The 53,115-nt window shown below is 35.5% G+C and overlaps 6 protein-coding genes across 14 annotated transcripts; 4 read left to right on the top strand and 2 right to left on the bottom strand.

Annotated features, from left to right (window-relative positions):
• Positions 1 to 10,262: 10,262 nt before the first annotated feature.
• LOC129318817 (uncharacterized) lies at positions 10,263 to 12,915 on the top strand. 2 transcript variants are annotated; one of them, XR_008595317.1, is made up of 3 exons: positions 10,263 to 10,712; positions 11,618 to 11,686; positions 12,586 to 12,915. XR_008595317.1 is itself a non-coding variant. In XM_054963782.1 (2 exons), exon 1 carries the CDS (start codon positions 10,362 to 10,364, stop codon positions 10,701 to 10,703), a length of 342 nt encoding a protein of 113 aa, XP_054819757.1. In that variant the 5' UTR covers positions 10,263 to 10,361; the 3' UTR covers positions 10,704 to 10,712; positions 12,586 to 12,915. The 2 variants fall into 2 exon arrangements, 1 of the variants encoding a protein (XP_054819757.1); XM_054963782.1 differs by lacking the exon at positions 11,618 to 11,686.
• A 1,065-nt stretch (positions 12,916 to 13,980) lies between these two features.
• On the bottom strand, positions 13,981 to 21,201 carry LOC129318144 (uncharacterized). Of its 5 annotated transcripts, XM_054962748.1 has the most exons (4): positions 20,944 to 21,201; positions 19,596 to 19,827; positions 19,282 to 19,428; positions 13,981 to 17,474 (listed from the first exon to the last, which is right to left on the bottom strand). In XM_054962748.1, the coding sequence occupies exon 4, from the start codon at positions 17,362 to 17,364 to the stop codon at positions 14,341 to 14,343; it is 3,024 nt and encodes a 1,007-aa protein (XP_054818723.1). In that variant the 5' UTR covers positions 17,365 to 17,474; positions 19,282 to 19,428; positions 19,596 to 19,827; positions 20,944 to 21,201; the 3' UTR covers positions 13,981 to 14,340. The 5 variants fall into 5 exon arrangements, with proteins under 5 accessions (XP_054818723.1, XP_054818722.1, XP_054818724.1 ...); XM_054962747.1 differs by lacking the exon at positions 19,596 to 19,827; XM_054962749.1 differs by lacking the exon at positions 19,596 to 19,827 and having other exon boundaries at positions 13,981 to 17,436.
• A 6,744-nt stretch (positions 21,202 to 27,945) lies between these two features.
• On the top strand, positions 27,946 to 34,246 carry LOC129317111 (ABC transporter B family member 13-like). 3 transcript variants are annotated; one of them, XM_054961463.1, is made up of 10 exons: positions 27,946 to 28,354; positions 29,757 to 29,811; positions 29,897 to 30,072; positions 30,168 to 30,368; positions 30,527 to 30,786; positions 30,868 to 31,181; positions 31,283 to 31,506; positions 31,635 to 32,406; positions 32,486 to 32,727; positions 32,816 to 34,246. In XM_054961463.1, exons 1-10 carry the CDS (start codon positions 28,094 to 28,096, stop codon positions 34,037 to 34,039), a joined length of 3,729 nt encoding a protein of 1,242 aa, XP_054817438.1. In that variant the 5' UTR covers positions 27,946 to 28,093; the 3' UTR covers positions 34,040 to 34,246. The 3 variants fall into 3 exon arrangements, with proteins under 3 accessions (XP_054817438.1, XP_054817439.1, XP_054817440.1); XM_054961464.1 differs by lacking the exon at positions 29,757 to 29,811 and having other exon boundaries at positions 28,218 to 28,354; XM_054961465.1 differs by lacking the exons at positions 27,946 to 28,354; positions 29,757 to 29,811 and having other exon boundaries at positions 30,038 to 30,072; positions 30,265 to 30,368.
• Positions 34,247 to 35,294: 1,048 nt separating this feature from the next.
• Positions 35,295 to 38,901, top strand: LOC129317807 (rac-like GTP-binding protein RAC1). 2 transcript variants are annotated; one of them, XM_054962195.1, is made up of 8 exons: positions 35,295 to 35,446; positions 35,571 to 35,835; positions 36,846 to 36,933; positions 37,026 to 37,135; positions 37,262 to 37,325; positions 38,136 to 38,200; positions 38,410 to 38,475; positions 38,553 to 38,901. In XM_054962195.1, the coding sequence occupies exons 2-8, from the start codon at positions 35,737 to 35,739 to the stop codon at positions 38,652 to 38,654; spliced, it is 594 nt and encodes a 197-aa protein (XP_054818170.1). In that variant the 5' UTR covers positions 35,295 to 35,446; positions 35,571 to 35,736; the 3' UTR covers positions 38,655 to 38,901. The 2 variants fall into 2 exon arrangements, with proteins under 2 accessions (XP_054818170.1, XP_054818171.1); XM_054962196.1 differs by lacking the exon at positions 35,295 to 35,446 and having other exon boundaries at positions 35,468 to 35,835.
• Positions 38,902 to 39,088: 187 nt separating this feature from the next.
• Positions 39,089 to 41,483, bottom strand: LOC129317806 (uncharacterized). Its single transcript, XM_054962194.1, has 3 exons — positions 41,215 to 41,483; positions 39,978 to 40,341; positions 39,089 to 39,892 (listed from the first exon to the last, which is right to left on the bottom strand). Exons 1-3 carry the CDS (start codon positions 41,293 to 41,295, stop codon positions 39,411 to 39,413), a joined length of 927 nt encoding a protein of 308 aa, XP_054818169.1. The 5' UTR covers positions 41,296 to 41,483; the 3' UTR covers positions 39,089 to 39,410.
• Positions 41,484 to 43,211: 1,728 nt separating this feature from the next.
• Positions 43,212 to 52,559, top strand: LOC129318283 (protein FREE1-like). Its single transcript, XM_054963009.1, has 10 exons — positions 43,212 to 44,288; positions 44,372 to 44,458; positions 44,541 to 44,672; positions 45,558 to 45,689; positions 45,879 to 45,944; positions 46,029 to 46,139; positions 51,628 to 51,717; positions 51,833 to 51,863; positions 51,995 to 52,065; positions 52,180 to 52,559. The coding sequence occupies exons 1-10, from the start codon at positions 43,374 to 43,376 to the stop codon at positions 52,252 to 52,254; spliced, it is 1,710 nt and encodes a 569-aa protein (XP_054818984.1). The 5' UTR covers positions 43,212 to 43,373; the 3' UTR covers positions 52,255 to 52,559.
• Positions 52,560 to 53,115: the final 556 nt, after the last annotated feature.

The following is a 53,115-nucleotide window of genomic DNA, read 5'->3' as shown; positions in this document are numbered from 1 at the left end:
CTATAGTTATCATTTCCATTCAAAAAAATAAAAAAGTTGAAGAGATGGTTTCTCCAATTTAAAAATACATAAATAAACTCTCTTCCAAGGAGGTTAAAATCGTTAGCCATTCAAGCCTCATAAAAATTGAGTTAAATTTACTAGTAGATTAATATTTGGGGCAAAAAGAAGTCACAAGTGCATGACAATGACTTTTTTATTGTATGGAACAGTTATAATTATACCTGCCCGCCCATCTACATATGCACTATCCCAAGCAAAGGAAACACGCTCGCATTCTACACCCATTTTGTATTCGAATCCACATTTTAGGTAAGTCATCAAATCAAAAGGTATTCTTCATGTCAATAAGTTCTTGAAATCCAATTCATTAAAAATTATTGTTTCTTTTTTTTTTCTGACAAAAGAAAAAAAGAATAAGGAAATGAGCATGTACCTTGATCTTTAGAAGCTAAGGTATAGTCTAGTATGGGAGTAATAAAATTAAAGAAAAAACTTCAGAGACCAAATGCTTTTTGATTGAAGCAAAATGTGGGGTTGCCAGAGTTGTATTATGGCATGTTTAGATACATTTCTAAAATCAATTCTAAATTTAAAATCATGATTTTGTAAATCTTATTTAAACACTCTTAGTTTTTTTCGAACTCCATTTACCTTTTAAAACCCCATTTGGCGTAAGTTTTTTATTTTTTCCCCGTCTGAGAATAATTCTGAGCATGTGAGTATTTTTTATTTTCCCATTTTTATAATTGATTTTAAAAAATTATTCAAATAAGCTCCATTTTTACTAATTGAAATCCAAGAACATCCTTAATATATAGCCTGTACATTAGCATAATGCATTTCAGCCTAATGAAGATGTGGACATGTGAAATGAACCACAATAAAAGTAGATTATGCACATAATTCGTAAAAGGTACGAAAAAACTTTATCCAATTCAAAAATCTCCCAACACGCATCAAAAGCGAAAAATGAAACCAGAGAGCATGAACCTTGGCATTTGATCGATTAACAATTCGAAGATGGCCTAAAGATAAAAAAAAAAGTTAGACGTCATTGTTTAAAGAGTAATTCATGGATATAAAAGCCGAGCAATTGAATGAAACTTTCTTAATTAACTGAACAAGGTCCCCTAAATTTATAGAAAAATTCATTCTTCATAAGTCATGAACAAACATGTATATTAGGACTCATGATGTTATTAGGAAAACATAAAACATTACAGAACAGGGCGGATCGAGAAGCTTGACCAGTGGGAGATCCATGAATTGGCGATAGGTGAGGTGAGTCTCCAATCCATCCTGTTCCATGGTCCCGAATCTATTACTGGGATTCCCAAGTTGATTCACATTCATGTTCCTCCCACTGGGAAATCTTATGGAGCAACCATACTAGGCCACTTTTCGTCCACATCCACCTCACCTTCCCCGTACTTACCCAATATTTCATCTGAATTCATATATTTGAAGTGCAAGTGTAATTAGAGTGTTGGAGCTTTTTTTCCCCAAAAATGAAGAGATATTTTATTGAACAGTTATGTCTTTATAAATTAAGATGTCCTTATTGTTGGAATATTTGTTTATGAATTAACATTAATTAATAAGCCCAAACTGATTGATCTTTATGATCTTGTATGGATCATGATAGGTGAACCATACAAGTGAGCCCAATGGACAGAGACCTAACCCACAACCCAATAGCTGTCAATTATTTTCTATCTCTTAACTGACTGAGTCAGAGATAATAGAAAATAATTATTTAATTATTTAATAAAGCAGTTACTGATCTGATCCTTATAAGTTGTTCAGTCGATGAATGCAAATACACGACTCACTTTCTTCTACTCCATTATCTCTGCACTCTCTGAAGACTCTGAGGATCAGTGGATTGTACGTTTGTCTACATTCGAGATAATCGAGCTTTCTCAAACGCTTATGAATTCTTCAGGTACGTATACATTATTTTACTTGTTTCTATGAATTGAGATATACAAAATCAACATGTGGCATCAAAGCCTGGTTACAAATTTTGAATTTATATATATATCTCAATTTTATTTATGTATGTGAATTTATGCCTCTTCGGTTACTATACTACTGCTTTAAAAAAGGGGGGGTTCTGTCATCGCCGTCGCTATTAGTGTCGCCTTGCCCTCACCGTCAATGGAATTCAACTGCTGGTCGACTGGCTCTCTATTTCACGGTGTTGTCTTCCCTTTTCACGGCACTGTCGTAGCAAAGCTTTCCCCATAGCTTCCCTCATTCATGGTAGCAACTCAGTGTCACTCTCTCTCCTTGCTGTAAGACTATGGCTGTGGCGGCGTCTGGAATGGTGGAAGACCCAAAAACCTTGTAGATCGGATGAAGTCTGCGCGCCATTGTCTTCCCTAGTTCACTTGCTGGAACTGTTTGCAGCCCTGAACACCGGTGCCCTCTTCTTCCTCATTTCTCTTACGTGACAATAACAGACCCAGCAACAGGGTCAGAAACCGAATCCTAGGGATCCGATTTCATAGATACTGGGCCCAAATTTCATTATTTTAAAAAAAATAAGAAAATTGGGCCAGAAGTGAAACAGATCGTTTCACTTAATAGTACTAGGCCTTAATCTCAACCCAGTAAAAAAAATTGGTTTCTATTAATTAAATTTTTCTGCTCAGTTTAAATTACATCACTCAGCCCATAATTTCTAGGATTTACGCCATGACCCCAAGATATTTTTAGAAATTACATGTTAGTCCCTTAACTTTCAGAATTGTAATTTTGGCCTAAATCTCTTCCAAAACTACCTATTTATCCTTGAATACCTTTCAACACTTAAGTCCTAAATATGTTTCCTAATTCCCAAAAGACCCCAAAAACTTTTCTGTCTTAAGGTCATAAAATTTGTGACTTTGTAAATTATTGATTATGCTTATAATCTTGTGGCATTGATAATGGACATGCCCCATAGGTGTAACATTATTAATGTGATTTTAATGGTTGGTTTTTAGGATTGGCTAATAGCACTCCTTTAATGTATTAGACATTTGTTGTACCCTATAAGTGTGAAAATGTTTAATGCATTATTTTATATGGCCATTTGTATGAGTTAAATATTTATGGTATTTGAGCCTTCTTGTTGCATGATTATAGTTGCATAATTGATAATCGCTTGTTGAAAAATTCTGTTTTATAATTATGTTGTGCACGCATAATTAAATATTTCTCATTTTCTATTTTGCGATTTCAATTTTTGCTTTTGCACAACTATCTTTTGTGAATGCTCTCAATGAGACTATCTATGATGACTGAAAAAAATTCTTGAATATGTATCTGACCATTTCTAAAAAAGATTTAGCTCTGGGAGAACCCAAGCCTGTGGATCTCTCTTTTAAGTCTAGTGCTTTTTAAATGGCCTTCCATAAACAATGGAGTGAATCCAATCGAATTTGTCTAGCAATCATCAAATACATAATTGAAAAGAAAATTAGGGACAGCATTCCTAAAAAGGATACTATAATGAAATACTTGAAAGTTGTTGATAATAAATACAAGAAGTTTGACAAGACTCAAAAGAACTACTATTTGTCACTTCTTGACAATACTCAATATGGTAGAGTTTTTGGTGACAGGGAACATATTCTGAAACTTGTTCATTACTACAACAAGCTTAAGTCATATGGGATTGATTTAGGTGAAAGTACCTTAATTTACCATGTTCTTCAATCACTGCCATTGAAGTACATACTCTTGAGGACTTCATACAACTCACAAGAAACTGAATGGTCTGTTGACCAGATGATATCAATAGTCACTCAAGAAGAGGAAGCTATAAAAAAGAATTTCTCTCACTCAGTAAACTATGTTTCTTATGGCTCTAGCAGCAAATCTGGAGGGTCGTATAAGAAAAAGGGGGAAAAGCAAGAGGCTTTAAAGCCTAATAATTTAACTTTTAAGAGGGATGATGATAAGAGTGAGAAGCCGGGGAAGAAACCCTTTAAGGGGTTATGCAATTATTGCAAAAAATTGGATCATATTAAAGCTAATTACTTCAAACTGAAGAATAAACAAGAAAGTGAAGATACAATTTTTCAAACTGCCCCTTTAGCTATAGTTTGTTTTGAATCTAACACTATTAAAACTTCCTTTGACCCATGGTGGTTGGATTTTGGTGCCACTGTACATGTTGTGAATTCTCTATAGGGGCTAAGAAACTAGAAGGTTTCAAGTAAGGCACAGAAGTCAGTCTTTGGCGTAGCAGGGATAAAACATCAATTGAATGCATTAGAAGTATTTCTTTGCATTTAAATTTTAGTTATGTTTTAAATTTGAACAATGTTGTTTATATATCTTTTGCGAAGAGAAATTTAATTTCAACTTCTGTATTGGATATTTGTGGTTATTCATTCTTTCAAGAAAATGAAAAAATTGATATTTATTTTAATTTCATTAATGTTAGTTGTGCTTCCTTAATATATGGTTTATATCGATTGAATGATTAATCACTTAAACTTCCTAATCTTCATATCAATACTGCTATTGGGCATAAACATTAAATTCCCAATGATAATTCCTCTATGTTATGGCATTGTCGTTTAGGTCATATATCTAGAGAGAGATTAGAACATATGGCCAAACAAGGTGTCTAACAAGACCTTAATTTCTCAGATTTTGAGACTTGTATTAATTGTATAAAGGGAACATTCCCTGCTAGAGCTTAGAACTAAAAGGGCAAAGAGGTCTGAAAATACTTTAGACCTAATCCATAGTGACATCTGTGGACCTATTACGCCTCCGGCTATGGGTGGTTTCAGATACTTCATCACCTTCACAGATGATTCTCTTGTCATGGATGGATTAAACTTTTATGTGAAAAGGGCGAGTCTCTTAATGCATTTAAGACCTTTAAGGCAGCAGTCAAATTAAAATTTGACAATTTGATTAAATGTGTGAGATCTGATAGAGGAGGAGAATTTTATGGAAGATATATTGAGACTGGCAAGAACCCTGGGCCATTCACTTTGTACCTTCAAGAGAATGACATTGAAGCTCAATATACTATGCTTGGCACCTTGCAACATAATGGGGTTGCAGAAAAGCGAAATCGTACTCTCATGGATATGGCTAGAAGCATGATCAGTCACTCCTCACTGCCGAAATTCTTGTGGGATGATGCACTCAAAATTGCTGTTTATATTTTAAATCAACTTCCTAGCAAGTTAGTTCCAAAGACTCTATATGAGTTGTAGTTTGAAAGGACTCTTGTGCTGAAGCATATGTGAGTTTGGGGTTGTAAAGCACAGGTAAAACCTTACAATCCACAACAGATGAAGTTTGATGCTAAAACTGTTGATGGTTTCTTTATCGGCTATTGTATTGGATCTCGTGGGTACAGATTCTATTGTCAAAATCACACTATCAAGGTTATTGAATTTGATCGAGCTTATTTCTTTAAAGATGCCTTAGACAGTGGGAGCTTTGTGCCTAGGCATATCACTTGACATGACGAAAGTAATATTTTGCCTTTGCTTATCGTGGCAACCCCTCATGTTGACAAAAATAATGCCGTAGATCAAGATGAAGTTAAAGATGAACCACTTTTAAAGGGTGATGAGGATCTAGTTTTTGAACCAAGACGGTCCCAAAGGGTTTGCAAGTCTGCTATTCTAAATGATTACATGGTGTATTTGCAGGAATTTGATTTAGAGGTTATTGATAGTTTAGACCCGATATCTTACCAAGAGGCTATTTCTAGCTCATATTCTTCTGAATGGTTAGAGGCTATGAGTAAAAAAATCGCCTCTATATACCACAATCACGTATGATAGCTTATAGAGCTACCAAAGAGTTTTAAACCAATGAGTTGCAAGTGGATCTTTGAAACAAAACGAGGAGCTAAAGGTGAAATTAATATATACAAAGCTAGACTTGTAGCTAAGGGTTACAACTAAAAAGAAGGTATTGATTACACAAAAACCTTCTCTCCGGTATCCACCAAAGACGTTTTTAGAGTGATAATAGCTTTAGTTGCACAATTTGATCTTGATCTTCACCAAATAAATGTCTAAGACTGCGTTCTTGAATGACAATTTGTATGAAGAAGTCTACATAACATAATTTGATGGTTTTGTTGAATTTGGTAAAGAACATCTAGTGTGCAGATTGAAGAAATTCATATATGGGCTAAAACAAGCCTCTAGGCAATGGTATTTGAAATTTAATGAAGTTATCACCTCGCTCAATTTTGTTGAGAATGTCTTAGATCAGTGTATCTATTAGAAGTTTGATAGGAATAATTTTGCCATTCTTATTCTCTATGTTGATGATATCTTATTATCCGATAACTCAATGAATTTCCTCAATGAGATAAAACACCTATTGTCTTGCCATTTTGACATGAAGGATATAGGTGAAGCCTCCTTTATTTTTGGGATACATATTCATCATGATAGATCTTGCACCTCGCCTTGAAAAAATTGTGCACAACTTCTCTTTTTATCTCTATTTTTTTTTCCCAGAGAGCCGTTCCCCCGCCGCAAAGTGGTATATCATCATTGTTTATTTCAGTATTTATTAGAAATAAAATAAAACTATTGTTTTATATCTCATTACATTTGAAACTTCAAATTAATATCCGGGCACATGACATGACTTTTGACTAGTTGGCCAAGTTCTCTGCATTATCACATGAAGCACTTTTAACACCATTGAGAAGCAAGTATAGAAAGCCAATTATTTAACCGATAATTTAGAAAGCCAATTTCTACCTCGATTTGTAAAAACGATGTAGTAAGTATAGAAAGCAAAATATGCACATTCATGGAGAAGCGTGCTAGAAGCCACCGCTTCTTTCTACACGGAAAATCACAATCAATAAGTACTACGAACCAACATCTATTGTTCTGCGAAATGAGAGCATTTAAATATAATTAAAATTTATTATGAAGAGAGAAAATTACCCTCCCTTGCGCACATATACTCTTTTAACAAAACGCCTCCACTAAGGAAAACTTTTTTTATATTTTCATTTTAGTAACAATTAATTTTTCATTAACAATCCTTAAAAAATAATCCGGTGGTGAAGAGAAACAAATCCCCATTTAAAAAGGAAGTTTCATTCTCAATTTAATAATAATCAATTTATTCAGTGACAACTCCAAAATACTAACTTAATGATAGAGAAGTTGTGTTGTAATAAAGTGAACAAATCCTCACTTAAAAAAATAAATTTTATTTTTATTTTAACAATAATTAATTCTTCCATCACAACAAATACTCCCTTGGTCATATTTATAGGGCATAAAAAGAGTATTTATTTTAGTTCTATTTATAATTAAGATATCTCAACTATTAATATGTTCATCTTTATCATTTTACCCCTATTAAATATTAAAAATTTTATTAAACATTATAGTATTTCATTTTAAAGTGCATATATCTAAAAACAATTAAATTGACAATTTATTAAATTTTTTGATAAAACTAATAAGGTTTAAGGCTTTTTTTAATTCTTGTAAAAATACTATAAATAACTTATAAATAGAATTAAAGGAATTATATATATACTCATGAGGGATAGCTTCGTTTTTCTCATAATCAACTTTAGCTACACTTAGGTCCCTTGATACGGAGGATAATAAATGTTGTTTAGTGATATTTAGTTGTGATTTTCCCTTTCTATGACAGTGGCATGTTGAAATTGATTTGACTTGGGAACATGGCGGTCGTTGTGGGTCGTGACTCATGAGAACTTAAATTGATTCAATTGAATTGACTAGTTCCATGAACTCGATTAATGTTACCTAACACACAAGGGCAATTTTGACACGGAGGATGAATCAAAGGATAATTTTGACACATCTTTAAGCTGACAAATCAATTCTAAATTTCAACTAAAATTAAGAGACCAGAATATTAATTCAACGAAATTAAATAGAAAGGTCAAACATCGCTGTTCAAATTAACACACAAGCCTAACTAAATTGATTTGGGCTTTGGCCATTCAACTATGAAATCACCGAATTTAATGAAGGCGACTGATGGGGTTATACATGTACGCCCATATTTTCTTCATCTGATATATGTATTACTATGAGAAATTCTTAAGAAAACTATATGCATCACGTTATTTATAATTTATTTAATAAAAATATAATGTTTGTATGAGATTAAATATAAATTAATTTTGACTTTAATGATAATAAACAGAGAAAAAATAAAAAATTAAATATATATATTGTTATAAAAATAAAATAGATTAAAATAATGTTATATAAGATTTTGTTCAGATTATTTAAAAGATTCTTATTGGACATATCACAAATAATATGCCGCACCTAATCTATTCAAAAATTTCTTGTCTACCCATTTGTGTGCAATGAAAAATAGTGGACATTATTATTATTATTATTAATCTAATAACGATACGACATCACTGTTGTAACTACAAACGGCACATTTTGTTTTCATTAATCAATGTTATGTTATATCAATTCCAGTATAAAGAGGTTACCTTAAAAGATCCCACAATTGATAAAAATGTTTTAATCGGGCCACCCACTTATTTCGCTCGAGCGGAATGCATGGATCGTTTTTATTAATTGGAAGAAGCAAGATGCTTTTCTTCACAAGGCACACATGAGCAACTTTAAAGTTTAACCAACAAACATGAACTTCACATGGCGAGGGTAATCTCACAGTCTAACCCTTCGTAATAATTCCTGATATCATCAATAGGATAGAATAGAGAAATTCCGCTACATCTCGTATTTTTTTGTCAATGATCTATTGGCCTAATGATACCCAAGGGACCTTTAAATAGAAAAAATTTGCGAGATATAACCAAATAAAGTTCAAGTAAACAAGGCTAAATGTGTGTGCGGGGTTTCTGGTGAGTAAAGTGAATGATGCCGAAAAAAAAGAAAACGCGCGCGCGCGCGCCCATTCTTGAACGCACATTCCTGAGAGAATTTCAATAAAAAGCCCTTAATTATATTTAATTACATTTAAAATATCTAAATTTTGAAATGCCACTATAATCTAAGGGTATTTATTTGATGTTAAATTTATTAAAGAGCTGATGAAATTACTCCTCCTTTAAATTATTATAAGAATTTTTTATTTTAATTATTAATTACTCTATTTTACTTATTCATTTACTTACGAAATGTTATTAAATAATATATTTAATTTGTTTATTTTTTTAAATGAAATCAAGTGAAAGTTTAACAATGAATAAGTGAAATAGAGCAATTAATAATAGTTTAAAAGTAAATAAATAATATACAGTATAAGAATCAATAAGTTATTTTAATATGATTTAAACACATAAAATGAAAATAAGTAAAGTACGGTAATTAATATCATTTGGTAAGTAAGTGAATAAGTAAAATTAGGCAATTAATAAGTGAAATAGGGAAGTTTTAATATTAATTTAAATAAAAAATAATTTTATTTTTTTAAAATTTAATATCAAATCAGTATCATGGATTGCAGTAAAATTTTAAAAATTTAAAGACTTTAAATGTAATTAACTATGATCAAGTATCCTTTATTAAAATTTTTCCTATATTTCCCCCTCCAAATTTTCGGGCAGATTTTCTTATTAAATCCATCAGACAAAATATCATCAGCAACACAAATATTTTAAAAAATTGATTAGATAAAGGACTGCATGCACTAAGTACTGACTTCTGGCAGTCGGTGGTAGTCAGATTTTGCCTTCTTGAGTCGTGGTACTTAGACCGCAGATCAAGAACCACGACACGAAATACAAGTGTGTTTTTTCATTGTTCAACTTTCTTATCAATTGGGGAAAAAAAAACAAACGGAGGGAGATAATAGTGGTGAGCCACGTATGAGAAATGAGAGACACGTGGAGTTGCGCAGTTGGAAGCAGCGGACGAAAGGCGACATTCTTGATTCCTACCTACCCCTGGCCCTTCTAATCCTGAAGACAGTGAAGATAACCTCAAGCCAAACAATATATATATATATATATATAAAAAGAAAAGATCTCATGGATGAGAATTAATACTCCTTTATTTAACCTTAATTCAGAAATTACTTTTAATATGTTTTGTTGAAATTAAAAAAGTTCAAAGAATATTACTTGTATTTAAAGATTTAATAAAATTTTAATTTTATCTAAGAATTGTAATATAAATTTAGCAGAAGAAATATATTTCCCCCTTTACTTTCATTAACGATAGGGGGTGTTTTCGTAAATTCATGTTCTGGGAGCCCTTGCAAGGCAAATAAATCTCAAAACGGTTCGCACTATAAGGTTTGCCCCGGCCGCTTGGTGCATGTCACTACTATTGCTACACCACACACAAGCCAGTCTTCTCATCTCCCCGTCGTCTCCTCCTCCTTAGTCCATGGCGGTGTCTGACACAGTGGCGGGAAATTTGATGACGATCTACGTGGCAGTGATCGCCGGCATCAAAGTCTATGGGCTTGTGTGCGGGCGAAGCTTGAGCACCGGATTTGTTGTGATAATGTCGACCACCGTGGTGGGCCTGATCCTGGTGGCCACGCTGACGTGGGACGTGTCACGTAAGGCCAAGTATGCATTCGCGCTCGATCAAACCCCTCGTCGTCAACCTCATCACATCCTCCATGCTCAGACGTGCAAGGGTGGTATCTGCTGGCATGGAGTGGCGGTGCGATCGCTGGCGTCTCAGATCCGATTCAGGCTTCCCCACCACATTCCTTTGTGAAGACGAACGGTAAAATAAAATGAAAAAGAAAAAAGTTTTCTTCCCTGCTTGTAAGAATGTCAAATTATCTTTTGCAATTGTCGGCGTTTTTTTGGTTAATTATAAATAGGATAGATTAATTAAGGTGCTTTAAGCATGAGCCATTACGATACATTCGTAAGGGGCCAAGGTTTTGTGCGCGCACAGAGAGAGGGAGAGAGAGAGAGTAAAGAATTTCAATATGATATATTAAAATTAAGTGCGTTGAGCATGGCCCTGTTTGATTTTAAAAGAGGGTTGGCGAGAGGGTGGAGTCGTGTGGTGTTAAACTGCTGATGTCCGGTGGCTAATGATGCTTGACTCATCAGCTAACACAAAGCAAAAACAGGTCTATGAATATGATTTTAGTATTTTACTCTCTCTCTCTCTCTCTCTCTCTCTCTCTGTGGCTGTGTCATCTCTTATTTCTAAAGAGACTGACCAAATATTCCAACTTAAACCTTTTTCTTTCTCTTAGAAAAGAATAAACAAAATGAAGGTCCAGATGAAAGGAAAAGAGTACTCGTAGTAATTAAAGAAAAATGTTACAAAGTAAGAGCCTAAAGAGGATGAATATATTTCACTCAAAAAAAGAAGATGAATAGACTGGAGCCAATAATTTTTTTTACTTTTATTTTTCATTAATTTATATATAGTAATCAATGGTATATTTAGATAAATTTGTAATTACTGAATCATACAATGTTCAGAATAAATTTCATAAATTTGTAATTGTTCTTATGGATATGGGTAGTATTTTCGTCATGTTTTTAACCTTTGTTTGATTGAATCTCACATTTATTATTATTATTATTTTGACCACTCGCCGACCCTCAGATTCTCAAGACTTTTGTTTTTGGATTATTATTTTTCTGACTTTTGTTGTCCCCTCCAAGTCTTGCTTCGAATTGGAAGGATTACATCACCTGGATATTCTGTGGCCTATGCGAATAATTAAGTAAACGGTATGTCGCTCACAATATGATTTGAGCACAGGATGTATGCGAAATTGAGGACTAGGAAGTACAAAACTTGACGGTGTGAGATTCAAACATTTTCAAATCTAATTGAAAATAATTTTTGCATTCATGATTTTTTACATTTATACAGGTTTAAGTGATCATAACTCTTTTCACTCTTTTCTTTAGAACCAAAATCTATGGGTCCCAACTCCATGTTTTTGTATTTTTTTTTTTAAAGCAAAACAGATGGCTAAAACAATCTAAAAAAAAGATCAACTTGTAAGCACTGGAAAACCTGCACGTGACGCTAGCTACAATAACTCTATAACTACTACGAAAGCATTGATATTGAACATATAATACTTTATTGGCCAAAAAAAAAAAAAGAGCATACAATACTTTCTCGTAGGTATGTATACATTTAATAATTTCAAGAATTATATTCTTTTGTTTCCTACTATTTGTAAAGTACTGTTAGACGAATGCAGAAGTTCCACATTAACTACGTTAATGATAATTGAAGAGTTGACTGAAGGTACATATAAAATATTGGACTCCTACATATTAAAAATATGCTTATGCCTTGTCTTTATATCAATATATCTAAAACCATTTGATAAGACGTATATCTAAGCTTATATATCTTTAATTAGCTTTCTAATTAGTCAACGTAGGGCTTTTTTATATGCCTATAATAGGAAGCACATGCCAAGCTAGATAGAACGAATATGAAGAAGTTGACAGGATGAGAGCACTGATAAATTTTTTAGTTTTCTTTGTTTTCAAGTTTCAATCTGTACACAATACATGATTCCACAATGACTGTTTTAAGGACATTAACTCAGAAATGTGAATTGAATAGTACATTAATAACCTCACAACATTATTATTTATGTGTGAAGGACGTGGCTGCTCAACGAACAATGATTCTCTATATGCCTCTCCAATCTACTTAACTGAATGCATCCAATTAATGAGAGTCTGATGCAGAGGCATCTCTGGTACTGCCTTATAACTCTAGATCGATCCATATTATTCCAAATAGACTTCTCTTCTTTTTTTCCATTATTGCAACTACACCGACATTATTACACAAGAGCATCCTGGCTTTGTTACGTTTGACACTACACAAACTGTATATTTAAGGCTTTGTTCTAGTCACCTGCTTTGTGACTAATGATGTCAACAGTGTCATATGATGATGTGTTTAGATGGATCGATTCGCCTTTTGAGTTCTAATTAAGTTTAACTATCAGTAATATGTTCTTTAATTTCTTACCACGTATTCCTTTTAAAACTTATCTCTACTTCCGTTGACAGTTAATTTCGACTGAGCTACAGTTTGAAGTTATTCAGTGTGCTTCACACTTGTCTTGCCTCTATAATTAACTTGTACATGAAAAAGAATCAATTCAGTGTATTCGTATGTAGTATCTTGCGACTAGAAATCGCGCGTGAAAACTTCACTGCACTATCCCCACCGTTGAAATACTTGACCAGATTCGGGTTCGGATACATGGCTTCAAGGAGCTCACCCTTGAGATATCATCCCTCTCCTGGTTAACAGATTAAAAATTGAGAGAATCACGTCTAAAAACTTCTGAAAATAATTATTCACATATAAAAATCAATAATAAATTTTATTTAAAAAAAGTCAACTTTTTATTTTAATAATAATTTATTTTCCATTAGTCCTTATTTGTGAATAATTATCTTTCAAAATTCTTAAATGTAACACTCCCTTAAAAATACGCACATGGTGTCTCTCTCTCTCTCTCTAATTATGGTGACAACTAGTTATATATAATTAAATCAAATAATAATACCAACAAACCTTGTTCTATGAAGTAAAATTTAATTATATGAACCGCTCAACGTTGTTATCTTCTATCTCCAGCCAACTTGATCAATGCACACAAAAAATATTTGAAAATTAAAAAAAATCTGTGTGTGGTCATGCCGTCAATATTTGGGTCCACGAATCCAAGATAAGCAAAGGGAAAAGAAGCCCATTGGTATGCAAGAAAGTAAAATCTAAAGCGACACGTTCAGAACAAGAATGATCTTGAAGCTTGAGTGCTCCATTCGCAAAAAGAATATCGCACTCCCAAGAAATTTCTATAGATGCGGTTTGAAGCCAAACAATGAAAGCAAGGGGCATGGTAAGCAATCAGAGAAATTTGGTCAAGGAAGTTTCTCAGGGTTCTTGTTCCGTTCTCTCTTTTTACAGATTACTTTAGAACAACTCTCACTATTATTTAATCACCTACAGCTGTGGTCATGCACTGAAGCACCGCTTGAGAATAGGAAAAGGGAATACTTTTTTTACCTACATATTCTTTTGACATATGAAGGAGAAATTACAGCGACATGTACCAAGCCTACTGTTCTTGCACTGACCCTTCTATGATGAAACTGCAGGAAAGATAAAACAATGGGGGCCGAAAAAAGTTAAAAAGTAAAACAAAAAAAAAATCCTAACTTTCCCTTTGACAATCAATCTCACGAGTCATATTACATCCACCTTCCTCCAGCTATTATTGAGTTACGGTTCTTCTCCTGGAGAAGGATGCCAAGAGACGACCCTACTCGAGATTTAAGTTATATAAGCATCAATTGATAGGGCATGCTTATAAACATATCAGATAAATTAGAGGCTACTTCCATGGAGGTTGTGGGTGTTTGTAGCTGAATGGGTACGCTTCCCACCCACTGTCTGGTTCCTTTCTTTTCCCGCCAGCCCCAGAACTTGAGGGCTGGTGAATGTTCCTTACTTGCTCTTCTATAGCCCTGTTCTGACCAGGAAAGAAAAATTGTCTCGCAGCCAACGCTTCTCTATTTCCTCCCTCAATCATGAAGCCAGTGTTCAGGTCGAAGTTAGGACGTGAAGGCCCAACCCCATTTAAACCAAGTTGTGCGCCAGTCAGGTTCACCATGAATGGAGGCTGGGAGTAAGATGACAGGATAGCTGGGGAAGATCCCACCACCTGAGGTACAACTGGGGCTCCTCTGGAGTCCACCATGTATGGAACTGTGCCGCCTGAACCATACATTGCAGATGAAAAAGACAAAGGAGACACTGTTGTTAGCCCATTATATGCAAATGTAGGTGAGTGGCTGTAAGATACAGTGGGACCCGTGCCTAAAACACCATCCCTTGACATTGTTAGATCCATTGCTGACTCCGTAGCTTTGCCATTTGGAGAAGGTCTAGTTTCTCTCCTACCAACTTCTACTTTGGTACCCAAGAGAGAGATCACAGGTGCATCCACTTTAGGAAACCCGCATGCATTTGTAATGTGAGAAGACTTACTACTGGGCCCTTGGTCAACCAAATCAGTCTGAAGGTATGGCCTGTCATTCAAATCAATGTTTCGAACGGAAGGCTGCATTGATGATGTTGATGATGCAGGTGACGGGCTCCAATGGCCATTTCTGCTACATAAGAGCTGTCCCTCCATCCTCTGATCTGAAGGTTGGGCATCAACATCATCACCAACGCTGTTCAAATCCAATTCAAGCCTCCTAGATCTCACAGGACTAAGTTCTGCTGAAGATTGACCAGAAGGAAGCCCAGACGATTCAGCAATTTGTTTTCCCAATCCATCTTCACTCTCAGCCACATTCAGATCAATATCAAGGAAATCCTGCCTTTGCTTGGAAATATCAGAGTTCCCACTAATGGAAGTATTCTTCTCACTGTCAGAGTTTTTACGAGGTGATGCAGGACGAAATGCACTGGTTGCAGCAGATCCTATCCTTCCAAGCGTCCCCTCAAACTGCAAAGGGGCCATAGGCAACCCAGGGGTTGCTGCAGGCTTTGAAGCGGATACAAAGGATATCAGTGTAGACATTAAATTTGTGGGATTATCCACATCATCAGAACCAAATTCTTCATTGAGATCAAAACAAAGATTTTTCTCTGAATTGCCTCCAGGATCTAAAGCTGCTTCAGACACATGTGAGGACTCTACATCAGGAATGCATGCTGTCTCAGCCTCAACATCATCTGAAATATTAGCATGCCTCTCCTCCTTAGGACCTACCTCAGCAGAGTAACTTTGTCTGGATGGGACCTCCCTAGGTTCAACACAAGCAGGTGTATCCTCTTTTCCTACAGAATCTGGACTATGTGGTTGCCCTGTTCCTCCCTCTGAGATTTTCTCAGAAGAGCTGCAGACCTCTCTTTCAACTTCTTGAGCAACTTGTCGAGCAACTTCCAAAGCATCAACAATGCCATAATCAAGTTCAATATCAGAACTCTTCCTGTCAATCATATTAGGGCTTTTACGGTGTTTTCGTGGTTTAATAGGTTCAGAACCATTTGAAGTTTCCTTGCCTTCATTACTAACATGCCCTGAATCTTCCTTTACAACACTGGCACATTCTGTTCTGGAGAAAGAAATATCAAATACCTCAGGCTTTCCCAAGTTAGCAGCACTGACAGATGATTCGTGCAATACGTTAGTACTACAGCCATCATTATTTTCTGCAGTCTTGGGAAGTTGTGGACTACTAGACTTTAGGGCCTTAGTATCATCAACCACACTCTTTCTATCTGATGCATGCATCTTCAAGCTACCTGCAGCAGTGGCATTATGACAGACTATATCATCATTCTTTCCAACATTATGAGGTAAAACAGGTTCATTTGAAAATTCTGGTGCTTTTGCTTCACTAGCATCCGTATGATTAGGTCCGGGCTCTGGTTTTGTTGACCCCAAGGAAACCTCTGCTACTCCTGGTTTTTCTAGAGGACCATTGGCAATTTGTTCCTGCTTCTCCATTTTGCATGAATCATTTAAATTCTTCACATCTGATTTTCCCTCAAAATTACCTTGCTTTGGATGAGGAAAGCTATGGGACCCAACTGAAAGGGTCTCACTTACAGTGCATGAAGGTGATTCTTCCTTTGTCGGAGCAGTTTCTTCCTTTGAAGTCGAAACAGTAGCAAGACAGTCTGGTGATCTCTCCTTGATGTTTTCACCATCCAAACTTCCAGAGGAATGGAGCTGACTGCTAGAACTCTGCATCTGTACACTAGCATTCCTTTCTGGTTGTAGAGTGCTTGTGCTTCTCAATGGAGATTTCGCATCAGCAACAAGTCCTGATGTACAATTATTTTCATTATTGGCTTCATTCTGAGCAGACAGCAGGACTTCCTCCCTAACAATCTTGTCACCCTCATTATCAACTCTAACAAGCTTCATATCATGAGAATCATCTTCTCCATTGCCACCCACCTTCCAGCTGTCAAATAATACTTTTGCTACCTCCTGAACCCTAGAGCTACGGTGGCCAAGAAGATTTTTTACAGTATCCCAAATCCCTGATGACATTGACTTCTCACAGTCTAGATGCAACTTTTCAACTGCTCGTAGCAGTGCATTAATTGACTCTTCAATGAAGCTCTCGTTTGTGTCACCAACATTTTGAGCATCCTGTAACCACCTATTAATGAACCAAAGCCCATCTGATTGAATAAAAAGATCAAGACAATCTTTATTATCTGTAGCAGCAATAGTGCTGGCAACAGCAGCCCACTGCCTCATTGCATCACCAACATTCTTAACAACACAATCTCTCTCCTCCTGCATTACAGAGACCAACTCCTGCACTCGAGAAGGGGCTGTGAGCCCATCTCTCATCTCAGTCAAGGTAAAGAAATCTTCAAGTGTCATTCTGCTTCACATGACCAGTCTCAGAGCATCAATGACATCAGTTTGAAATGCCAAACCTTCTTCCATTGAGAACTGTTTCAAACGATTACGGCAGTAAACATTTCAAAGCACTGCAAGGATTGATAACAAAGTAAATAAGCATTTTGGCGAACCATATTCTACACAGTTTACATTTACAAAGACATACTCATTTGGGAGAGTGGAATTTCATACAGAATCCGACCCAGAAAACAGAGCACACAACAAATCAAGTTCCCAGTAACAATAACAATAAAAGCAAAAAAACCAACTGCAAATAAAAGAATAGACTTAATTGTTCAGTCCTAAAATCTAAAGATGCAAGCTGAGCAACTACAGTAGCATATCTGAATTCTGACAGTTTCAGACAGCCAGGTATAACTGAAAATACAGCATTGTAAAACACAGTATAGCAGGAGATCTGACACAATTATGTAAGACCCTGCTTAATCTTTCTTAAAGGATATGGCTAAAGTAATAAATCAGAACATCAAGAAAACTTAACATTCAAATCAACCTTGTCATCCTTAGACGTTTGGTCTCAATTGAAATCAGAAAGAAATACAGTGGACAAGACACGACAAACAGTCTATCACGTGTCATGTAGATTGAAAGCAAGAACATGAATAAACAATAACTTATCCACAGGGGCAAAGATTCAGAGACATGGAATGACATAGAAAAGACAGGTTTACAATCTGGTTTAAACTAATGATTCCTTCCCATAGCATGTATAAGACACCATACAAAGCCCAGCCCATGATACTGAAACATATGGTTATATTATTTGTGCCTTCACCTCAAATAAAAACAAAATCTATGTTGTTTCCAATTAATTCACTTTGGCATATTTGGAAACTAGGCAAGGTAAAATCATTGACTTGTATCAACTATCAACAACTCTGACCCCATAATATCTACTCCCTGGTCTTGGATGAGAGGTCTCTACCAGCCCAAGTTAACACCAATTTGATTGCCACCAACTGTACAGTAATTACACCAAGTGACATTGAATTCTCTTAAGATATAAATCATTTCTATAATGAATATGAAAAAGTATGGCTAATCTATTGATTAAGGTCACTTTCATAGCTAAAGTGTTCGATGGAAACATTACAAATTAGCATGTTTGGACAGCTTCCAGGACATACTCAGAAACAGGAAAAAAAAATTCTGCCTTTTCTATTTCTTTTCCAAATATGACCCCAAGGTATGCATACAAACTCATGGAAAGTTATTAAACACACAAAATCAATCAGAAAAGGCCTCAATCTACACTTATGTATTCAAGTATAACAGGAAAACAGAAAGTTCTCAAAGTTGGGCATTTATAGCATCAGAAGAGGAATCATTTCCAGACCTATATTGAGAAAACATAAATCTAAGATGGCCAAACAGCATAATCTTAGCCATAATATCATTTCCGATTCATTAAGAAATGCTAGTTCAGTAGATATAGAACTAACATCATGACCATAATCACTTGATTTTTGCTGGCGGTGACTCATGGGAACCACATTATACACTTAAAGTGAACTTAGACGGTGAAAAACTCATATGCACCCAAAGTATTACTTCAAAAACTAATGATGCAAAAGGCTAAAAATGATACAAGGGAAAATACATAACCCTACTGATATAGATCAATACATAACATCAAGCTTGAGACTTTTTATCCAGCTCAATTAACAAACAATTAACTGTTTTAATTAGAATAGTGTAAAAGTCAACTGATCCCAGCATTTAGTTGAAAGAGAAAATTTTAAGCCAGTTTAAATCACAAACAGACTAGTTCATGACGTTAATTCGTTCCTAAACAATATTCATGAACATCAAGTTTGATTCATATTTATAAGGATATCAATACATAACCAACAGCTCAATGATCTAACATGGTACCTTACTGTGAACGCTCATTAGGGTAACATATTGCTCCTACTTTCTGTTCTGCTCCAGCTACTACCACTATCATTCAGTTTTAGCTCTCTTCAATCATTCTCAAACTGCCGTAGCTAAGTCAGCTAACTTTTGGCTCTTTCTCCAGTCCTAGTGAATACAATCCAACAGAAAACTCACTTCAGTAACAATAACATACGCTATTGAATAAGTAAGAAAGTTACAAATGTAAGACAAGACTAGACAATATATAATAAGCGAGCTGAACACTAAAATTAGTAAGACACAGACAAATGAGATGGATTGTGACAATTCACCTTTCTTTCACATGTCTATTGAGTTATGATGATGATACTGAATTACTCATCAGTTATCATCCAGGAATTTCATTGATTGATTTGGTGATTCATGATCAACAGCACAAAACGAGGTTGATGATCAATGCGTTCAGTTTCACTGATATGTGTGTCTATGCATTGGCAAGTTGGAACTAATTTGAATACAAGTCAGAAGGTCATCGGTATGCATTTGGAAGGCATTCAATTGAGTCTACATAACATGAAAAACACAGTACATCTTTTCTGGTCAATACATCCATACCTCTTTATGCACAAAGAGATATGACTTGGTCAATTAAGCATGCAAATATAAGTCAAATCAATTTATTAGGATGCAAGACTCAAAAAATTTGGCAGAGTGCAGTATGATCCATTTCATACTATACAAATGCCCTGAATTCTCATTACAGACGATAATAACAACAGAGTTTGAACAAAAAGATAGAAAATTCTACCACCCCATTAAGAGTACTCACAATTGATGAATTAAAAATACTAAAATAAATCATCAGTTGCCTAATTCACATATCACTGCAGATATTTCATCAAAATCTGGTCAAAAACGTGGCAGAAGCATACGGCTATCAATTACATACAAAAGATACAGTCTAGCATTAATATATAGAGTATATTTGAAAATTTGCAATTTTAATTCTGTTGTGGGAGAAGGAGGAACTCTGAGATATTTTATACAGACCACGCAAGCCTATCTGTTACCACCAACAAATTACATGTAAAGGACACTCCTCCTGAGAGGATAGAATAGAAAAAGGAAAGAAAGAAAGCAAATATCAATAGAAAATTTTGTTTTTCCTAATGTCCAATATTATCAATAGCAAGATTAATAGTCACTTGAAGGACACCTACAACGTTTCCTTAAATTAAAAATGCAAGTTTTCAATCACGATCACTGAATAAAGAGCATTTCATTGAGACAACCTATCAGAACTAAAATTATAGCCACCCACGAATAATACCATTACTCAATCAAAAAAGGGAAATAACATTGTCGCTCAATTTCCAACAAGAGTAGCTAGTGAATTCAAAAACGGTAGCAGCTATTGTCGTACACAACTTAAGGGAAACCCTAGAATTGTACGTTTCATTAAAGATGTGGAAACCCCTTTAAAATCAAAACTTCGTATCCTCGACTGGGGTGTGTCAAATTGTAAAAAGAAACAGACTTAATGCTTAATTTTACGTAATTAAAATGCTGAGATATGTAATGAATAAGGTAGAATCTAGAAACCAAATCAAATCGATAACAAGAGAAGCGAGGAGGAAATCAGCGAGAAACGAAAACAGAGAATTGTAATACCGGGTTTACCTTGGTCGATCAAATCGAAACCCTAGCTCAGACTCTCAGCTAACATAGAGAAGCTGCACCCACTCTTTGTCGCCTGATTTCTAGAATATTCTTTCTTCGGAGTCAAATTGGGGTTTTCCCTGTCTCCAGCTCGGCACTCCCCTCTCTATTCCAGACTCCTGAGTTTTTTCACGACCTCGTCTTGTCCTCCGTGAATGCTTTTAGTTTTAGTTTTTTTTAATAATCAAAGCAAAGAAGATGAGCAACGTGTTTTTTTTTTTCCCCTCCTCCTTCCTCGAAATATTTGTCGCTGATATATTTATAAACAAAATTGTTTTTAAAACTTTTCCGGCTCCTGAATTCCCTAGCCCAATTGGCTCCTAGGTCAGGCATCATCACGTGCGAAGTCAGACGCTGTTACTGACTCTTTTTTTTTTTTTTGGAGCCAGACGGATCACGACAAGTGTGGACAATCGGATCAACCCAGAATCGGGCTCTTTCAAACAACCTCTCATAAACCCGACCCGGATTGGCACTCCGCGACCACAATGCCACTCCCCCCCCCGGGGGCGATCACGACCAAAGTATCCTTCCAAAAAGGGAACCGTTCCATAAAGTTGTCAAAAAATGCACTGGGGAATCTGAATTGGAAGTCTGGATCTTTTATTGACTATTCATGCATTTTGTTTTTTCAATTTGTTGATTTGCTGATGATTAATAAATAGTAAATATCCCCAATTTCGAATAAGAGGTGGAATAAATATGACTTTAAAATAAACAGAGTCATTGTGTTTATTATTTTATTGCACACAATATCCTTATAGCAGGAATTATTGATTTAGTATAACTTCATATCAATCAAGCTATATGCTTGTTGGTATGAAAACAAAAATTTCTAAAGTAATTGAGTTGTTATACCTGACTCATTTAATCCCTCTAAAAAGGGGTTCAATGGCCCATTAAGACCCTTTTTTTTATTTTACATCCAAGAATAAAATATTTTCAAGTTTTAAGTTAAATGTAGAGTTAAAATATATATTCATGCTTTAAAATTAAAATTTATATTATATTATTTTAAAATTTTAAATATTATAATTTGTATTTTTAAAAAATATAAAATAATTATAATGTAAAAATTAAACTTTTAAATGTTTAATTTTTTAAACAATAAGAAGGGATTACAAGCCAACCTGAGCTTAATCAATAAAAAGCTAAAATTGGAAAATGATTAAGCTTTAAAATAAAATGACAAACGAACTTTGACCCATATGGGTGGTTCGCCACATTATAAATGAGTAACCCTTCCCATCATATTGAATTTTTTTAGTTTGCATTTATTATTTTTTTGAATAATACACTCGTAAACAAACTTATGATGAGGATATTAACTCAAAACATAAATTTGAATTGTAAACTCTTAAAAATTTACTTTTGTTAATAAATAATATTTTTAAAGCATATGATTAAATAATTAAAATAAAAAAAATAATAATAATTTGATTTTAAATGTAAATCATTGAAATTAAATCCATCTACATTGATATATTATCATGCTCAACATAGAAAATTTAAGATATGACAACTTATTTTGAGTAAAGTAGCAAATTTGATCATGTACTGCTTTTTCAGGAACATTTGGGATTCTAAATTGTCAGATGGTGCGAAATAAATTATGAACTTTAAAGAACGGAGCATCTAGTGACTCGCAATTAACTTCAATGGAGGGATGTTATGTGAGATCTATGATGACATGTGGCACTCCACGTCAACATGTGTAAGAGTACAAATTTAACCACCAACTATGTTTCAAGAAACACTAGTAGCCTTTATATAAAAAACGGATTATCCAACATCTACCCATCAATTTTGACCAAGTGTTAGAGGTGAGAATATGGGCCAACCTGACCCGTATGAGTTGGCTCATGTAGGTTGAGAAAAATATGAGTTAAGTTAGATTCAACTCATCTTTATATAGGTTGAAAAACCAATTCAACTCAACCCAGCCCTTAAGGGTTGGTAGATTAAATGGGCCAACCCGCCAACCCATTTTTTATATTTTTTTAATTTATTTTTTATAATTTTTTAAAAAACACACTTAAATAATAAGTTTTAATTTAATATTTTTTCATGATTCATTATAAATATATTAGAATATTATTTTATAATGTTTGTATAAAATACATAAATTGATACAACTAAGTAAATCATATCTGAAATGGTTTATATTTAAAAAAAAAATTCTCCTTTTCTCCTTTTCTTAATTTTTTTAACAGTAATATGGGTTAAACAGGCCAACCCTAACCCATCAGAGTTAACCCATATGATTCACGGGTTATATAGTCAAGGCCTAAAAAATTCATTTTATTTGGGTTATTTTTTTTTCAACCCAACTTGACCCTTATGATCGATTATTCAAACCAATCCACACAACTTGATCCATATTCCCAAATCTACCAAATGTCATTTATTTTCGTACATATGAGACCCACCATGCATTAATCTCTCAAATCTTCTTACTTTCATTTTTAGTCTTAACTTAAAAAGAAAATGTTTAAAGAGTTATTATCTGAAGGAATTTACAAGGACGATATCAATGAAGTAAAAACTTGATTTTACTACACACAAGAGAAGCTTGATTTTAGCTTAATTTAGCCACGAATTATTTCTTCTATTTTTTTGGTGTTGCCTTCGTGAATGTATTCAGATAAGAACTCCTTGAACCTTTTTTTTTAGCTGAAACTGAAAATAAATGTAAGAAAAATTAAAAAGACTGATGCATTGTGGGTCTTATAAGTCTAAAAATAAATGACATTTGATCAAAATTAATGAGAATGTATTAAATGGTTTGTTTTTTATAGTAGATGTTATCAAATGTTCCTCAAAAAATAATTTGTGGCTAAATTTGTACCTTTATGCTAACATAAAATATTCATGGAGTATCACGTGTCATTATGGGCTTTACATAATATCCATCTATTAAAGTTAACCCAGGGCTATTATTGATACTTTGTTTTTTAAAGGCTATGGTTTGTTTCGCACCATCTAATGGTTTGGGCTACTAGATGTTATTGGAAAAATAGTACATGCTAGATTTACAACTTTACCCACTTATTTTTGGTATTTCTTGTTTTTTTTATTGATATTAGTTTTTATTTTTTTTTAGTTTTATTTTTTACTAAACTAATCCTATCACTTCTATAAATTGAGTTCTACATATCATATACATATCTTACTTAACAAATTTACCAGTAAATTGACTTGATTTTGTATGTTAGAAATGTAAAAATGATAAATTCAAAGAGATAACTTATGAATTTAATTGAGTTTCATCCAATTTGGGTTTATGAATAAATTAATACAATTTTATAAACTATGAATGAAAAAATTGAAAAATTTAAAGAGTTAATTCGAGAGTTTAACAATATTATTAGTAAATATTTAACAAGTTCATAATGTAAATAGACATAAGAGAATCTACTTTAAAGCTGAGATAAAGTTTCCTCAATATTATCATCATGTCCATGAAATGATACAGGATAAAATCTCACTGTCTTCTTCCTCTGTAGCTGTGCAATCTGGGAGGTAAAAGCTGTTGCCTAGAGTTATGGAGTGGAGTGGTTTTAGATTTCAAAATTTCCAGTCTTTGATAAAGCTTCCCTATTCTCTCCTTGGCTTGCTTTTACCTTTTTTAAAATTCCTCGCAGTGGCACTACCCGCTTCCGTCATAAAATCGCGAAAACATTCTAAAATTATTAAAAAAAAATATCGCGATCTTTTTAAAAATTAAAAATTTGAAATAAGAAATAGCTGAGAATAAACGCACATATTTTTATTGTTACAATTTCTTGGAACTCTATGATAATGTTTATTTTACAAGGTTACTCGTGGCTCTTCTAGATAACGATGTACTGGAGGAGCAGACTTCCTTTTATAAAAGAACAAGCACTAGACAACGCAAGTGTTTCTGACTCACCTACTTATTCTTTCTATTCAACTTTGTCCATTGAAGAATGGTGCGAAGGACAATTCTTTGTTTCAAGATAGAACTTGTGCTCAGCCTTTTTTGAGTTGGTTTTGTACTGTCCCAATTCACAAGTGATTCAATAATTAAGAGCCATGTAGGTGGGTAAGGTTTGAGCAGTGGATTGAACCAAGGAAATGAAGGACACGTCCAGTGTTGAAATTTCTAACTGCACATGACGCGAACATATGCCCTTACGAACTATTTTTCTGCTTTTTCTCAAAGGAGCCTCGTTGGTACATTCATCCCCCAACAAACATTTTTCTGTAAGTCTGTCATTTATCTTCTCACCATGCTTGACATAAAATGTGCTGTGTTGTATTATTTTTTGCATACGGTTGTTTTTTTCTTCTTGGTATGCTTGTCAAGTTTTGGAAACCATGTTAAATTTTAACCAAATCTTATAGAACCATGTTGGACCATATAGGTATGACTCTCTTGCAATGACCAATTTTCCCTACTTTTATAAACAAGAAATTCTACTTAGGAGGAATGAGCGATGTTGAATTTAAACTAATTGCGATTGATTCGTTATGTATTTCTCTTGAAACTAAGTCTATACCAACTTGAGATTAAAAAACCATCCAGACTCTTTTATCTTCGAAATAATTGTATCAAAGTTGCTAGATAGCGTCTGAATTACCAATAAATTCAGAGACATTTATTTCTTTTCTTCTATTTTTTTTCCCTTTTTGAGAGGGAGGTTTAAAGTAGATGAACGCGGCACAAATTGCAACATCAAGATTTTGCAGTGCAGATTAACTTCTTTGATCTTTTATTTTTTTGCTTTCTCTTGTCTTTTTGGATATTCAAGCAATTTCAATCTGGTTTGAAGCTGTACTCTTAAACAGCAACTGTTGAAAAGAAATATCCTCCATTCGGTTCTTACAACGTATGTAGTTTGTTAACATTGCCCGCTCGAATGCTTGCCATATTTCAATAATCAAGCTTCTTCGTCAAATGCAGTCCTAATGGGATGGCTCTTTGTCCAAGGGAGAATCAATATCAACATTGAACACACACATGTATATTCACCAAATATATATATATATATATAGAGATATATATAAAATATTGCAAGAAGCCAGATTATACATATAATCTATATGTACGCGTAATATAATTTAACGCCGACTATATGCAAAATACAAGATCCGCGACCTAATTATCAATCTAATCCAAAGTTTATAGAAGTAGTTTTGGAAGTAGAAAAGAAACATGATTATTATCTCTTATCACAGTGAGATCTTGTAAGGGGGGAGAAAGAGAGAACGCGGATGAATCTGTCACTTTCATAACTTTTTTATAATTCAAATAATTTCTACTTGTAAGGGAAAAAAAAATCAAGAATCTTTAGCTCCCACCCCTCTCCTCTGTATCTTGTCCCCAAGGTATCCAATCCTGTATTCGTCTATAAGGAGAATGGGAGTGGGGCCTACATGATAGATTTGTAATATTGATTGAAATTAAAAGTAGGCTAATTTTGTAAGGGAAGCATGAAGATATTAGATAATGTTATACATAGAAGAGAATGAAGTAAAACACAGAACATTTCAGCAGCTTCTAGCTACTTTCCACTTTCTATCTGGGTAAGTTCTTGGAAGTTTGAGCCTAAATATGCTTAGTACTCATTGAGCAAGAATAACTGAGCTTTGCTTTTTTTTTTTTTTTTTGAGAAAACATACCTTTTGTCCTTGTATCTTACTCATATTTTGCTAGAAATTCCTATACTTTTTTTTATGTTTTGGATTTTCATACTTTTATTTTTTAGTGTTTTAGGTCCTTAAATGAATAAAATAAACATAGTGTAAAAACTTTAAATGAATGTAAAATACCGAAAAATAAAAGTATAAGGATCTAAAACACTGAAAAAAAGTGCAAAGATTTATAGCAAAATATGAGCAAAGTATAAGGATCAAAATATATGTTTTTTGCCCCCCTTTTTTTTAATGAAACTGTGTCTGCTGTGACATATATCATTGTAATATATATAATTCTTTTTGGTGTGACATTATTGTATACCTCTTAACTGAACTTACTGAGATGTTGCAAAAGTAAACCAATGAAATGTTGTCATGTTTGATAAAAAAACAAAAAAATCAAGCCGATTCAATTTATCACTAGGCATGAATAATGATTGCGTAAATTAATTTGTAAATAGCTTACACCAGCAATCCAAGGCGTCTATGAAATATTTCAAAACTGAAAAAGGAAGTTTCTTTGCTGTCACCTTCATGGGATTCCTATTATTTCCTATGCATCACGGGTAAGTTGCTCGCACAAACTCACTCATATGATTTTATATGTATGTTTGTATATTTGCCAAATTACAAACAAGGTTATATAACTGAAACATCTTCATGGATCACTCACGTTATGTTGAGCCTCAGAAGTTGGTTTGCTCTTTTATTGTGCTCGCGGTTAAACGGTCGACAAAGGCATGCATAAAAGACGACTATAAGAACCCATCATAAAGTCCAGTAAATCTCAGCCCCATACTAGTTTCCCTCCCCAGCTTCTGGACCATCATACCCAATATCGCGATAGGGACCACCAGCTCATGAGTCCATCACCAATAAAGTCTTTACTTGAGCCTCATGCAACCCAATCCAGAAACAACGTGTAATTATTCTCCTGTGTAATTCTCCCCAAGTTGCAGGGTCATCCTTTTTGGTGAAAAAGTGCTTCGTCTCAATCATTTTGGTGGAATGCTGGTTTCAACTTTCAAGCTATTCACTCATTCAGCGACTTTGACCCTCAACCTTAGTAATAAATATAGTTGATTATTGAGCTCTTTGTATGGCAAGGACGGGCCCACGAGTCCCTGGTCACATGATAACGAAATATGCACTGTTTGAGCAAAAAAAACAGCACAAGTTAGTTGGCTTAATTGCTGTTGAGAATCAGTATAAATTACGGTTTTAATCAGTAGGTAACGTGCTCGCTGGGAATGCCACTCATTCGCCATTTTATTACCAGATGTCAAGCTTTCCATTACGGCATTAATGGAGCCGCGTTTTCTGTTGGCGTAGTTAAGGCCTTTCTCATTTATGAGCCTCGTGCTGATGAGCCTTCAATAGCTGTTTGCTCTCTCTGTTTTTCGTGAGGGTGCATCTTCAAGCCTGCAACTTCAACGCGAATTCACTCGCCATGGAAGAAGTGGAACTTGCCTCCCATTTGCAATCAGAACAAAACCAACAGTCCAAAGCAAGTAAACCAGAGGGTGTTTCCTTCTTTGGCTTGTTCGCTGCTGCTGATACAATTGACTGTGTCTTGATGTTCTTGGGAAGTCTTGGTGCGTTCGTTCATGGCTCCGCTCTTCCTGTATTCTTCATCTTGTTCGGTCGTATGATTGATTCTTTAGGACATCTTTCTAAGCATCCTCATAAGTTGTCGTCACGCATTTCTGAGGTATGATTATATTATGCAGTTATTAAGTCACGACCTTCTTTTAATTCTCTCTCATTGGTCACCAGTCAAGTACTGCTTTGCTCCATTAATACTATTGATCTAGTGCCCGTTTGGATATGTGTATGATCAATTTTTTGAGTAAAATTGATTTTTTTGAGCTATTACCCAAACACCTGAAACAGCCCATAATAATAAAAAAAAGAAATTGATTATTTTGGAAAGTTAGTGAGCTTCTGTCAAAACATTATCAAAGAACATTGGAAAAATTACAAAGAAAAGCTCAAAAAAAAAAATAAAAAACGTACAAAATTTAATAAAAATAAAATCAAACTCACTTCTCTTCTCTCTCTTTTTTTTAATAAAATTTAAATTTTAAATTTTTAAAAAAATTGTTAGCATAAGTTTTTGTCAACTACCATCCTCCACTTAACACTTATTATAAAATTAATTCAAATAAAATATTAATCAATAGAAAAAAATTAATTTCATTTAATTTAAAATTTAAAATCATTATAAAAATTGTTGTAAAGGTATAGAAAGAAAGCAAGATTTTGCGTCATTTGTTATATCACTACATTTTTTATGTTGTTAACATTTTCAGTAGAGATCACTTTATATATTGTCATCTTAATTAGTTATTATAAAATTGATGTTTGGTATTTAAGAATTAAATATTTCTCTTTTATTAAATTTATTTTAACTAAGATATATTGAGTTACTTATTTACATAAATTTAAATATTAATATTAATATAATTTAAATTTTTAATTAATTAGATGTGTAATTTAAATAATATATTTTTCTTCTTAAATAAAATGTAACAACTTTAATAATATTATATATAAATTTATCAATAATTTAATTTTAAAAGGTAATGTTCTTTATGGTAATTTATGTAGTTAAAATTAATTTTAAATAAATTATTCAAATACTTTCAATTTTATTAAAATCAATTTTAGAAAAACTATATCTAAACAGATTGCATTATAACATAATCAATTATAATCAAAATCTATCATTTAATTAATTATTTTCATAATTTATTATACTCAACTGAAATACAAATGAGCACCTAACTACCATCTTTGTTTTGTCATATATTACTGACAATTAGCTGCAGTACTGGTTCAATGGTGTGAATTAGTCCTCCTGTTTGATTGCCCGTGACATACCAACCTTGTACTTGGTTCTGCATGGATATACATTTACACAATCCTTTTAATTCTCTGCCTCACTTTTTCACTTTGGCACATGGAATATTCTAAACTAGGACCCCAGTTCTTGCTTCCAAGTTATAAGTTCCTCAGAAAAAAAAAATGTTTATATACTAAACAGTATCACAATCAAATCATTATTCTGTATCCATATGACTTCCTGTTGAAAATAATTTCAACGATTGCAGAATGCTTTGTACTTGGTCTATCTTGGAATGGTTGTTCTGGCATCAGCTTGGATGGGTAGATCCTATCACTCGGACTAGTCTTCTTGGTTTGTTCCTTAGTCTTGTTGACTAACAGCCTCTGGATCACTTTTATGCTTCAGGGGTTGCATTTTGGATGCAAACAGGGGAGAGGCAAACAGCTCGTTTGCGTTTTAAGTATCTACAATCAGTTCTAAAAAAGGATATCAATTTCTTTGACAATGAAGCAAGAGATGCTAATATCATTTTCCACATTTCAAGTGATGCAATATTGGTACAAGATGCAATCGGTGACAAGGTAACACATGCATCTGTCACCCCTTTTTCATGCACACGGACCCAAATTTTGCCAAATTCAATAATTAATATAATTAATCATTGATTTCACCGCAGACAGGTCATGCTATACGTTACCTTTCACAATTCGTTGTTGGATTTGCCATTGGATTTGCGTCAGTGTGGCAGCTTACACTGCTCACTTTGGCTGTAGTTCCATTAATAGCAGTAGCCGGGGGAGCTTATACTATAACCATGTCAACTTTGTCAGAAAAAGGTGAAGCAGCTTATGCTGAAGCAGGAAAAGTGGCAGAAGAGGTGAGTGATTCGCTTCAATCAAATGCTTGTGAAGTTTAGTTTGGCTAATCTACCATGTCTCCATAAATCTTGGTCTGTGAAAATTCTACTGTTAGAAGTCATTTCTTGATCAAGCCTTGAATAATGAATGCACTACTTCTTGTTTTGATATGGAATAGGTAATTTCTCAAGTTCGTACAGTGTACTCTTTCGTGGGAGAAGATAAAGCAGTCGCCTCATACTCGAAATCACTTGACAATGGTCTGAAGCTGGGGAAGAAGAGTGGCCTTGCAAAAGGAGTTGGGGTAGGCTTAACATACGGACTGTTGTTTTGTGCTTGGGCATTGCTTCTTTGGTATGCAGGCATACTCGTGAGACACCATAAAACAAATGGAGGGAAAGCATTCACAACTATCATTAATGTCATCTTTAGTGGATTGTGAGTCATTTCTTCTAACCTGATGTGATAATTTTAGATGGAGCTTTTCTGAACTGAACTTGACACTTCTTCCTCTGTTAGTGCTCTCGGCCAGGCTGCTCCTAACCTTGCAGCCATTGCTAAAGGGCGAGCAGCAGCAGCCAACATCATGAATATGATTGCATCAGTTTCAAACACATCTACAAGTTTGGACAAGGGGATTGTTTTGCCACATGTGGCAGGGAAAATGGAATTTCGTGAGGTCTGCTTTTCTTACCCATCAAGATCAAACTTGGTCTTTGAAAATTTGACCTTCACAGTAACTTCTGGGAAGACTATCGCAGTTGTTGGTCCTAGTGGTTCAGGAAAGAGCACTATCATTTGTATGATTCAAAGATTTTATGATCCCACCTCAGGTAATAAAACTTGATTTAGTATTTTATATTTACATTGCCAATTTTGTCTATCACTTTATATTTAGGATTAGCATGCGAGGCTAATGCATGTTTTTTCTTAGGTAGGATACTATTGGATGGGCACGATCTTAAGAGTCTTCAGTTGAAATGGTTGAGGGAACAAATGGGTTTGGTTAGTCAAGAACCAGCGCTATTTGCCACAACAATATCTGAAAATATTTTACTTGGAAACGAGTATGCAAACATGGATCAAATCATACAAGCAGCGAAAGCTGCAAATGCCCATTCTTTCATTGAAGGCTTACCTGATGGTTATTTGACTCCGGTAACTTCACCATCACAGTGGGAAAATCTTTTCACTTGTAGTTGTTGAAATGTAAAATCATATTTAATAGCGCTGGTATATCTTGCTTCTAGAACATTGATGGTGAGTTTTTTTTTTTTTTAATTCAGGTTGGAGAGGGGGGCACGCAACTTTCAGGGGGGCAGAAACAGAGAATTGCAATAGCAAGAGCGATGCTCAGAAACCCAAAGGTGTTACTTCTGGATGAGGCCACTAGTGCTCTTGATGCAGAATCAGAATTGATAGTTCAACAGGCTCTGGAAAAATTAATGTCAAATCGAACTACAATTATTGTTGCCCACAGATTATCCACCATTCGTGACGTTGATACAATCTTGGTGTTGAAGAACGGTCAGGTTGTAGAAAGCGGGACTCATTCACAATTGATGTCAAAAAAAGGAGACTACATGCATTTAGTGAACTTGCAAGCCTCAGACAACCCCATGACAAGTTCAAGTGCAATATCTCGATCTGGAAGTTCAAGACATTCAAGTTTTCGAGAAGTTTCAGACAACCAAAAATATCCAGATGAGTTGAAGTCCATTTCAACAAGAGAGCCTCAACCTGGTGACCAAAAGTCCATTCCATCAATCTTGGACCTGCTAAAACTAAATGCTCCTGAATGGCCTTATGCAATACTTGGATCAGTGGGTGCAATTATGGCAGGCATGGAAGCTCCTCTCTTTGCTCTTGGTATTACTCATATTTTGACTGCGTTCTACTCCCCACATGGTTCTAAAATCAAGCAAGAGGTTGATCGGGTGGCTCTGATATTCGTTGGAGTTGCTGCTGTGACTATACCTATTTACCTGTTACAACATTACTTTTTTACATTGATGGGAGAGCGTCTCACAGCCCGTGTACGGTTATTAATGTTTTCAGGTACTTGAGAAATTGAAATTGTTACTTTTTTGGCATGTCGTTGATTCACTTTCACGATATCAACACATATAAATTGCAGCTATCCTAACCAATGAAATAGCATGGTTCGACTTGGACGAGAACAACACGGGATCATTAACAGCTATGCTAGCCGCAGATGCAACATTAGTAAGAAGTGCTTTGGCTGACAGACTCTCTACCATTGTACAAAATGTAGCTCTCACTGTGACAGCATTTGTTATTGCCTTCACATTGAGTTGGAGACTAACAGCTGTGGTTGTATCTTGCCTGCCTCTTCTTATTGGGGCGTCTATCACTGAAGTTAGCACTATATCTTATTATGAACCATGCATTAACTTGCGTTTTATATTATACATGTACTGATTTTTTTTTTCTTTTGAATTTGCAGCAACTATTTCTCAAGGGGTTCGGGGGAGATTACAGTGCTTCCTACTCTAGAGCAACTTCTTTGGCACGTGAAGCTATCTCCAATATACGAACTGTTGCTGCTTTTGGTGCAGAAGATCGAATCTCATTCCAATTTTCCTCTGAATTGAACAAACCTAACAGGCAAGCACTTTTGCGAGGCCACATCTCAGGCTTTGGTTATGGTGTGACGCAATTGTTTGCTTTTTGCTCTTATGCACTTGGCCTCTGGTATGCATCCATCTTGATCAAGCATAAAGAGTCTAACTTTGGAGACATTATGAAGTCTTTTATGGTTTTGATCATCACGGCTCTGGCAATAGCAGAAACACTAGCTCTTACCCCGGACATTGTCAAAGGATCACAAGTTCTGGGGTCAGTTTTTGGAATTCTCCGAAGGAGAACATCCATCCCTCCCAATGAACCTAACTCAAAGGTGATGACTGATATGAAAGGAGAGATAGAGCTTAAAAATGTACACTTTAGCTATCCAATGAGACCTAACATCACCATTTTTGAAAACTTAAACCTAAAAATCAGAGCAGGAAAGAGTCTTGCGGTAGTTGGGCAGAGTGGCTCTGGGAAGAGTACTGTGATCTCTCTGGTCATGAGATTTTACGACCCAACTTATGGAAAGGTCTTAATTGATGGATGTGATATCAAAAGCCTCAACTTGAGATCCATAAGGCTGAGAATAGGTCTAGTTCAACAAGAACCTGCTTTATTCTCCTCCACGGTATATGAAAACATCAAGTATGGAAAAGAAGAGGCCTCAGAAGTTGAAATAATGAAGGCCGCGAAAGCAGCAAATGCTCATGAGTTCATCGTCAGAATGCCAAAAGGGTATCAAACAGAGGTAGGTGAGAGAGGAGTGCAATTATCAGGAGGCCAGAAACAGAGGGTGGCAATTGCTCGAGCTATTCTAAAAGACCCATCTATTCTCTTATTAGATGAAGCAACAAGTGCATTAGACACAGTTTCAGAGAGATTCGTCCAAGAGGCTCTAGAGAAGCTTATGGAAGGACGAACAACCATCTTGGTAGCACACAGGTTATCAACAGTCCGAAATGCACACAACATTGCTGTGTTACAAAATGGCAAAGTGGCTGAAATGGGCAGCCATGAGAGTCTGATTGCTCAACCTGAAAGCATTTATAAGCAGTTGGTCCGTCTTCAACAAGATAATAGTGACCAAGTACTGAATTGATCACGCAAATATATTTAGTTAATAATTAATAAGTTGATGTAAATTCCCATCTTATTGCAATAAGAAATTCGTAAGGATAAATGTCAGTATAATATCTTTGCTTCTCATTCCTGTCACAGAAAGTTGCTTTTACAGAAAACGTATGCGGAGAACATTTTGAACGAGTACTTGTCGTTTGTTTTACTATGCTATCTGAATTTTGTAACATTTATCTCTTGTTATTTTTCTCTCAATTCTAGTGGCTCACTGTTTCAGGTCTCAATATAATATTCGCCAATTCATTTTCTCAAATTTAGAATAGATACAGGTCAACACTTCAACTTCATCTTGGGTTTGATGTTAAGGATCCAATTGTATCCTTAAATTTTAATTATTTTGTGTGGTTTCGTTAACAGATAACTGATTTTTTGTTTAAAACATTTATCTCGTTTATATGAAGTGTTGAACCCAAATTTTATGAATATATATATATATATATATCTATCTATCTATCTATCAAGTAGCATGAAAGACATATTCTCCTGCAGTAATGGTTCCGAGACCTCCATGGTTTCAACGAAAAGAAGAAAAGTACTGAAGCAATGAAAAGGGAAAAAAATAAAAAAGAAAAAGAAAAATTTTACGAAAAAAAAAAAAGCCACGGATCATACGTACATATATATACTGGCTAGATACAGATTCTATATTTTATAACAATGAAAAGGGAGTAACATCAATGAATGTAAAATAATAAAAGTATAATATTGGTTGTAAGCGCAGCATACTCATTTTAAGCTTCATGCAAATACAATAAAATAAATATTCTGGCAAAAAAAAATATCAAAAAACTGATATAAACAGCAACTTTTATGGGAGTGTGTGCTTACCAAAGTTGCGATTTTTTTAATTAATAAAATAATGACTTGATGAAGAGTTTTACTTTTACCACCAAAAAAAAAAAAGACTTGAGGAGGCACGGAATTTTTCTCGTTTCAATTTCTTGATTCTTCCTGTAATCCTGTCAAAAGGACAAAAGCATAAATAAGAATGTATAATTCACGAGTAATAAAAAGACAAGGCAAAATTGTCATTTAACACTATTTTGTCACTCATGATTTGAGGGAAATATTGTAATTTTAAAGGTTGAACTCCAATAACCCAGTGAAGATTGTAATTAATGGCGATCCTAATATTGGTGCAAATAATTTAAAAATTCAAGAAGCTAGTCATTGTAATTTGTGGGGGTCTGAGACAGTGAAAGAGAATTCAGGTTTTTTAAATAAAAAAAAAAAGAAAAAAGCAAAACGGGGGAAAAGTGTGACCAGTGAACTGTGAGAGCGAAGAGGATGTGAAATGGACCATATAGCTGGCAAATGGCTGTCTAGGTGAGACTGGGATTTGAAGTTTGCTTGGGTCTCGAGGGTTCTGGTATCTTCCTTACTCCTTTCTTTCGAATTTCAAATTTATTTCTTTCATCCTCTGTCCCTCTTTCTGCCTTCGTGCCTGCCATTCGCGTTACTCAGAATCTCACCTTTCAAGTTTCCATTCCCAGATCTGCTACTCCTAGGGTTTTCTCCACATACATGGAGTCTGTGTGATCTTCTGAATGAGCTCAAAAGGAGCATCGGGCAAAGCGGAAGAATAGCTAAGAGTCAACAAAGAGACATTGTTGGTTGCATTTTGCCTGAAGTAAGAGATCGGCTGCTTCTTTGCTGGAGATGAGTGCGTCCAGGTTCATCAAGTGCGTTACTGTTGGCGACGGTGCTGTCGGCAAGACCTGCTTGTTGATTTCGTACACCAGCAATACGTTTCCCACGGTTATATTCTACTTCTCAACTTCCGGGACTTTTCCGTCGTCATTGTTTGAATAGCAGTGGTCTAATCCATGTACATGATAATCGATTGCTCCTTGCACATGTATTTTAGTTTCTTGTTGGAAGCGTGTGCTTTTCATCAACATGGCAGATGAAATGTATTTTTATCATGCATGTTTCTTATGTTTCCCTGTCATAATTTCTCAAAGCTATAGAGGTGTGGCCATGAAATTCTCGCTGTCGTACTTATCAGTTTGAGGAATGCCAAGTAGTCGTTGACTTAGATTGAAATTCACCAAAGAAGGGCCATAATTATTGTGGTAATTTTATCTGTACGACCAAATGCGTCAATATCATTTTGCTTTATCCAGTGATTTTCTCATGACAGGTCACTTTTCTCTTTTAAATTCTAACCCTCATGAAATCTTTACTCTTCTGGCTAAAATGCTATATATGATTTGATTAGGAGCATGTATTTGCGTTATCTGTTTGTAGATTCTGTTCTGTAGAAAGATAAGAAGAGAGCTATGACTTCCTCCATAGAGACTGTATTGTAGATAAACTTTAGACAACACAAACAAATAGAAGACATTAGACTTTTGGAAACCTATTATATAGCTCGTGCGGCTTCCCTATTATACAAGGATGGCCTTCTACTACCAGACTAAGAAGAAAACAAAGTCAACCTTAGTTGAAAGGCTTTGTGGTGTTGCTAAGGCTATGTTTGTGGGCAACTCAGACCCCCTAAATCCATTTTCATTGCCCCATGAAGTGTTCACTCAGACACATATTAAGCTTTGAAATGTTTTGTGTATCTTAGATTATAATTAATGCAGAGTTCTTCCATTTTTTTAATGATATAAATGCTTCTGAAATGTAGAAGATGAGAGCTGATGTTTGTGCTTAGTATTTCAAGCTTTATTCTTCTATCCTTTTCATCTGTTCTAATTTTGTTTTGAACACATTATAGCTCTATATTGTTAACCGTAACATTTTTTGTTCATGAATATCAGGACTATGTGCCAACTGTTTTTGACAATTTCAGCGCTAATGTTGTTGTTGATGGAAGCACAGTAAATCTTGGGTTATGGGATACTGCCGGTAACACTGCAACTATTACTTTCACTGTATAGAATTATATTTCTTTTTCAGTTTCTTGTTTGTTTCTGGTCATTTAACTTGAAGTTTGACAGGTCAGGAGGATTATAATAGATTAAGACCCCTGAGCTATCGAGGAGCAGATGTCTTTATACTTGCCTTTTCCCTTATAAGCAAGGCTAGTTATGAAAATATTGCAAAGAAGGTTATTTCCTTGAATTGAAAAAAAATAAAAATACTTAGACATCATGTATATGAATTTCTGCTTTTCAAATTTTAAATTAACTGAATGATGGTTGACTTATTGCTGTTTTTTTATTTTTCATTTCAGTGGATCCCTGAACTGAGGCATTATGCCCCTGGTGTTCCAATAATTTTAGTTGGAACGAAGTTAGGTAATTATTTTGACTATGAAGCCAAAAGGTTCCTCTTTTGACTCCAATCCTTCAATATATTAGCTTACTGTAATTGATTCTTAACTAACATGCCTGATGCAAGTGCTGTAAAATCTGCTTTTTCAGCTAGCTATTTACTTTAGGCTGCAAAATCAGCAAGTATAGATAATGATGTTAATAGTTACCTTTCTGGCCCAACAGGTTCTCTTGAATCATGACACTAATTAAGTACGCATTTAGTCCTGATTTTGATTTCTAACGAATAAAAAATAAAGAATGTTAAAAAGACTCTTGTTTTCTTTATTTTTATGCTAACTGGAAATATGCAGTGATTGATGTTTTGGACGACCCTAGATTTCCCTGATGGGAACTCGGCTACTTCATTCTATATAGAGCGGTGATTTCCTTTAGTTGAGTAGAATGTAGTTACAGCAGGAATGAAATTCGGAAGGAAAGAGCAAAACTCAGTGCTTGGATGGGTTAGAACATCCTAGAATTCCCAAAATTTTTCTTATCTTCCCCATCTGCCCTCACCTACTTTTGATTCCCATTTTCTTGATGAACTCTATCTAGAACCTGCTAATAGATCATCTCCATTTTCCTGAAGCTCTTTTCTATCTGCAAAAGCAATTTTTGTTGTTTCGGGGATATAAAATCGCTAATGTCAGATGAAATTATTTTGGAAGTTGAGCCCTGCACCCTGACAGGGAAACTGCTTCCAGCCAAATAGTCATTGAGCTGGATATTTGACTTCTAACCAAAATTTGTAGGGTGATGTAAAAGATTGATATTGGTCAATTTGTTCTGCAGATCTTCGGGAGGATAAACAGTTTTTTATGGACCACCCTGGCGCTGTGCCTATAACTACAGCGCAAGTAAGACCTACCGTCTTTGACTTTTACCCTTTCACTGGGCAGGGGCAAGTGAGTTGCTGATTGTTGGTTTATGGACACATTAATGCTTGTTACTCTCTGAAGGGGGGAAGCTGATATACTCTTTAACTTTCTTTACCCTTTTTACGTGGAGATTCGTTGCTAATTACTAGTTTATTTTGAAATTAATGTTTATTTTTTAATGTCTGAAGGGAGAAGAACTGAGAAAGCTGATAGGGGCTCCTGCCTACATCGAGTGTAGTTCAAAAACACAGCAGGTTCGTGGTTTCCTTACTTGCATGACATTTTAGCTATGATGGACCTTTTTATGGGTTCCTTTCTCCTGTGATTACAGAATGTGAAAGCCGTGTTTGACGCGGCCATCAAAGTGGTCCTTCAACCACCAAAGCAAAAGAAAAGGAAGAGGAAGGCTCAGAAATCCTGTTCAATATTGTGATTAATCGGGAGGGCAGGAAGCTTTGTATAGTTCGGACTGATATTCTAGGCTATACGTCCAATCTGTCGATCACCGATTTTAATAGTCTGTAACTAGCATCAACTTCACCTGGTAACATTGCATTTGAGTTTGCTTTATGTCTGCTACATGTAAGGAGCTTCCCTACGAGGAGAATCGATTCATGACGCGAGTGGAGTAATTAATAGCCTGTATTTTCAATTCAAGTCATACCCGATGTTTCGGTCAATTTTAGTTGCTCGTTTGCCAATTGCTCCAATTCTCTATCCTGATTGAAATTCGTACAGGAGAAAAAAAGGTTTTTTAAGAAAAATTGGGGAAGGGTGGGGCAACACGCTCAGCTATTTCTCCCGCGGTAAAACGCATCTTCCCCGGCGCTAATTATAACCAACGATGCTTTACCATCGACAAAACAATAAACAAACAATGCTACGGAAGATAATCCGGTCACACTGCCATAATCACCTTGATTGCAAAGTTATACATCAATTTTTTTTAACATCTAATTCTAGCCCTTCATGGCATATTGACCTACTTGGTTTTCCTTATATCAATATCTGCAAGATTTGGTGGTGACGTTACTAAATATATATACAGACTATCAGCGACTCAACCTCAGTGCTTTTTCTCGATTGAAAATTAATTGCAGCACTTGTAGTTGAAAACTTTCTGCAACGTAGCTCCCTGTAAGGGATTGTCATTTAACAACTCGAAAGAAGCCGCGAAAGAATCAAAAAATCAAAACGGTACGGTGTATGGCAATCCATAGATATCAGCTTCGGGTAAATATTGAGCACGAGGCCAGAGAGATAAACTAGAACACCCCAAGGCATCGTTCAAAGATTTCGCTTTGTCTGTTGCCTGCGTTTGCTCTTGCCGTTCTGATGTTGACAGCCAATCCTGATCCTCTAACTCGAATCCCTCGAGTTGGAGCGCACAAGAGTTCCAATTCTGAAACAACGAATTATAAAGGGATGCCATCCTCCCACGTTTGCTATCAATCGAATTGGTGGTTGGATCCTCCACTCGAGCACGGATTAAATCTTGGTATCCGTTATGCTCTGATCCGGAGTTTCTCAACCCCTGGTATTGATGGCGTGAATCTTCGGTGTTCGAGTTCGCAATTCCTTTACTTCCAATGGACGCTGCGCGATAATCTTGTGGCAATTCTTCATGTTCTCTGTGTTTTTTCAATGGCAATCTGATTTTAATAGCAGTTCCTGTTTCACAAATAGTCCGTTTGACTATGAGAATTGAGAACATAGATATAAAAACCAAAATCATCTTCGAACCCAGGTTACTCACCATGATCATTACGTGATGGCGAGGAGCTTCTTTTCCTCTTGTTACTGCTTTGAGTACTGTCTGACAAGCAGCAAGGCTCAGTTGAGAAAGGCTGATCATGTTCCTCCGTGATACCACTCCTTTCAATTTGCTCATTATCATCATCACCAACCTTTCGCAAACAGCCACTGCCTTGCTCTGATCTGATTTTCTCCAGCTGGTAGGCTTCCATTTTCTTGAGCTCACACTCTTTCCCATTACTATCACAGTGATGCGTCGCGTTTGCTTCCTTTTCTTTTCTTTCTTTCCTCTCTTTTCTTTTTTCCTTTTTCTTTCTCTTGTCTTTCTTCCGTTGTTCCTTGGCTTCATCCCTCTCTTTCTGGAGCTTTACAGCACCAGAACAAAACTTTCAAATAGAGGATAGGGCAGAGCAAAGAAGCAAATATGCTAGACATGCATCTCAATCTTCCATTTGACCCGAATAAACAAAATTCTAAATAAACAACCATTCTCATCTTTGGCCCGTCAAAAGCAACAGTTCCGGCGTTCACAAAACCAACTGTCTCTCACAAATGAGAGAGACCAATCATGCCACAAAGTAGTAAACATACCCAATGAAGTTTAAGTACCAGAATCAAATTCCTCATAGTGCAACAGGCCAACAAATCAACATAAGATTTATTTCACATCATTTTACATTGAAAACTCAAGAAGACACCCACGCGGCGAAACTAATTTTGTAGGAATCAGGCAGAAAATGGGGAAAGGCAGGCCGCCCCATTATTTCAAACTGTTTACAGATAACATTGGGGAAAACCTGGCCAAAAAAAAAAAAAAATTGGGGAGAACGGATTCCTTAATTGTTGCTTTAAATCTGAGACTTCAATTTGAATGTGAAATAAGTTCATAAACAAGATAAAAAGGCTTTCCAAACAGAGAAAATAGTTTTCAAAAACGAAACCCCAAGGTGTTCAGTTTAGAAAACTGGAACGCCGACTAGAACTCTTCGTCATATGTATTAAACTCATTTTTAGTTTTAAACCTACATAAGTTCGTATTTAAATCAAGCTTGTTCTCTGATGTAAGCTTCCCGGATGGACCATGGTCCAATTATGGTTAGTATGACACTAGAACACAGAAAACCTAATTCATCACATACTAGTTATCGGGTCGAGGAAGCAACAGAAGTCCCATGTATACCCACATATTTTAACACATGCAGTTGAGCAAAACCCAAAAACGAAACTGCTCAACAAACCTTAATCGATTTGATCAAATCCTCGCTACATGACCCATTCCTCATATACCCCGGACGCGGGAAAGGGAAGCACCTAGACATCTTCGATTATCAGAAGAATCGTATTGTATACTTGGAATCGCAAAGTCAATCGACAGTGAAAGAAAAGCCGAACAAATTGTGTTTCAGAAAGAGTGTATGGCGCGATCTCAAGAAACCCTAGTTCCTGGGCCTCGTCGGCGTCTCTAAGCTTCGGAAGAAACCCTCAGATCTAAAAATTTCGAAGCAACGAAAATGCAGGAGCCAGGTCTATATTTATAGCCAGATGAACGGACTTCAAATCTGACGCGGTTGTGAGATACCCGTATTACCCTCCCATGCTGCGCTTAATTACTTCAGTGTATTATTTTGGGGCTTTTTTGTGACCTTGTTTTTGGGCCTCTTTGATCACACAGCCCTGAGCCCTAATTGTCACCTGTGTTGGTTTTACACTTTTGCGGGTGTAAAAAAGTAACTAAATCTAATTTTTTTCCACTAAAAATTAACTATATGTCCAAAAGTTATTTAGAAATCAAAAGTAACTTTTATAAACAATCGAGTGAACTTTTAATAAATAAATTGATGCAGGTGAAAGTAGAAGAAATTACTAAGATGGTTTTTGAATTTTAGAAGTTACCAGCACTTATAACCAAGCATGTCCTAAAATGCTAATGCCATTGGTCGTACATGATCATAAAATAACATTATTTTAAATATAACTATTTAAATTCATGTTTAAATACTTTAAATATGTAATTATATATATATATAATTCTAATTTAAATCACTGTAAGAGAATTATGCAAGCAAGCAAAAGAGACAAGGATGAGATGCAAGATAAGATAATATAACTATATCATCAGGATTATTTTAGATGTTTAAACTTTTTATACTAGATATTTAAAATTATTTTATTAAGATTATTTTAATAATAATATTTAAAATATCCATAGGGTTAATTGAGATTTAATTAGGTATTTTTATTATTATATTTTATAAGATTATCTGTCATTAAAAATTTCACCAAAATGTATTTATTTTCATTAATATATATATAGATATATCATGAAATTAATAAAATAATCTATCTATTAAAAAAATATAAGACATTTTTTAAAAAATTAAATGTTTAAAATACAAAACATTTTTAATATTTTAAAGTATGATCATTGTGTTTTTTTTAAAGTGTTCATAATAAATAAATTATTTTATATTTACTTTAAAGTAAAATACTCTATTAAATATAGATAAATATAAAAATCTTGAGTTATTTTGAAGACAATTAATTATTTTATTAAGGTGAGATTCGATTAAAAATGTTTTATATTTTTTAGTGACGTATGTAAATTATATGATTATGATTATTTTAGGGTTTAAATTATTATTATTTTAATATTGTTAATCCTTGTCAAATTTGATTGATAGATTGAATGAAGATTTGCACATTTTTGGATCTCTTATTTATTTTCTATCCTTCTCCCTCTTTTATGTTAAAAGAATTAGTTAATCTCACACTCGATACAATTAATTATTTTTAAATCTATTAATGAGTAATTTAAAAGTAATTAATTTTATTGAGTGAGATTTTATATGTAACTTCTTCTTCTTCTTCTTATCTTTTTCTCCTCCCTTCACATCAATTTGAATGATTAAATTTTTGTATGACCATTCAATATCTAAAACCGATAGCCCTGTCTAATCAAATTTTGAGCACTATATGCCTCAAAAGAGATGGCTCTCATAAACATATTTTTTTCATTCTCATCCTCCTAAAGAATCGAACTCAAAAGGTGAGGATTAAAGGAATTTAGACCTTTTTTATCTTCTAAGGGAACATGCTTGGATCATTAATTAATGCCAGGGCTGCTATATTTAAAAAAAAAAAAAATTAAGCCCGAGAACCCTATTTGACCTCAACAAAAAACCCATATACCAGGTTATATCCAGAAAACCCTGCTTAAAAAGTAATAGTAGTAATAATAACAAGTTTACCAAACAACGCGGTAGCGAGGCCAATCTTGCGCAATATTCTCATTTCGGAATCGCGGGCTTGATCAGTGTCTGTACCGGTGCTCCAGAGCTCCGAACAAAGCCGAACTCCCTTTCCCCGTCCGTCGTCGAAGAACTTTGAAATCATCATCATGCAACACGGAGACTATAGCTCATCTCCTTATTATCAATTCCCTCAGACGCAGAACCCAATTCCCAATCCTAATCCCAACCCTAACCCTATCCCTCCCGATTCAGTGCCGAACCAGTACGCCTCCGCGCCCCCTTTCATCTCTGATTACTCGCCTTACGCCTCTACTTATCCTCCATACCCTCAAAATCCCGATCCCATGTCAGTTCCTCCCACTGCTCCTTCGTACCCTCCAACCTCCAACCCTAATTTGAACTCTTTAAGTTCTCCTCCTCAGCCCTCCTCTTTTCCTCCGTTTGAGTCCCATGTCCCGTATCAACCACCTCCACAACAACAATGTCAATATCCCCCGTATGATCAACATCAAACGACTCCAGGTTATGCCCCTTCCTCATCTGCAATCCCTCCCAACACCGCCCCGAATTCTTTAACCTCGTCTTTCTATCCGGCTTCGTACACTCATCCTGGATCATCGATTCCCCCGACATACGAAAGTCTGTATGAGAATTCCGTGAAATTTGATTATGGCGGTGCTTATGTCGATGACAAATATGGAAGTTTTAATCGGAGCCGGTCTGATTTGGGGTCTGATTTGTATGGAAAGCGACCGGATACGAGGCATGATACTGTTCGTGAGGATATTTATGGAGATGGTGTGTATGCCTATAGAGGGGTGGAAACGGAACCATATGGAGCGCGGGGTACGGCTTCTAAGTCTTCAACATGGTCCGGTTTTGATGATTATGGAAGGTCAATTAGTTTTCCCTCTGCGAAGGAACCCTCTTTTTCAAACAAGGTTGTGAAAGCTGTGCCGAAGGCTGATCCCCAAGAGGATGTTAAAAGCGGAGTGCAAAAATTTCGGGTCAAGCTATTGGCAGAAAGTGGTGGTCAGAGCACTATGGATGTGCTCTGTCAGGTACGAAGCTAAGAGCTTTTAGTTCCGTCGGAGTTCAGTCTTGATACTCCAAATTACTGATTTGGTCTATTTTATCCTTTTAGATTGCTTTGGATGGAATTCGTATGCTGGATCCAAGTACCAGCCGGACATTGAGAATTTATCCTCTCGAGAACATCGCGAGATGTGAAGTGAGCATATTGTTCTGCATGAAAATTTGACTAAATGTTCTTTGTTTACTCAATTTAACTTTCTTTTAATCTTATAATGCAGAAATTCGATTCGACCACCCTTGCATTTTGGTCCAAGAGTCCAGTTGACATTGAGCCAAGACGAATCAGACTGCAATCCAATAGCTACACCACCAACACTCTGTTGGATACAGTTACGGCTGCAACCATACAGGTAGAGTTCAGAATGCCTCCATTTTTAATACATCAAGAAACTCATTTAGAAATACTCTGGCTTTGTTTTACTTCAGAGGGTTTGAACCAGTGGTTGAGGGATAGATTTTTAATTTTTTTTTTCTTGGGTGAGAACATGTCATAATGTTTATTACTTTTTAAAAAAGTAGCCATAACTATTATAATTTGATATAATTATTCTAAAACAAACTTTTAAATTCAATATTGGAGAGTCTCAGAAGCAAGGCAAATGTAAATGCCCTGGATTCCTTTTCTTCTGCCCCAACATCGAAAACTGACAAGTACCGTTTTTCTCTTAGTGTGCTTAGTCATTGCTGAATATTTGTTATACGTGGATGCTTTTTGTTGAATTTTCTGTTCTTATCTGCATCGACTCTGCTAATTTTTTTTTTCTCTTTCTCTCAGGATCTATTCTTTGTTAAATGTCCAAGTCATTGATGCAAATGCCATTGCGTTCTTTTTATCTCTTCTACCTATTATTTTCCTGTCCTGTATTCATCCTCTGTGGCCCATATGTATTTGTAAATTTTTCGGAAATTTTATTTTGGTAGCTTTGTCTTTTTACATTTAAAGTTCTGTACTTGGACCGTTGAATTAAATAGTCACGTGCAAGGTTTAATATCATTTGTTTGAATATATTCTATAATGTGTCTTTTGGAATGATATTTAAACTTTCACTTCTATTATATTATTCTTGGCCAGCTTCTTATCTTTTCATTACCAGGTCTTAGTTAAACGACTTCTGTTTCACGTTCAGTGGGGCATTTTTTGATTTGTTTCTTATGTGGTTGTCCTAAATTGTTTTGTAGTGGCAGGCATTGTTTGATGATTGATATAGATAATAACTTCCTGTAGTTTAATGTAGTTCAAGGAAATGGGTGGAAGTAGGAGGCCTGCTGAATCATTGAAAACTAATGAACAACCTATAGAAAAGAAGAAAGGCATTGTTGATTGGATGAATCTGGTTAAACCTGCGAATGAGGAGAAAGATCATTGGGTAAGAACAGATGCATTTTAAATTTCATTAAGCTTGTTATTATAAAACCATTATGAATCTTTTCTTTTCCTGGTGGCTCATATTACTTGATCCAAAAGAAAATGAGTTGGTCAACCATATGGACGTTAGATCAAAGTTATTTGTTTTGTCTTGGGTGGAAATTACTTATCATGCATTTTCTTTATTTAGGTCCCGGATGAAGCAGTTTCAAAATGCACAGCATGTGGGACTGATTTTGGGGCTTTTGTTCGTAAGGTTGATCCTTCCTCTCCTTTCTGAAGTGAAGTTTTGTTTCTTGTGCTTAATTGCTAATGTTGTAACTGTTCACGCTTATAACAGCATCACTGTAGGAACTGTGGTGATATTTTCTGTGACAAATGCACACATGGCAGAATTCCTCTAACTGCTGATGAGAATGCTCAGCCAGTACGAGTTTGTGACCGATGCATGGTATGTGTAACTTTGTTGATGTTTCCCTGTTCATTAGTTAGATTATGGAATTGGACGTATTATGTTTGAATATGCATAAGATTTTGTTGGACCAGTATTAGCTTATCTTTTCTTCTTTACTCAGTTAATCTATGTAAACCCTGCACCGGTTGTATGTCATGCAATAAAAACCTTCCCTTTGTTAATAATAAATGTAACAACAGCCACTGATTATTAAGACTTTCCAGAGCATTCTTCCTTTCTTTCACATCTCTATAATTGTTGGGGTTCTAAAATGTTATGCAATCTGAATATGCATGCCTGTAGTGGAAATTTTTGGTAGCTAATCTTTTTAGCTGCTTGGTTTGCCTCTCTTGTAAAGTAAAATAATGTGAGGAAATATAGATGCTAGATAAAAGCTTAGGTTTATTCTGATGGAAGGAAATACATATATAGAGGAGACGCAAACCCTAGAACAGATAGGATCTGACTGAGATACTAAAAACAGAAAGAATCAGCAAAATAAACCCGTAAAAATCAGGGACAGATGTGATACATTAAAACACAGTAAGTGATAAATATTAAATGGCAATTAGGGCATAGGGCCCACTGGGCTTTGTTTGGCGCCAACACTTCCCCTCAAGCTGGTGAATAGATATCAATCATTCCCAACTTCTAGAGTCTTCAAATAATGCTCTAACCAATGGCTTGGTGAATACATTCGCAACTTGTGGTTGTGCTGGTATATGAGCTAAATCAATAATTCCAATGTCTATCTTCTCTTTAATGAAGTGCTTGTCTATTTCAACATGCTTCGTTCTTTCATGATGTATAGGGTTTTCAACCATAGCTATAGTAGACTTGCTATCACACCTAATCTTAATAGGTGAATCTGTTGTAAGTTTTAGTTCTTTTAACGTTCTTTGTAGCCACATTCCTTCGCACACTGCATGAGCCAAGGCCCTTAGTTTTGAGTCTGCATTACTTCTGGAAACAACAGATTGCTTTTTGCTCCTCCATGTCGCCAGATTTCCCCACACAAAAGTGCAATACCTAGAAGTGGACCTCCTATCAGGACGTGAGCCTCCATGGTGAGCATTTGTATAAATTTTGATTCCTCTAGAATCACGTTTAGCAAAGAAAATTCCTCTACCGGGAGTCATCTTAAGGTACTTGAAAATTCTGTAAACAGCCTGCATATGCTTCTCTCTTGGATCGTTGGTAAACCTACTTACCATCCCAACAGCAAAGCTAATATTGGGTCGAGTGTGGGATACGTTGATAAGTTTAGTCTTTTGTATCTTTTAGTATCAACAGGAAGTACATCTTCCTTATTATCTGAGGTTGATTCTTCTTCATCCTCCTCTTCTTTAATATATAATCTACATGAAGATTCTATAAGTGTTTTTGCTGGTCTTGCACCTAGCATCCCTGTTTCTTTTAACAGATCAAGAGTATACTTCCTTTGTGACACCACAATCCCTTGGTTAGATCTAGCTACCTCCATTCCAAGAAAGTATCTTAGACGTCCCAAGTCTTTTACTTCAAATTCTTTTTCCAATGACTTCTTCAATCTCTGTATTTCAACTAAATCATCACCAGTTAGTACTGTATCATCAACATAAATGATAAGCATTGCCATTGTTCCTTTTGAGTGTCTCACAAACATTGTATGATCCGTTTGACACTGAGCATATCCCAAGTTTTTAACAGCTTTGGTGAATCTTTCAAGCCAAGCTCTAGGTGATTGCTTGAGTCCATATAAAGATTTATATAGTTTGCACACCATACCTGGCTTTCTTTGTTCTGATAATCCCTCAGGAATCTCCATGTACACCTCCTCTGTCAAGTCTCCATTGAGAAAAGCATTTTTAACATCCAGTTGATATAAAGGCCAATCACAGTTGGCGGCCAAGGATAATAACACCCAAATGGTATTCAACTTTGCAACAGGAGCAAATGTTTCTTAGTAATCAATACCATATGTTTCTTGGTAATCAATACCATAAGTCTATGAGTACCCTCTTGCAACAAGTTGGGCTTTGTATTTATTGAGAGTTCCATCCGAATTATACTTTTGTAAAAAACCATCTATACCCCACACTTTTCTTTCCTAGAGGCAGCTTAGTAATTTCCCAAGTATGGTTTTTTTATCAATGCAGTTAATTCATCATGAATGGCTTCCCTCCAATTTTGATTAGAAATTGCTTCTTGATAATTAGAGGGTAATCTTTCTTCTGATAACTTTGCCACAAAACTTTCCATACAAGGTGAGAGTTTGTCATAGGAGACAAAATTACTAATAGGGTGCATAGTACATTTCTTACCCCTTTCCTCAAAGCAATAGGCCACCCACGATCATCAGAAGCTGAAGTTGGAGTTGAATCCTGGACCTGCTGAGAGCTAGGGGGGTGATTAGGATCATCAATGGTCTCTGGAAGAACAGCAGCCTCAGCCTCTTCAGATTCTGTGCTGTCAGTCACAACATGATCAAATGTATTAGATTCAGTGTTGTTTGGCTCGGGATCAGATCTATCAAGGTCCACAATTGGTTCTTGGATGGTTTGAGAGGAGTCTTGGGTGGTTCGAGAAGGTTGTGGTTCAAGGATAGGATCATTGGCAGGAAGAGTTGGTGACAAAGTCAAAGGTTTGTTAGAGAAACTTGGTTGTGCAGGCTCCCATTCATAGTCACTCTCCCCCTGAATGGGAGGATGAGGGTAATATGGCTGAGTTTCAACAAAAGTGATAGTCATGGTGACAAAATTTTTTAAGAGGTGGAAAATAACATTGATAACCCTTTTGGGTAGATGAGTATCCTAAGAAGATACATTTCAAGGCTTTGGGATCAAATTTCCTACCATTATCATTATGTACATGAGCAAGACAGCCAAAAACACGTTCTTGGAGATAGTGATTTAGTTGTGTGGTTGGAAAGGTTTTTGTAAGATCCTGAAGAGGTGTATAGAAGTCAAGGGTCCTTGAAGGTAATCTATTGATAGATGAGCAGAAGTAAGAATAGCGTCTCCCCAATAATGTTTTGGAACACTATGGGTAAACATAGGAGCCCTAGCAACTTCTAAGAGGTGTCAGTTCTTTCTTTTAGCAGTGTCATTTTGTTGTGGTGTATGGATGCAACTAATTTGATGAATGATGCCATTTTGGTGCAGGTATGTTTGCATGGCTGAGCATGTATACTTTCTTCCATTATCACTACAGAGAACTTTAATGGTAGTTTGAAAGTGAGTTTTGATCATGGCATGAAAGTTGATGAAAATGTGGAAAAGGTCAAATTTTTCTCTCATAAGGAAAGCCCATGAGAGTCGAGTGTGATCGTCTATAAAAATGACAAACCACTTGGCATTAATTAAAGAGGGCATGTGAGAATGTCCCTAAATGTCACTGTGCAGAAGAGAAAAAGGTTCATATGGTACATGTGGATGGGATTTGTAGGTGCTTTTGGTGTGCTTCAAAAGTTGGCAAATATCATAATGCAAAGGAAATATATTTTTATCCATAGAATTGGGAAACAATTTGGGCATGTAATGAAAATTTGGGTGGCCTAACCTATAGTGGCACAGCACACTTCATTATTTGCAGATTGATCTTGTGACTTTGATTCAGCAGCAAGAATAGTTGAGAAGCCACGTTCAACTTGCTGTATAGCCAAACAATAGAGCCCCTCTATCATCTCAGCAGTGTCAATCATCTTCCCCAACTCCAAGTCCTGGAAAGTACACAATTTAGGGAGAAAGTTAACACCACAAGATTGATGCAAAGTCACGTTGCTCACAGAAAGAAGACTGCACTTCAATTCTGGAGCATAGAAAACATTTTCAAGTTTTAATCCATTGAATAGATAGGCTGTACCAATTCCCTGAGCTCTAAGGGATTTTCCATTTGCAAATTTAATAAACATAATAACTTTACATGGTTGTAAATTCTGAAGCAAACCAGGGTTACCCGTCATATGATCAATGGCCGCTGAATCAACAATCTGCGTTTCTTTGTGATGAACCTCAGAATTTAAGGCAAGAATTGCATTACCTGTGTAGGCAATATTGCTAGTAGGTATATGCTTTTCATGCGAATCATGTTTGTCTAACATCTTCCATAAGAGGTCAACTTCCTCCTTACTTAGCGTGTCATAATCAGATTTGTCCTTTGTAGTGGCGGCAAAGGCTTTATTTTCTGACTTTCCTCTCCCTTTCTGATTAGGTGGCTTACCATGAATTTTCCAGCATACATCCTTGGTATGGCCTGCTTTTTGACAGTGATCACACCATTTGTTGCTTTTATTTCCCTTGCCATCACCATTCTGAGTTCCCTTGGATACAAGGGCATTTGAAGTAAGATCTTCAGCATTAGGTTGCTTATTTGCGATCAGTTTCTTTCTGCTTTCTTCATGTTTTATAGTAAAGAAAACCTCTCTTAGTGATGGTAGAGGTTCAAGGCTCATGATCTGCCCACAAACATCATCAAAGGCGTCATCCAGCCCCAATAAAAATTTATTTATTCTCTGCTCCTCCTTAATCTTGACGTATCGGGCAGCATCTTGAGGACACGACCACTCTATGTGTATTGTAGGTGTCTGATCGCTGCCAATACATAACAAGATTAGTATAATATTGTGTAACAGATGAAGTACCTTTCCTTAAATCATGAAGAGCTCCTTCAATTCCCAAAATTGCAGCTCTGTTTTTAACAGAGGCAAACATATCCTTGGCAGCCTCCCATACTTCACGGGCTGAGCCAAACGAAGCAAAACTAGCATTGATTTCTTGGGTCATTGAATTCACTAGCCATGCTTGAACAAGTGAGTCGTCAGCCTCCCAAGTGGAAAACTTACTATCGGTTAAATCAGGTCTTGGAGTTGCTCTAGTAAGGTTCTTGAACTTTCCTTTGTCCGTCACATGTAGGCACATGCCTGCATCCCATTGAATACAGTTCTGACCATTTAATCTATATGAATGGTGATTGCAACAGCATCATTTGGTGCTTGGTGGCTTGTGAGGTAGATGGGAATTTTTGTTCCTAGTTGATTCATCGCTATCACCATGGCCTTCGTTGTGCAGCCCAAATCCGAATTGGATCATAGCTGCTCTGATACCATGAGGAAATATAGATGCTAGATAAAAGCTTATGTTTATTCTGATGGAAGGAAATACATATATAGAGGAGACACAAACCCTAGAACAGATAGGATCTGGCCAAGATACTAAAAACAGAAAGAATCAGCAAAATAAACTCCTAAAAATGAGGGACAGATGCGATACATTAAAATACAGTAAATGATAAATATTAAATAGAAATTAGGGCACAAAGCCCGCTAGGCTTTGTTCAGCGCCAACAGTCTTTTATTTTCTGTTGGATAATTTCGCTCGTTGATTTTAAAATGTCTATGTTCTACTGAATCCGTGTAGTATTGTATTATTTATATTTTGAAGGCTTGTGTTATGTGTTGTGTGCATTGTAAAGATTGATATCCTTACTAAGTCCTTTTGCTGTATAGGCAGAAGTGACACAGAGGCTCAGTAATGCTAAAGAGGCTGCAAACAAGCCTGTATTGCAAAGTCATGAGGATCTTGCAAGAAAACTCCAGGTAAAAAGTTAGGAAGTAGCTCTTGGCTTGTGTTGTTTTCCTGTGGATGAATTTAATTACTTGGTTAAGCGTACATTCATGTGTAAGCATTCATTAATGATGTTTGTTTTGGCAGGAGGAGCTGGAGAGGAATCGGAGGACATCAGGTATAGTGTAATCTGAGTTAAGTGTTTTAGGAGTCAGGTTTGTGAATTGTAGAGATTCGCTAGCCTGACCAGGTTTCGAAGGGATCATGAGAATTACTTTAGCTGGATCATTTAACTGTCTTAATTCGCAGGTTCCAAGTCTGATGGATCGGGAAGACGGATGAAGGAAGTTGAATGCCCTACTTGCACAGTCCATCTGCAGGTTTGAAAATTTGTTGACTGAGTTCTTTTACTCTTGTTCTCCATCCCCGCAACATTTCAAACTCTCAATGTCCTCATTTTCTCCCTCTGGGCCTCTGTCATATTACTCTTTCAGGTCCAAGTACCTAGCTCAGGTTCAGAGACCATTGAGTGTGGGGTTTGCCAGCACCCATTTCTTGTGAGCGTTTGAGTTCGGATGAATTTGGTACATAAGGTGTCTATACGGGTCAACATTTTTATCGAGTTATTTTACTGATTGATTTCTTGCGCAATAACCATTGGTGGTTGGAATTGTTGTTTGAGCATTAATTTCTTCGGCTTGTTTCGCGGACTACGTTGGGTTGTGTTTTTCTTTCTCTTCTTTTAGCTTGGTATGCACAAATGTTCTCATCTTTACTGCTGAAAATTGCCCTTCCTTGCTTTGTTTTATGGACGCTAGACATTCATGTACAGCCATATTCAAAATCTTAATATAACTTAACTCTTTTGAAACGATATGGATGTTGTGTAGATGTGATTTGGCTTCGTGGTATGGGAAGGTCAAACGGATCTGCTATGGAGAGTAAATTCCTATAATCGTTGCTGTAAAGTGAGTGTGAATATTAAGGCTTGCTCAATTCCTTCTTTGTCAGTGTTTAGAATTTGTTCTTAATCTCTTAATTTGTCGGGTCATCGTGCCCCTTCTATCTTTCTCAGTTCCCCCGCTTCTCATATGTTTTGATTATTAAACAAATCAAATATGCTTTGATTACACAATTGGTAAGATCCAAACTGAGGTTTGGGTGGTCTAAACCTTGGTTTGGGTCTTAAAGTTTATGGGAAAGTCTACATGATGTTTGAATAAAAAAAATGGTGAAAAATTATTTTTGGTCTAGAAGCTCATTGACATGAAAGTTGAGCCGAAAACTCGAGCTTTCAACTTCAGTGATAGGTAAAATTGATTTTGAAAAGAAGAAGAAGAAGAAGAATATCCAAATATAAACTATATTATAATCACTGATTTTTATTTTAATTTCAGTTTACTAGCCTTAATATATTCTAATTTCAGTTT

This window comes from Prosopis cineraria, unplaced genomic scaffold, assembly GCF_029017545.1.
Source record: "Prosopis cineraria cultivar Desert tree isolate PC_DT_omini unplaced genomic scaffold, ASM2901754v1 PC8, whole genome shotgun sequence".
In the NCBI taxonomy this organism is placed as follows: Eukaryota; Viridiplantae; Streptophyta; class Magnoliopsida; order Fabales; family Fabaceae; genus Prosopis; species Prosopis cineraria.
The sequence above is the reverse complement of the archived record's forward strand: the minus strand, read 5'-3'. Positions and strand labels throughout refer to the sequence as shown.

Excerpts from the sequence above, each read along its gene's own strand:
- LOC129318817 (XM_054963782.1), top strand. The coding sequence starts at position 10,362 with ATGGCGGTGTCTGACACAGTGGCGGGAAATTTGATGACGATCTACGTG.
- LOC129318144 (XM_054962748.1), bottom strand. The coding sequence starts at position 17,364 with ATGACACTTGAAGATTTCTTTACCTTGACTGAGATGAGAGATGGGCTC.
- LOC129317111 (XM_054961463.1), top strand. The coding sequence starts at position 28,094 with ATGGAAGAAGTGGAACTTGCCTCCCATTTGCAATCAGAACAAAACCAA. Across the intron at positions 30,787-30,867 it reads AATGTCATCTTTAGTGGATT|TGCTCTCGGCCAGGCTGCTC; the intron begins GTGAGTCATTTC and ends TTCCTCTGTTAG. Across the intron at positions 31,507-31,634 it reads CTGATGGTTATTTGACTCCG|GTTGGAGAGGGGGGCACGCA; the intron begins GTAACTTCACCA and ends TTTTTAATTCAG.
- LOC129317807 (XM_054962195.1), top strand. The coding sequence starts at position 35,737 with ATGAGTGCGTCCAGGTTCATCAAGTGCGTTACTGTTGGCGACGGTGCT. Across the intron at positions 36,934-37,025 it reads TGGGTTATGGGATACTGCCG|GTCAGGAGGATTATAATAGA; the intron begins GTAACACTGCAA and ends GAAGTTTGACAG. Across the intron at positions 37,136-37,261 it reads ATGAAAATATTGCAAAGAAG|TGGATCCCTGAACTGAGGCA; the intron begins GTTATTTCCTTG and ends TTTTCATTTCAG.
- LOC129317806 (XM_054962194.1), bottom strand. The coding sequence starts at position 41,295 with ATGTCTAGGTGCTTCCCTTTCCCGCGTCCGGGGTATATGAGGAATGGG. Across the intron at positions 40,342-41,214 it reads ATTTGATCAAATCGATTAAG|CTCCAGAAAGAGAGGGATGA; the intron begins GTTTGTTGAGCA and ends GGTGCTGTAAAG. Across the intron at positions 39,893-39,977 it reads GCCATCACGTAATGATCATG|GAACTGCTATTAAAATCAGA; the intron begins GTGAGTAACCTG and ends TTTGTGAAACAG.
- LOC129318283 (XM_054963009.1), top strand. The coding sequence starts at position 43,374 with ATGCAACACGGAGACTATAGCTCATCTCCTTATTATCAATTCCCTCAG. Across the intron at positions 45,945-46,028 it reads TTGGGGCTTTTGTTCGTAAG|CATCACTGTAGGAACTGTGG; the intron begins GTTGATCCTTCC and ends CGCTTATAACAG. Across the intron at positions 51,864-51,994 it reads GAGGAATCGGAGGACATCAG|GTTCCAAGTCTGATGGATCG; the intron begins GTATAGTGTAAT and ends CTTAATTCGCAG.